Consider the following 71,393-nt stretch of genomic DNA (forward strand, 5'->3'; position numbering starts at 1 on the left):
GTGCAGGAAAGTCACATACCATAAACATACATACATGAGGCGGCATTGAATCTATTCAAGAAAAATAAAAATAATGGGAGAAGATAAAATGCTAACAATTGGGAAATCTGCAAAGTATAAATAAGTTTTGTTAAAGTTATTGTTAGTCCAGCCAGGTGGACTCATAAAGTCAGAATGAGTGTCTACCCCGAGCTCCTTGACTTGTCTTCTGTGAGTGATGGGTGACTGCCCCATCCATCTGGTTGGACCACTGGTGATCTATGATCTAATAACAGGGCATCACTTTGTAAAACCTTCAGGAGCCAGATGATGGGGTCTCAGCTGTCCTACGTCAGTCAAGGAGAAAGGTCACTGGGGATGGGACCGTGTTCAGTACTAAGAGGAAGGCTCTGGGGTCACATGGTTGCTTTCCCAGGAGCTTGTGTGTGCAGGGGGGTCTCTGGAACTCTGTGTTTCATGCCTGTAGTTGGTTTTTCTCAGGTCTGGGGAGGTAGCATTGGCTTCCATCTCCAGCACTTCCAGAAAACAAGCAAAAAAGATTTCCTTTCCGTCTCACATTCTATTAAAACCATGATTTTGAGCATCAGCCACCGGCATTTAACAGTTCTGTCACATTTTGGATAGGAAGGAGAGGAAGTCTCTTAACTTACTGCTTCCTCTATTGTTGGACATTGAAATTAGCTCTAATTCTCACTATGGCAACAGCACCTCAGGAAGTCCTGAGTCCACACAGCTTTGTGTGAGCTTTGCATTTTCTTCTTAGACTAGGCTCCAGTCAACAGGATTACTGGACTGGAAGGTAGGAACCAAGAGCTTCCTCCAAGGATTACTCCAGTTTCCAGAACCACTAGAGCGGGACAGTTCAGCTTCGCTAACTTTTTCATTAGTATTCTCATGATTCTTCTTCTAATTTAATGAGAAAATGCCACCCCGTTACTTGATCAATTCCCAGTAACTTTTTTTTGGGGTAGGGGGGACAGGGTCACATGCAGTCCAGGATGGCAGGCTGACAGGCTGACCTGAAGTTTAAATAGAGCTGAAGCAGATTTTGAACCCTTGATTCTCCTGCCTCCACCTTCCCTGGGATTACAGGGGTAATAGTCAGTCAAAAAGTAGATCATTGATGGGTACGATAGCACACACCTTTAATCTCATCATCCACGGGAAGAGGAGGTTCCAGGCCAGCCAGGGCCACATAGGGAGGCCTTGTCTAATAACTAAGTGAGAAAACACATAGTAGGCAGTCAGTAGTCTGTGTCCAGGGAGGAGATTGCTCACACGAACAGATCATCGGCAGGAGTAACCTAATACTCCAAGGCTATAGAGTGGAGAGGCCTTAGCAACCAGTGTGGGAGGATCTGGGTCATAAATGAACCAGTTGGGCAGGTTCTAGCAAATCTCTTGAACACAGCCTTCCCTAGAAGGACTCCCCTGAGCATCACAGAATCTTCTTAGAGGGCTCCTGATGAGAACTGAGCAGAGCACTCCCAACTCAGGTTGGCCAGGAGAATCATCTTCTATCGGGGCTACACAGAAGGGTCTGTTCCTTTGCTTAAAAATATACTGCATTCTTCTGTTTTTTGAAAGAGTGCAGCCAAGATGAGAGGTTCTGGCAAAGAAAGGTCCAGCCTTGGGCCCCTGATTTTCAATGCCCATGACCACCTGTGTTCAGACTCCAATTCTGCCATGGAAGACTTCGGTCTCTGACATAGTTGGTGTCTGGTGCATGTTGGAGGGGAGAGTAGCCGCAGCCTCCTTTTCAGTAGGTCCCCGTGCTGTGAATGACATGCTACGAAGATTCTGTCTGACCAGCTGAGAAGCGGGACTAGCTGGTCTCCTTCCAAGAGTTACAAGAGCAGGAGGTCAAGTGACTCTTCCCAGCTTGTCTCAGCGTGTGACAACCAGGTGACCTGTCTCTACCAAAGTGCTGACTACCCTCTCAGCCCTTGGAAAGCACTCAAGTTTTCAGAAAGGACCTATAATTAGGGCAGACTCTGGGGCCTTGAGCTGAGGCAAGGAGACAGCCTTAGGATTCCTGCCTTGGGCTCAGCACAGGACACTGAGAATTTTGAACTCTGAAATGACACAGGTGAGGTTGGCCTCTGGGTACAGTTTTCTTGCTGACAAGCAGGGCAAGCCAAGGCCTTGGTTTCCACACTCAGGTTCCAGGTGGCTGACAGCCCTGAACCTAACCAGCCCTTTGCCACTGACCTCAGTTTTGAAGATCATGAATGCTAGGCAGTCAAGACCTCCTAGAAGGGGCTGGAGAGATGGCTTGGTGGTTAAAAGCACTTGTTGCTCTTATGGAGGACCTGGGTTCAATTCCCAGCACCCACATGATGGTTCACAACCACCTGTAACTCCAGTTGGGTGGGGGAGGTCTGATGCCCTCTTCTGACCTTCCAGGGCATCAAGTACACATACATACACGTGATGCACATACAGACACGTGATGCACATACATACATGCAGTCAATACTCACACAAAAATTAAATTAATAAATCTTAAAAAAAAACTTAGAAGAAACATTCTGGTGACTGGGGCCTGAAGTCTATAAATGGCATGAAAAACTTAAAAAGCATACCTTTGTGTATTTTATAGTTGAGACACTGTGGCCTGGGAGTGGCTGGATGTACCACACCCACTGTGGTATAGAATTGGAAGTTGTGGGCTCTTTGGCCAGGACAGACACCTAACTCACCTCCCAGTCTGCAGACTGGAGCAGAGAGCAGAGACTGCCAGGTCACCGTGAAGTAGGAGGCAAAAGGCACAGTGTCGTCATTCCCACCTCCTTTCTAAATGGCAGGGCTCACCCCTGTGGGCAAGCTCTGCTCCCACCCCCACCTTGCTTGAAGGTTCCAGCTGGGGCACACACCAACCACCCTCTTCAGAGATGCTCAGATAGGTTGACTCCAATCTCTTGGGCAAGCCAGGCTTCCTTCCATGGTTCCGGGACGCCTGGGGGCATCACTGCCAGTAGGACACGCCACCTTGCCATCTAGATGGAGGACGCACGAGTGCCACAGTGCAGCAGGCAAGGCCAGCGACCAGTAAGCCTGGGTCTGGGGCCTGGAGGCAAAGCAGCGTCTCCTACTTACCTGACGAGGTGAAAGGCCCAGAGTAGGTGGTCCGTGCTGGGCCCGCGCGCAGCTCGGACGATGCTGAGGTACAGGTAGAGGGCGATGGCCACCGTCCAGAAGAAGGAGCTGGTGTTGGCGAAAGTAGAGAGCGCGCCCTGAAGCACGCAGTCCCACGAAGAGCCCGCAAAGTCCTGCAGCACCCCGTAGAAGTACGAGGCAGCCGAGAGCAGGTCCGTTAGCGACAGGAAGAGTAGCAGGCGCCGCGCCCGGCTACGCAGGTCAGGCCACAGGGCGTGCGTGGCCACCAGGAGGCCCGAGCCCAGCGCTGACAGCACGCACGACAGCAGCACCACGGCGCGCTCCCACGGCAGCAGCTCGGTGGGAGGCGCGGGTGAGGGCATGGCCGGCTGGGAACCAAGGGCAGACGGCCAGGGTGCACAGGTCCAAGGGTGCCGAGAGGTCGAGGCCAAGCCGAGCCCGCGGTCGCCTCTGTCTGGGCATCTAGGCGCCCAGGACTCGCGTCCCCACGGGTCCCGCCTGCGTCCCAACCCCGCCCAGTCTATCGACTATGCAGCCACCAGTCTCATCCCAACGCCCTCCACGCCCTGCCCAGAGCCCTCTAATCCCCGCCCCTGAGCCCTCTAATCCCCGCCCCTGAGTCCTCTAATCCCCGCCCCTGAGCTCTCTAATCCCCGCCCCTGAGCCCTCTAATCCCCGCCCCTGAGCCCTCTAATCCCCGCCCCTGAGCCCTCTAATCCCCGCCCCTGAGCTCTTCCCCTTTCACCCCTGATCCCCCACGCCCCTCGCTGAGCTCCCTAATCCTTGCTCCTGAGCTCTCCACGCCCCGCCCCTGCGCCCTCCAGGCCCCTCCCCTGAGCTTCCTAGTCCCCGCCCCTGCGCTCTGCAAGAGCGGTATTCCTGTTTGCCTCCCACGCTCTCAGCCCCAGTAGCCTCAGCACCCAGCCCTGGCGCCCGCCCCTGCGTTCTCCTCGCCCAAAATCCGTCCCTATCCGTCCCTATACCTTGCTCCTAAATTCTCCACTTCTCACATCCCAAGCTCTCGAGCCCAGCTCCCACGTCCTGCCCCTGCCCTGCCCCGCCCCCGATCCCTCCACGCCCCGCCTCTGTAATGCTGAGCCCTCTCCTCGCACCGCCTCTGAGCTCTCCACGTCCCGCCCCGTGGCTCCAGGGCACCGCCCAGCTCCTTCCAAGCTCCTCCCGTGACCCCCCCTCGTGCACTGCTCCACCCCTGATGCTCATTCGGCACCATGCTCACGAGCTTCCCCACGCCTCTATGCCCCTGCACCTCTCTCCTCCCCGGTAGCTCCCGGTCCTGGTCCCAGTCATTGCCTTAAGCGTCCCAGAGCTACTCTAGGAGGCTAGCAAATGGCTAGGACATCCCGTCCTGGGAGGGAAGGGAGAATGGCATTTTTAGGGCTAACGTTACTTTCCCCAGGTCAGCCTGTTTACGTGTGTGTTGGGGCGAGGAGGGCGGTTGTTGGAGACATTCTTACCGATGGTGGCAAAAAACAGGTCCAGAGCATGACCCACATTCCTGAAGCCTGGGTACGTCAAATGTTCACAAGGTCTGTGGTGCTGATCTGGGGAAGTTTTTAACTTTTGTTACAATGAATGTACTGTTTTTGCGGAGCTGGGAATGGAACTCAGGGCCTCACACATCCCAATGAAGTGTTCTTCTACTGAGCTATATACTTTTAGTTCCTAGTTATTCTATATAGCTTATTAGGTGCGATTTAAAATTTTTTTTTTATTATTTTACGTGCATGGATATTATGTCTGCATGGATGTCTGTGCACCACGTGAGTGAAGTGCCTACAGTGGCCAGAAGATGTGGTTGCTGGACTTGAACCCAGTCCTCTGTAAAAGCATCAAGTGACCATCTCTCTAGAGGTACGAATTTTACGGAAGGGAAGCATCAGTGCCTGTGAGATGGCTTTGAGTAATGGCCCTGGCGAAACGACCCACAATCTGAGTTTGATTCTCAGGGCGCACTTGGAAAGAGAGATCGACTCCTGTAAGTGGTCATCCTACCCCCACACTGCGCATAGCACACTTCTCCCCCACCCCACTGAACACACGCAATAAAAAAATGTAATTTTAAAAATGTAAAGTGAAAAGAAAAACTAAAGGAAATATTAGTTCCCTGTTTACAGAGTCTTTTCCTTGCTTAATCATTTTGTATTTTTCAGGGATGGAGATACTTTTACAGAAGACCTGGTTTGCATTACCAGCTCTCATATTAGGTGGCTCACAACCACTTATAACTCCAGTTATAAGTGTATCCCATGCCCCTGGTCTCTGAGGGTACTGTACTCACATGCACATAAGCCGGTATGGACACACACACATAATTAATAGTAATAAAAATAATTTTTAAAAATGTTTGTATTTTTAAATTAACTAATTGATTAATTAATTATGTATACATGTTCTGCCTGCAGGCCAGGAGGGGGCTCCAGATCTCATTAGAGATGGTTGTGAGCCACCTTGTGGTTGCTGGGAATTGAACTCAGGACCTCTGGAAGAGCAGCTAGTGCTCCTAACTGCTGAGCCATCTCTCCAGCCCCCAAATGTTTGTATTTTTAATTGTCATAACATTGACCCTCTTAGCCCTATAAGTCACGGGATTTAGTACATTTGCAAGTTTGTGCAACCACGGTAATTATCTAATTCTACAGCATTTGCTCACCCTCAAGTACTTGGGCTGGAAAGATTGATCATCAATTAAGAGCACTTGCTGCTCCTGCAGAGGGCTTGAGTTCAGGATCTAGCACACACATGGGCTCACGGCAACCTGTAGCTCCAGTTCCGGGGCATTGGAAGCCCTCTTCTGGGAGTCCAGCACTGCACACATGGGGTGCACATGTAGGCACGCTCTCATACACACATAGACCACACATAAACAAACCCTATTCTTTTCTAAGGAGAGACAGAAATGGAGTGGATCCGGATGGGAGGTGGAGAAGAACCAGAAGTAGAGAGAGAGGAAACTGTAATCAGGATATATTGCATGAGGAAATCTATTTTCAATAAAAAGAATTTTATAGTCAATTTTTAAGCCAAGAAATGATCCTCTATTGATATTCAAACGCACTAAATGGCCAGTTTAAACTTCTTGTGAAACTGTGCAACCATTAATTTTTATAATGTGTCTATGTATTTGGCTGCTCTGGATATTTCCTATGAATGGGATTACATAGTGCATGTACATAGTACATGGAGCTTGTGTCTGCCTTCCTTCACTTGGTGTTTTCAAGATTCCTTCACTGGAATGTGTCTGGATTCCTTTCCTTCCTAGGGGTAATCATATTCTATGGTTGGGTCCACTCATCAGCTGGTGGAAACACCTTTTGGCTGTGATGAATAACGCTTCTGTGAAAACTCAGGTAGAAATGCTGTGTGGACATATGTTTCCAGTTCTCTTGGGCATGTGCCTGGAATTCCTGGGTCCTACGGTAAAGAGCTATGTTTGCCTTTGTGAGGAAAGCGTGGCCTCTGTCCAAAGTGTCTGCATGCTCTTCCTTACTAGCAGTACAGGAAGGACAGTTTTGATTTCTCCCAACATATTTGTTTTGGACAGGATCTTATGTAGCTCTGTCTGGCCTTGAAGACAATCTGACCTTGAGTTTCTTGTTCTCCAGGGTGCTAAGATTACAGATTTGCATCATAAAGCCTTTTTTTTTTTAAATCATGTATTTAGCTAGTGTGCTGGCTGATTTTATGTCAACTTGACATAGGATGGAGTCATCTGAGAGAAGGAGGCCCCAATTGAGAAAATGCCTCCATAAGATCCAGCTGTGGGGCATTTTCTTAATCAGTGATTGATGGGGGAGGGCCCAGCCTATGGTGGGTGGTGCCATCCCTGGGCTGCTGGTCCTGGGTTCTATAAGAAAACAGGCTGAGCAAGCCATGGGAGGTAAGCCAGTAAGTGGCATCCCTCCACGGCCTCTGCACCAGTTCCTGCCTCTAGGTTCCTGCCCTGTGTGACTTCCTGCCCTGACTTTCCTCAGTGATGGAAGTATAAACTGAAATAAACCCTCTCCTCCCCAAGTTGCTTTGGTCATGGTGTTTCATCACATTAATAGTAATCCTGACTAGGACAGAAATTGGTACCAGCATAGTGGGGTATTGCTGTGACAGACCTGGCCATGTTGTTTTGGGGAGGATCGTGGGGACTTTAGAATGTTGGGCTAGAAGAGCCATTGAGTGTTGAGAGCTCAGTGGGATGTTCTGTAGGAGCTTGGAAGATAAGAATGTTGAGAGCAGGGCAGACGGTGGAGGCCTGACTTGTGAAGTTTCAGAGGGAAGCAAAGACTCCAATGAGCCTTTTGTGTGAAGAATCTGTGGTTCTGGTCCACTGGAGCTGAAGAATTAATCAGCTGTGGTTAACAAGAGACCAGAACCACTAAAGTAAAACATTTTCTTATTTATTTATTAAAGGCAAATATAGGGGCCGGGTGATAGTGGCACACACTTTTAATCCCAGCACTCAGGATGCAGAGGCAGGTGGATCTCTGTGAGTTCGAGGCCAGCCTGGGTTACAGAGGGAGTTCCAGGAAAGGCACCAAAGCTACACAGAGAAACCCTGTCTTGAAAAAACAAAACAAAACAAAACAACAACAAAAAAGCAAATATAGATCTTTACCTTATTTGATTTAATATTTGTGATATTATTTTGCTTTGCTGGGACAATTGATGCTGGTCAGCTGGAACTAAGAAATTAGCGGTGATTAAGAAAAGACCAGCATCATTGAGGTAAAATCTTCTGGGAGGTGTATCCTCAGGGTCAGCACATAGATGTGGCCTAGGTTGTAACTTGAGCTGGCAACCACATGGTAGTGTCAGAGTCACCCAGGTGTACTGGTTTTGAAGGCATGAGGGAGTCACTGTGAGGGGTCAGGAGAGGTCAATGGTGATAGTGCAGCCTCAGTAGTAGTTGAAGGCCTGGGATTAAAGGGGTCATGCTGAGAAGCTGGCACCATGAAGAGAGCCCAGGGGAGGCTTGTAGTAGTTTGAATGTAATTGGTCCCCATAATCTCATAAGGAGTGGTACTATTAGGAGGCTTTGTTGGAGTGGGTGTGGCCTTGTTGAAGGAAATGTGTCACTGTGGGGGCGGGCTCTGAAGTTTCCTATGCTCAGAATACCACTCAGTGTGACAGACGACTTCCTGTTGCCTACATATTAAGATGTAGCCAGCACCACATCTGCCTGCACACCACGTGACTCTCACTATGATTGTAATGGACTGAACCTCTGAACTGTAAGTGAGCCACCCCAATTAAATGTTTTCCTTGTAAGAGTTGCCGTGGTCATGGTGTCTCTTCACAGCAATACAAATCCTAACTAAGACAAATAATATGCAGTTGGTTTGGGACATTTGGGGTTGTTTCCAAAGTTTTGTTACTTATAAGAGAGAATGAGCATACATTCTTTTGTAATGAAAAAAGTTACTAAAAGCAATTTTTAGTAGTGTCAGCAAACCTATTTATGGAGCTTGATCGAAGAGAGTCCAGGAACAGCTGCTGTGTTTCCCAGTCACTCTGAATTGTTCAAAAGTCCCCTAACCTCTCCCTGAAGGTCCTTGTCACAGATTAACCCTGGCTAAGAGCTGCCGTTGAAGCCCCTTAGATTTTTTTTTTAACTGGTGTGAATAGTTTTGCTACCAGCGCTGTGCCTTGGCACTAGGGAGGGCAGGCACCTGGAATGTTCCCTGTGTTCAGATCATGGTCATTTAATCCTTAGGGAATGTTGGGGTGCGGGGGCGGGGTGGTATAAGGAGGTAGGAGAGGTCTGAGTGCCTAAGATGTCTGTGGATCAAGCTTGCTTCTGTTTTCCTGTTGTTTGCTTTGCTTGTTTAAGACAGTCTCCTTACAGCCCAGGCTGGCCTTGAACTCCCAGCCTTCTGCTCAGCCTCCCCAGGGCTGGGACCACCGGTGTTCCCGGCTTGTCAGAACATTGCTGGCTGCACCTTTCCTGTGTTACGGAGGTGCAAGCGTTCAAGTGATACCTTGAGGAATCACCTGCCTCTTTGGATCAGGAGGTTGCTTGGTTGTCTTGGGAAACAGCGGGGCCAACAGCTCTCTTCATAGGAAAATTGTTGAGATGTGCCATGGCCTGGCTTTAATCTGCTGAGATTTGAGCTTGAAGCCAAATCTCCTCCTTCAGGCTCACTGATGCTCACGTCAAGCGAGGATCCTGGTTCCCAGCTTGCTGGGTGATGCTAAGCCATGAGTGTGGCCTCCACCCAAAGAGCCAGGAACTAACGCCCTGGCTCCGGGCTCCTGAGGCTGTGCTTTTCCTGTGCAGGGGCTGTGATTCCAGAGCAGCATACTAAGAGAAGCCACAGGCTCATTCCTCAGTCCCAGTCCTCAGTGATCTGGCTCACTGTCTCTGTCACGGAGGCACTCAGAGTTGACCCTGAGATTTCTCCAGTGGCTGAGCCAGAAGACAGCTGTCACTTGCTCTACTTTCAGTGTCCTCAGGGGCCAAGGCAAATATCCTACCACATCATCCCCAGTTCCTTGTATCCCAATTGTCTGGCTTGGGAGCTGGAGGCCCAGACCCAGAAAAGCCCCATCAATCAGGCTAGCTGGCCAAGGAGGAGCTCAGCTTCCCTTTACACGGTCTTACAAATCTCATCCCAAGAAGAGGCTCAATAGTTGCTGTGGGATGTTCTGTATGTCAAATGTGTTGCTAATTAGTCAATAAATAAAACACTGATTGGCCATTGACTAGGCAGGAAGTGTAGGCGGGACAAGGAGGAGAATAAAGCTGGGAAGTGGAAGGCTGGGTCAGAGAGACACTGCCAGCCGCCACGATGACAAACAGCATGTGAAGATGCCGGTAAGCCACGAGCCATGTGGCAAGGTATAGATTAATGGAAATGGATTGATTTAAGCTGTAAGAACAGTTAGCAAGAAGCCTGCCATGGCCATACAGTTTGAAACCAATATAAGTCTCTGTGTTTACTTGGTCGGGTCTGACGGCTGTGGGACTGGCAGGTGAGAGAGATTTGCCCTGACTGTGGGCCAGGCAGGAAAAACTTAAGCTACAAATAGTCTCTGCCTCCAGGGCAGCAGGGTGTGTGTGTGAGTGTGGCAGTGTGAGAGTGTGGGGGGAGTGTGTGTGCATGTGTATGAGAGTGTGAGTGTGTGTGTGTGAGAGAGAGAGAGACATCTCAGGACCTCTAAGTTGGAGGAGCTGAGTGATTTTCTGAGGTCGATTCTGATATAAGAGGCCACATATGTGGTTCTTGAAACTAGAACAGAGAGGGACTTTCCTTGTGCTCCTGGGAGAAGCCACCATGGCCACCTGTCCCACTTCCCCATTTGAAGGTGAGCAGAACAAAGGCCCTGCCCTGATCAGTACTCAAAGCAGCTGTTTCTTTCCCTCTACCCACGTGCCTTACCTCAGGAAGAGGAAACAGGGCCTACAGGCCCTTCTCCTACCCTCTCTCCTGCTGCCAGCATCCCCAGAGGAGACTGTGAATCAGCCAAACCTGGCCATTGCATTGCTGGAATTAAGGGCCCTGGTCTTCAAGGAGCAGTGGCTGATGGGAGGTCAGGGCGTATAAACTCCACCCCCAGCATCTGGTGCTCCACCTTTAACTTAAGGTTATTGCTCCCACCTTGCTAAGACCGGCCCACTTGCCTGTGCATAGGGCCTGGTCCTCCTGGGCCTGGTAGCTCTGGAGAGTGGCCGCTGCCTCAATATTCCTCCATGTGTGAGTCAAGGAGAGCTGGCCAAATTAAAAACTAGCCAAGCCACCAAAGGGAAAGTTACTTCTCTACTCAGGGTTTCATTTTTCCAGGTAAAACTCCCTTAAGATACAGTCAGTAGCAGAAGAAAGGTTTAAGGGTATGGAGGAAGACTCCAGCTCTAGCTCCGCCCCTCTGTCCTGTCCATGTTTGGTGGGCAGGATTTTAGAGATCCACCCTGCTCCAAGCCAAGCCTGCAATCCCTGATTATTCAGTCAAATATGAGTGTGGGAGGCCCTGTTCAGGAGGTAGAGTTGATAAGATTTATAAGGCTCATTTGTGAGTACAAGTAAGGGACACACAAAGGGAGAAGGTTCTAGACTTCTGGGGTTACAATGCTAGGATTAGAGGGGTGTGCCAACATGCCCAATTCAAGAGAGCACGTTTGATGGGAGGCGGCAAGCTTTCTCAGGTCGGGAACATTAGATTTCTGGTAGACAAGCCAAGGGGTCAGGGTGTGGAGCACTTTGGGGGGGCGTGTAGAGCGCTGAAGGGACAGGGGCCCTCCCTTCTCAGCTAGAACTTTGGCAGTGGACAGCCAGTGTCAGGATGGTAAGGAGCTAGAGCTATATCTGCCTCAGTGGTTAAGAGCACTTGCTCTTATAGAGGACCTGAGTTCAGATCCCAGCACCCACATGGTAATTCACAACCACACCCACTTTGTAATCCAGTTTCAGGGGACCCAATGCCCTCTTCTGACCTCTGTGGGTACCAGGTATAACCATGGTATACATACATATATGCAAAATACTCATACACATAAAATAAATCTATAAATAGAAATTTAAACACCTTTAATCTCAGAAGGCAGAGGCAGGCAGATCTCTGTGAGTGTGAGGCCAGCCTGGTCTACAGAATGATTTCCAGGACATCCAGGGCTGTTGCACAGAGAAATCCTATCCTGAAAAAACAAAAAACAAAAACAAACAAACAATACATATAATCCGATACTATTTGACTTATTTATTTATTTATTTTGAAACAGGGTCTCATGTATCCCAGGCTAGCCTCAAACTGGTTATGTAGGTGAAGATGACCTTGATCCTCCTGCCTCCACTTCCCAAGCACTGGGATCACATGTGTACACCATCATATCCACCCAGTTTTCTAATTTAATGATTCTTTTTAAAAAATAATTTATTTTAGCTTTATTTTATGTGCATTAGTGTGAAGGTGTCAGATCCCAGGGAAGTGGAGTTATAGACAGTTGTGAGCTGCCATGTAGGGTACTGGGAATTGAACCTGGGTCCTCTGGAAGAGCAGCCAGTACTCTCAACCATTGAGCCATCCCTCCAGCCCCTAGTTTAACGATTCTTAAGCACATGATGCAGCAGCGTTTCATGCAATGGCAGGCAGTATTGGGCAACAGTCACCACCATCTATTTCCAAAATGCTTTCATCACTCCCAACAGCTTTATGGGCCTGACGCAACAGCTGTCCATCGTCCCTCCCCCTGCTCGACTGTCTGACTTTCTGTAACATTTGCCCCTTGACATCTGGCTTCCTTCATCATGCCTGTCTTCCAGGCTCACCCCTGCTTTGGCATGTGTCAGAATCTTGTGTCTTTTTGTGGCCAAACAATGATAATGTTTGACCAGATCACATTTTGTTTGGTTGGTTTTAAGATGAAGTTTTACTGTGTGGCCCAGGCTGGCCCTGAGTCTCAGAGATTAATTCCTGCCTCGTCCTCCTGAGTAGCTGGGACTCTGGAGATGTGACACTGTGCAGGGAGGCCATATTTTCTCCTCCATCCATTCATGCACTGATGGACACTCAGATTGTTTTACCTCTTGGCATGGAGAGCAATACTGCTGTGAATAGTGACCCCGCCTCTCTGTTTCATGAGGCTGGATCTCTTGTAGCTCAGGCTGGTTTCAAACTCCTGATCTTACCGCCTCCACTTCCCAAATGCTAGGATTACAGGCCACTACACCCAGCCTAGCTCTTTAATATGGGTGGGGAAAAAAAGACTAAAAACTGTTTTGGAGCCCATCAGAATATTCCAGAGAATGTGAGAGGTTTTCGTGCCTCTCTCTCTCTCTCTCTCTCTCTCTCTCTCTCTCTCTGTGTGTGTGTGTGTGTGTGTGTGTGTGTGTGTGTGTGTGTGTGTGTGTGTCTTATAAAAAAAGGACCCCAACATGGGTTAAACTAGGTCCAAAGCCCTGGCTTTAAAGCAAATGGTATTGGAAGAAAACCTTCAGTTATAAGAATTATAGTTAATTGTGCCCCAAACATTGTTACACAGCATATAATATATCCAGTCAGATCTTTCCCCCTGCATGTTCAGCTTGTGGAACCTGTTCCGTATGTTTTTGTGTGTCTCCTGTGCTGAGTGATTGGTAGGGCAGGGACCTCGATGGTCTAGATCAGTTGGCCCTGTACCAGTACCTGTGGGGTAAATGGCCAATGTGGGCAGCCAGATGATGTGACTTGCAACCTACCCGGCTGTCTAAGGGCTGGCCTTCAGTCCAGCAGTATGGAGAATGGCCACACACTTATTTTTACCAAGGCTCATAGGCACAGCGTGTTTCCTGTCTTTAACAACACATTGTTTCTTTGTATTTTAGCAATACTTGCAGTTGTGTTATCAACAGACGCCCTAAGCTGGGGGCAATGCTACATGCCTGAGGACCCAGCTCCTCCAGAGGCTGAGCTAGTAGGAGAGCTTGACCTGGGGTGAGAGTTGAGATTAGCCTGGGCAGTTCAGGGAGAGATTTCCTTAAAAGGAATAAAAGGATATTTCCTTAAAATATATAAAAATTTTTAAAGAGCAATAGACACTATGTACATTTTACATTATGTTTCAAATTCTTAAAATGTCACAATGCTCATTACTATTTTTATTTATTTAATTTATTTTTTGAAACAGTCTCGCTGTGTATCCCTGATTGGCTTTAAACTTACTATGTAGACCAGGCTGGCCTCAAACTCACAGAGATCTGCCTGCCTCTGCCTGCTGAGTGTTGGGGCGATGCTGTTTTTGAAATAGGATCTCATGTAGTCCAGGCTGGTCTAGAACTCACTATGTAGCTGAGGATTTCCAGGAACTCCTGTCCTCCTGCTCCCCCACCTGCCGCATGTGGCCACGTCTGACTCCTCACTGTCAGACAGGCTGCTTTCTGGTGAGCAGTGTGTCAAGAAGATGCCCAAGTGCTGCTCTACACCAAATTTATTTTCATCACGTGTTTGAATACTCATGTTCACTGTAATTGCTTAGTTGTGTAATCCCATGTATTTTTCTTTTTGTACTGGGCATTGAACCCAGAGCCTTGCCTGTATTAAGCAAGCCCTCTACCACCCAGCTACACCTTTTTACCTTTTTACACTTGATCCTAGCCAAAAGGCCAAGGCATACGATATACTTCTTCTTTTACGTTTATCTATTATCTTGAGGTTTTGTTGTTTTTGTTTGCAGTTGTTTTTGAGACAGGGCCTCATATGTAGCCTCAGCCAGCCTGGAACTCAGAGGGGCCTGCCTGCCTCTGCCCTTGAGTGCTGGGATTAAAGACATGCACCACTGTGGATGTATTTATTAATTTGTGTATGTGTGTGTATGCGATTGCGTGTGCACATGGAGGTCAGAGAACGTGTTTTGGGAATCTGTTCTGTCTTTCCATCACGAGTCCTTACCCACAGAGCCATCTCACAGGTTCTGTGACATACTTTTAAATTTTGAAATAGGGTCTCACGAAATAGCTTGGGCTGGCCCTAAACTTGCAGTCCTGTGGCCTCAGCCCCCCACGGGAGTGCAGCGCCACACCTGGCCCCCCACGGGAGTGCAGCGCCACACCTGGCCCCCCACGGGAGTGCAGCGCCACACCTGGCCTCCCACGGGAGTGCAGCGCCACACCTGGCCCCCCACGGGAGTGCAGCGCCACACCTGGCCCCCCACGGGAGTGCAGCGCCACACCTGGCCCCCCACGGGAGTGCAGCGCCACACCTGGCCCCCCACGGGAGTGCAGCGCCACACCTGGCCCCCCACGGGAGTGCAGCGCCACACCTGGCCCCCCACGGGAGTGCAGCGCCACACCTGGCCCCCCACGGGAGTGCAGCGCCACACCTGGCCCCCCACGGGAGTGCAGCGCCACACCTGGCCCCCCACGGGAGTGCAGCGCCACACCTGGCCCCCCACGGGAGTGCAGCGCCACACCTGGCTTCCTGTGGACTTGACACTTGTTTCAAGGGTCCATAGGATTTGCCAGGCCAGCAGAGGGTAAGAGTTGGCTCTGGCCAGGTGCGATGGCAAAGGCCTGTGACCCTAGAACGTGGGAGGTGATGGAGAAGGGACCAGACGTGCAAGGAGTCCCAGGTCAGCCAAGGGGACAAAGTGAGATCCCATCTCAGGATGGGAGGAACTGGGAGAGAGAGGGAAGGAGGGTGGAAGGGAGAGAATATGATTGCTACTTTGAAGTTTGGCATGGTAGTGGGTGTCTGTAATTCCAATACTCAGGAGGCTGAGGCAAGAGGATCATGATATTGAGGCCAGCGTGGATTACATAGTGAGAACCTGTTTTTTTTCTCTTTTTCTTTTTTAAAGGAAGAAAGAAAGAAAAGAGGAGGAGGAAGAAGAGGGAGCAGAAGCATTTGGAAGGCAGAGGCACGTGGATCTTTGAGTTCAAGACCAGCCTGGTCTATACAGAGAGTTCCAAGACAGCTAAAGCTACATAGTGAGACCCTGTCTAAGAGAAGGGGAGGGGAAAGAGGGAGAGGGGAGGAGAGGAGAAAAAAGAAAAGGAGATCTTGCTGTGAGGGCTGGCTTCCATTCCCTGAGACAGCCCTAGGGTGGTGCATGGCACTAGTTACCTTGCTGGGTGCCAAGGCTGGTTTCCTCTTTTGTGCTGGCGTTGCCCCCTGCATGCCACCAGGTGGCGACACTTCCCCCATGTCAGGACATCACCACCCTCCTGAGGGCGTGGAGCTGGGTTCCTGGACCATTTTTTTTATTTTGTAAAAATATATGTTATGGACATTTCACGCAAGTACAAAGCATATGAGCCCCAGGGAGCCAAGAACCAATCTACACCCTGCCTGTTGAGCACTCCAGCTGTCCAGGGCCCCATATGCTCAGGATCTGGCCTCAGAGTCTTCAAGTTCATCAGGCTCCCTTTGGCAGCTCCCATCCTAAGCCTGTTCCTGCCTCCCAGCGCGATCCCGAAGTCCCTCTGCTTTCAAGGCTGCATATTGCCCGTGTCTGACCGGACTCCTCCAGTGCCCACTCATTTCCTCTTGCTCCACCTCCCAGGAACTAAGGAGCAGCCGACTGTGACTCTCTAGGCTCTCTTCCTGTGGCAGGAAAGCCAGGATGAATTCCAGCAGCCTCACAGCCTTTACCCCCACCACCGTCTGTGTCGCAGACTCAAGGCCTCTTCCCGCGGCTGGAGACAGGCTCTGGGTTGGCATCTGGCCCCAGATCAGAAGCATACCGTAGAGATACTCCAGCTGGATTACGAAGTACCCATAAAGAGCCTGTGTGCCCGGGGGTTGTCCTCCGCGTGCCTGTTCTCTAATTCCTATGCTGAGATGCTGGGTCCTACCTCCCAACATGACTGTTTGGAGATGGAGTTTTCCCAAGAGGTGATTAGATTAAAAAGAGGTCATTGGGTCACGATCCTATTTAACTGGTGTCCTGTTTTGTTTGTTTTTGCCTTAAAAAATATTTTGTTTAATGTATATTAAAGGACTTTTTTTGAAGGAGTAAATTTTTAAAAATTATTTATGTGCATTGGTGTTTTAGCTGCATGTATCTCTGTGTGAGGGTATCAGATACCCTGTAACTGGAGTTACGAACAGTTGTGAGCTATGATGTGGGTGCTGGGAATTGAACCCCTGTCCTCTGGAAGAGCAGCCAGTGCTCTTAACTGCTGAGCCATCTCACCAGCACCAAAGGACCTCCTCCATTTTTTTTTTTTTTTTGAGACAGGGTCTCACCAGGTAACTATGGCTGGCCTGGAACTCACTATGTAGACCAGGCTGGCCTCAGGCTCAGAGATCTAAAGACGGATTTTTTTTTTTTTCTGAGACAGGGTTTCTCTGTGTAGCTTTGCGCCTTTCCTGGAACTCGCTTTGTAGACCAGGCTGGCCTCGAACTCACAGAGATCCGCCTGCCTCTGCCTCCCAGTGCTGGGATTAAAGGTGTGCATCACCACTGCCCAGCAAGACAGGGAATTCTTTAAGGGCCCAAGGGGTCTAGATGTATTCAAGTATAAAGATATGTGTTCACAAATACACAGATACTCATTTTTGCTTTTAATAAGCATTTTATTTTGGAATAATATTAGAACAAAGAACAGTACAGAGCTTGCACACCTGCCCGCCGTCCAGCTTCCTCTAGTGTGACCTTCTTACACCAGCATCAAACTATATCTCTAAGACGATACAGGGGGCCGGGAGCTCTGCATACGGGGCCGCAGAGCTACTTAGCACGACTGAGGCTCTGGACTCAATACCCAGCACTAAATAAACTAACACTCACATATTACTTTTCTGTTATTTTTAAAACTTTTTAGTGATTACTTTATGAGTTTATGTGCATGAGTGTTTTCTCTGCATGTGCGTCTGTGCACACATGCATGCAATATTCATGGAGGCCAGAAGAGGGCATCAGATCCCCTTGAACTGGAGTTACAAATGACTGTGAGCCACCATGTGGGTGCCAGCAATTGAACCCAGGTCCTCTGGGAAAGCAGTAACCATTGAGCCACCTTTCCAGGCCCGCTTTTCTGGTTTTTGAGATAGGGTCTCATGTAATCCCAGTTGACTTTGCACTGATCCTCCTGCCTCCAGCCCCTCAAGTGTTGGAATTACAGGTATGAGCCACCCCACCAAGCTGCCACTTCTGAATCCTTATTATCTAGACATTTAAGAAACTTTCTTATTTATTTAGACAGGGCCTCACTGTGTAGCTTGGGCAGACCTGGAGCTCGCTATACATAGTTCAGGCAGGCCTTGAACTTACAGAGATCCACCTGCTTCTGCCTCCAGAGGCTGTGCTTAAAGGTGTGTGCCACCACAGCCAACAATCCAGGCATTTTTTTGCAGGTGAATTCTCCCTAAAAGGGACCACTTTTCTTGTTGTTCTATTGGCACAAATAAAAGCCAAGCTGGGCTGAAAAAGAAGTTTCTTGAAAATGACTTCACTTGAATTCAAGATAATACACACCAGAAGCCAGAGTGGGGCCCCTTTAATTTACAAGTCCAGGGCCAGTCAAGTGCTGGGGGGAGGGGGAGGGTCAGACATTCTTGACTTCTGCGGGAAAACTGAAAAAATGTGAAGACTGTGCTCGGAGGCTCTCTCATGTGTGGCTGCAGGCAAGCCTCCTGGAGGACTCTGAGTTTTCTTGTCACTACTCAGCATTCCTGACATTTCATCAGCCCCACTTCAGCCCACGCCTGCTTCCCCAGGGCTGGGGAGCTGAGGGAGTGTGTGGCTTAGTGGGCATGGTCCATGGTCCATCTGCCCAGCCTCATTACAAAGGGGCCCTCTCTAAAGGCGGCCTCAGTGCAAAGGTCTATTTAGGGACAAGAACAATTCCTGTGTTGAGGGGCTTGCTGAAGGGTGTGCTGCACACCTCCGCCTTGACATTAGGAGAAAGGGAGGGGGCAGGTGTGATGTGCCTGCAATCCCAGCACTTGGGAGGCTGAGACAGGAGGATTGCTTCAAGTTTGAGGTCAGCCTGGTCTGCATGACAAGTTGCAGGCTAACCAGGGCTACACCGTGAGACCTGTCTCTAGAAACCAGAGAGCCACAGGGATGGATGGTTCAGTGGGTAAAGGTTCTTGCCACACAAGCCTGACCTGCCTGCCGACTGGTCTGGAACTCACGTAGAGGTGGAAGGAGAAAACTCACGTCATACAGCCGCCCTCTGACCCCACACATGGTCATGGAAGACGTTCACCACCCCACATACACAAGAAGAAATAAATAAGAACCGAAAAAACACTGGAGAGAGAAAGAAGAGAGGGGTATTTTTCTTCAAAGGATGTCCAGTCTAAGGTTAGACCCCAAATGGCAGAGGTTACCCCCAGGGGCCTCAAAGCCATCAGCATTCTTGGACTGGCTTTGGCTGAAAAGGAAAACTTGCACCAGGTACGTTCTTTTGTTTTGTTTTTTGAGGGTTTCACACTGTAGCTCAGGATGACCTTCAGCTAGTGATCCTCTTGAATGCTGGGATTGCAGGCTAAGCCACCACGCCTGACTCATCCAGGTTCTCTGAGATGCATTTTAAATATGCCCATGAGAGGAGACAATGAGAGTTCACTCAGCAAGGCAGATCTGAGCCCTGGGCCCATTGTCAGGGACAGCAGCTGGAGGCCTAGGCTCTGTACTCAGTCCCTCACTGCGATCTGTGCCCTTAGCCACCCTTTCTGTTGGACCCTCTGTGTTTCTCTCTGTAAGATGCAGATCACAGCAGACCCTTGCTCTTAGGGAATATGCTTGGGGCACTGAGCATGGAGCTTCACAACTAATATACTATTGCTAAAATTCCTTCCCAGGGATGTAAGCAACATCTATGCCACCTCCTAGGGTCGCAGAGACAAACCCAGGCATGACTGTGTGCCAAGGCTGCTCTGGGGAACCAAAGAATTTATTGGGCACATCGATGAGGGGTTACTTACAGGGGTATGTGATAAATAAGGAAATGGCAAAGCGGGTATCTTTCGGCAGGCCCTGCCAAGGTCTGCCACTAAGCAAACATGCCACTCCAAACAGTTAGTGCAGAGGTTTATTGGGGGAGGTGGGAAGAGAAAGGCCGTGTTGGAGTGGGGACATGAGTGAGGTAGGCAGGCAGACAGACAGACAGACAGAGAACAGGGAAGAAAGGCAAGAGAGAAAAGAAGAGGCAAGAGAAGAAAGAAAGCCGGGTGGTGGTGGTGCACACCTTTAATCCCAGCACTCAGGAGGCAGAGCCAGGCAGATCTCTGTGAGTTCGAGGCCAGCCTGGGCTACAGAGCAAGATCCAGGACAGGCACCAAAACTACACAGAGAAACCCTGTCTCGAAAATCAACAACAAAAGAGAGAGAGAGAGAGAGAGAGAGAGAGAGAGAGAGAGAGAGAGAGAGAAGAAAGAAGAGGCAAAGAGAGAGAGCTGCACCTGGCAGGCACCTTTAAGGGGTACACACGTCGCATTGCTGACAGTGGAAAGGCACCTGGTGACGGGCCACAGAGGGAGGCTGCTGCTGCTGCTGCTGCTGCTGCTGCTGCAGAAACTAAAGTGTGGGTGTGCCTCCCCAACCGACTGCATGTGGAAAGCCTTTACCTAGTAGCTGCACAGATGGCAGTCCCCCCCCCCAGCCTTCCCCAGCCTTCCCCAGCCTTCCCCAGCCTTCCCCAGCCTTCCCCAGCCTTCCCCAGCCTTCCCCAGCCTTCCCCAGCCTTCCCCAGCCTTCCCCAGCCTATACAGTGTAGCCTCTCCCTGAGGCCACATGCACTTAAGGCAGAGTTGCATAGAGCAGGTGGAAGGGAGCAGCTGGATATTCAGGTGAGGGTCTTGTGCCCTCCTGAGCCCTCCTTGTGGAAGGGCAAATAGTCAACAACCCCAGCTGGAATAATCCTTTTGCAAGGGGGTGCAGCTGAATTCCACATAATGGCAGCTGCTAGGCTAGGAGGATAAACATACAACATACATGCCTCATAAATGTTCTAATTACTACCTCTATATGCAAACTTCTCTCAGCCAGAAGGAGCTTATAGCCCAGTCCCTGTGCCTCCCCCTGCCACTCAACACCCCTAAACACTCTTCTCCCGGGGGTGCTAAAGCCTGCCTCCCCCAGCAGCCCTTACCTACCAGTTTGCAAAGTCCTGGCACCTCTCGAAGGTCTGGGCATCTCTCACCTTTTTCTTCTTTCTCGGCCCAATAACGTGCAGCACTTCTAGGGCAGTATACTTGCTGATTGCTTCCTTCACTAGTACTCACAACAACCAGCTAAGACACTGCCAAAGAAGCACTCACAGCTGGCCTGCTGGGCTGGGGATCAGCAGACAGGCACGAAGTGAGGATCCACGGACAGGCACAAAGTGGAGATCCGTGGACAGGCACGAAGTGAGGATCCATGTACAGGCATGAAGTGGAGATCCGTGGACAGGCATGAAGTGAGGATCCACGGACAGGCACAAAGTGAGGATCTGCAGACAGGCACGAAGTGACAGGAAGTTGCAGGAGGATAGGGAGGCTACGGGAGAAAGCTGAGCTGTGCAACAGACCCTACAAGGCATAACAGGCTCCTCCAGCACTGTGAAGTCAGCATGCTGGCACAGAGGGTGGGGTGGGGTGGGTGGGGGACCAGCAGCGTGCACTAGTGCCTCCGGTCCTAGCACCCACAGAGGACACACTGACTAGTCAGAGCTCAGCTGGAGGGCCAGCACCACCAGGAGATGTTCAGGAACTCCTTCCTACTTCCACTAGGAGGCTAAGTCAGGAGGTTCCTTTGAGTTCAGGGGTTCGAGACCAGTCTGGGCAATATAGTGAGACTAAAGAAAACAAAACCAGGAGGCTGGAGAGACGGCCCAGTGGTTAAGAGCACTTGCTGCTCTTGCAGAGGACCCGGGTTCAGTTTGAGCATCCACACGTCAGCTCATAACCATCTGTAACTCCAGTCACAGGGAATCTGATGCCCTCCTCTGGCTTCTGGGGGCATCAGGCACACGTGCGGTGTACATACATCAGGTAACACACTTACGCACATTAAAAATAAGTAAAGTGGGCCAGTAAAATAGGTCAGCAGGTAAAGGCACTTACTACTAAGCATGATGACCTGAGTTCGGAACCCGTATATCAGAAAGGAGAGAACTGACTCCTGCAAGCTGTGCTCTGACCTCCACACACACATGCTACAGCTACAGATGGACCACTCCCCCCCTCCCCCCCTCTCCCCTACCCTCCCTCCCCTGCCCTCCCCCAATGCCCTCCCAAATCAAACAAACAAAGAAATGTAAAACAACAGCAACCTTCCCCCAACCAAACCCAAATAACCAGGGGGCTGATTAGGCCTGAAGAGTTGACACTGAGGTCAACGGGAAGTGATTCCTCTCCAGGGAAACCTCATATACTCCTTAAATGATTAGATGAAGCCCGCCCGCAATCTAAGGTGAGGATACCCTTACTTTAAGGTAGTGAGTGACTCAGGAACCTGGAGTCTTCCACAGCAACACCCAGGCCGATGTTGGGGTGGATCGCCTTGGACTCCAGCCTCCGGTTACACAGAAAACTGACCATAACCTCCAGGCTGCCTTAAGATCTAGTGACTGGGCTAGGGCAGTAGTTCAGCTGGTGGAGCCCTGGCTTGGCTTGAGACCTTGGGTTTCATCCCCAGCACTGCAAACAAAAAACATCCAGATTAGCACATCTCTCAACCCCCATCAGAGAACCTGCTTTTTGTGGTCGATGGAAATTAACAGAGACCCACAACTGGACCGTGTGCAGAGAATAAGGCTGCGGAATGTTCAACTCTAAATGTGACATCTGTATCACAATTGTACTCAAGGCTCAGGGATTGTCTCAGAAGGGGGCGGGGCAAGAGGACTCTAAGAGTTGGCAGTAGTGAATGTCTTCAGTGAAACAGTGTTTGCAGGACATGACAGGGCCATGGCACACATGAACTCGGTGGCTGTGACTACATTCACAAGTCCTGTACAGAGCTAGCCAGCCAAAACCCCAGCGTGGACCGGGGAGGGGCTCATGAAGTCCCACCCCAGCTGAGGAGTTATTGGTCATTGACGGCTGCTGAGGGTGAGGGGTGAGGGGTATCAGGCTCTTCAGGGATATGGTCCCTGAGAGGTTGCCTGTGCTCCAGCAAATGATCCTTCACCCAGGCGTGTATCGGCAGCACTAAATGGCCTCTGCGGGCTTCAGTAAACAGCACGTGGAGATGGGAGGGGAAAGTCTTCCCCAGCCCCACCGTGCTCCTCAGCGTGCGGGTCACCGTTCCCCCGAGTTGTCCCTGGTGCTGACCCTCTAGTTACCACCCAACAAGAGAGGATCGGGCTCGGAACATCCCCCAACAGCACTTCACAATGTAATGCCAGGCACAGAGTGGAGTGCAGTGCATAATTACAAACAAAAAAAAAAAAGGGGGGGGGTCCTCAGCAGGCAAGGGGGTCTGCTGCCAAGCCTGACAACCTGGATTTGATCCCTGGATCCACATGATAAATAAAAAGAGCCCATTCCCAGAAGCTATCCTCTGATCTCTAAACACATGCACCCATACACACATGCATACACACAAAATGAATGAATGAATGAATGAAAATTTTTTAAAAGGAGCCTAGCATGGTGTCTCTTACTTGTCATCCCAGCGATTGAGAGGTGGAGGCAGGAGGACAGCCTCCTGTGAGACACCCCCCTTCCCCCACACAGGCTGTGTGTGGAAATGCATAGGCCACATTAATGTCCCCTGATGAGGCTTGGCTGAGGTGGGGTCACAGAGGTGACCTCCAGAAGAACAGGCACGTTCACGAGAGCGACCAGGTAAGGCTGGGCTGTGGCCTTCTCTTTTCAGTGTCTCGAGGAAGCAATGCTCCTTTCCCTTGCTCTGGGGACCACAGGACAAGAGCTTGAAGCACCCAACTTGGAAGGAGGCCATCACTGAGGATGACCACCGTGGCTCTGACCACACTTCCCACATCCTCTTGGGCTTTGCTGTGACAGAGCTTGAAGGAATTGCTTTGTCCTTACACAGATGTCATGGGAAAGGCTGGCTGGTGAGTGGGAAGGTGGTGGTTGAAGGGACCAAGCAGACGCCATAACAGGCTGTCAGTCTTCTCTCAGAGATCAGGCCTCAATATCAGTTTGCTGAGACTTGAGCAAGCAGTTTCTGGGAGGGCCATGAACAAAAGACATAGTCCTTGCAGTCGCTCCCTTTCTGCACGTACTCTGACTGCTCAAGGTTCAGCCAGTTGTTTATTGTCTGGGACCCCTCACCAACTTAGAGCTAGGTGCATGGGTCAATGCCAACGTGCAGGAGGAGGCCAGCCAACCTCCATGGCAACTCAAGGACAAAGCCTGGGACTGCCCCAAAATGATAACTGTAACCCCCAACCAGTAAATTCAAAGGTTACACACCCTCACCCAATCATAGGATGCAAAGGCTTATCCCACCCTGCTTGCGGGTTTTTCCCTTTAAAAACCCCTCACTCTGAGAGCTCAGGGCCGTCCTCCTCCACCCACTGTGTCAAGTGTTGGACACAGACCAAGCCCGGGCTTACTTGTTATCAATAACCCCTGTGTGTTTTGCATCGGATAGCGGCTCTGTGGTGGTCTTGCTCGGGGGGTAGAGGGGTGGCGGTGGAGGTGGTGGTGATGGGGGGGGCTGTCGGGGCAGAGACCTGGGTCCGCTGCTGTAGCTGACTCCTGCCCATCCTGCTGGAGACAACAGAGGGAAGCTTGGCCCAGGAACGGGGATTGGAGGTGGACCTCAAGAAGACTGACTTGATACTCTTAATTGCTGAGCCACCTCCTTCCTAGAAGACCAACTTGGAAGTTGTGAACCTCAAAAACTTCCGTTAGTGAGGCTGGAGAGATGGCTCAGCTGTTAAGAACATGTATTGTTCTTTCAGAGGACCTGAGTTCGGTTCCCAGCGCCCACATGGTGGCTCATGACCATCCTTAAGTCCTGTTCTAGAGGGATCTGACACCCTTTTCTGGCTTCCACAGGTACCAGGATTGCATGCGGTGCACAGGCATACAGGCAGGAAAGTCACACATATTAAGTTTTAAAAACATCTAAGAAAAAAAAAAAATCAGGGTCAGATGAGGGTGTGAGAGCACATGCCTGTAATGCCAGGACACAGAACAGAGAGGCAGGAAGATCCAGCAAGTTCAAGCCCACCTTGGGCTACATATGGAAACAACAAAGACCTCAGGCTTGCTTTTGGGAACAGCCCTCTGAGGAGGCACCACTGCCTGCTGCCCAGACCGGGGACAGCAGGAGCTGTCTGCGCTTCCCAGGAGAAAAGAGCAAGGTGTTCAACACCTGCCCCTGCACTGGTCCCCAAGGCGGACCCTGGCAACGGCAGATGACATCCTGGCTTCTGGGGTGGCCTCTGCTCTAGGGGAGCTGGGCACTCAATTGCCCACACCCTTAGTATTTAGGATTTCATGTTTTCCTCTACTGGCTCTTTTCCAAACATTTTTGTGCATTGAGTGTTTTGCCTGCATGTGTGTACGTGTGCCATGCCCGTGCAGTTCTGTGGAGGCCAGAAGAAGACCTGGACCCTCTAGAACTGGACTTACAGATGGCTGTGAGCTGCCATACGGGTGCTGGGGACCAAACCCAGGTCCTCTGCAAGAGCAACACGTGCTCTTAACCACTGAGCCATCTCTGCAGCCGCAGCCCTTACTGGGTCTAACAGACCGGGCGTTAAGCAGCCAACACTGGATGGTTAATCAAGGAAAAAGCAGAAGGAAGGAAAGGAGGGAGGAGGAGGAGAGGGGAAGAGAGGAAAGGCCCTTACGGGAAAGAAAGGTTCCTTTACACAGCGGAAGATTAAGAACAGGCCATGCTGCTTGAACATCTTGTGACGAGGGAGCAGACACTATGGAAGTCAGAATGGAGGTTCCTCAAAAACTAAAAACAGAGGTCCCGTGTGACCCAGATACGCACTCAGAGGGTGTAACTCGAAGGACTCTACCCTATCAGAGAGACTTGTACAGCCACGGTCATGCTGCCCTATCCACAGTAGCCAGACAGTGGAACCGGAATAGATGTTCATGCATAGAGAAATAAATGGGTAAAGAAAATGTGGTGTACAGAGTGAGTTCCAGGAAACCCTGTCTTGAAGAACCAAAAAGAAAGAAAGAAAGAAAGAAAGAAAGAAAGAAAGAAAGAAAGAAAGAAAGAAAGAAGAAAGAAAGAAAGAAAGAAAGAAAGAAAGAAAGAAAGAAAGAAAGAAAGAAAGAAAGGGAGAGAAAGAGAGAGGGAGGGAGGGAGGGAGGAAGGAAGGAAGGAAGGAAGGAAGGAAGAGAGAGAAAGGAAGAATAAAATGTGGTACGTATACATGATGGATTTCTTTTTTTTTTAAACAGGGTCTCCCTACATAGCCTTGGCTGTCCTGGAACTCACTCTGTAGACCAGGCTGGCCTCGAACTCACAGAGATCCTCCTGCCTGCTTCCTGAGTGCTGGATTGAAGGAGCTCGCCACCACACCTGGCTTTCCAGGGTGATTTTATGCAACCATCAAGAAAAATGGAATCGTGACACCGGCAGGAAAATGGATGCAACTGGAAATCATTATGTTAAGCAAAATCAGCCAGTCGCAGACAAATACTGCATGTTTCTTCTGTGTAGAACCTATGTTTAAAACACATCTGTCTGTATGTGTGGAGGGTCCACAAAGCTAGGGAGGGGATCTTAAGGGGAGGAGGAGATCTTAACAGAGAAACAGAGGTAGCCATGGAGTACATGACATAAGAAAGCAGAAGGGACTGACTGGGGGGAAGAAGAGAAAGAGAAACCAAGAGGGGGCTGGAGGAGGGGCGGGGAGGGATGAGGAGGGGAGGGGCGGGGAGGGGAGAGAATAAGAACACAGCAGAATGACACACAGGTATGAATATGCAGTGAATAAAATCACCTTGCATGCTAAATTAACAAACAATTTAAAACACCAAACTCAAGGACTCAGTAGTTAAAAGCATTCACTGTTCTTCTAGAGGACACAAGTTCGGTTCCTTCCAGCTCTGATGTCAAGCAGTTCACAACCGCCAGTAACTGAAGCTCCAGTAGATCCAGAAGATTCTCTTCTGGCCTCCTTGGTACCCACATTCACACTAGTACAACACTGTTGCTAAGACCCTCCCTCCATGCTGACAGGCTTGGGGCTGGGCGTGAAATAGAATTCTAGTCGATGAGATGTATGGAAACGTCTTTGGACTTTGGGGAAACGTTTCCACCTATCTACAAAGAGACCTGAAAGACCTGGGGGAGGTGGGGTTGGCAGGAACGAGGGACAGAACTTGAAGATGACTCAAGGAGAATCACAGAGTTTGTCTACTTCTGGCCTTCTTTATGAAATGAATGTGTAGGCCGAGAGTGTCGCTCAGTGGCTGAGCTAGCACGCCTGAGGCCTTAGGCCGGGTGTGGGATGAGAGAAAGGGAGAGGGATTGATTAGTTAGTTTATGCCAAGCACATGGTGGCGACCGCCTACTTGCCATGCAGCTGTTTTGGAGGCAAAGGCGGAAGGATGGACCAGTTTGAACCCAACCTCAAAAAAAAAAAAAAAAAAAAAAAAAAAACCAAAACCAAACAAGACAGACCACTCAGTCAGCAAAGTTTTCATCACAAAGAGCTCAGTTAGCAGAAAAACAAAACAAAACAACAAAACAAAAAGCAAAAAACTGCTGCCCCCCTGTCTGCAGCAGGCTGTGCAAGGTAAGTTTTGATCATCTCTGCTCTAGCCCACACAGTTGTGCACATCTGTAATCCAACTCCTGGGAGGCTGAGGCAGGAAGGGTGTCACAAGTTCAAGGCTAGCCTAGGCTACTGAGTGAGTTCCAAACCAGCCCGGGCTACAAAGTAGATCCCTGTCCTCAAAACAAACAAACAAACAAACAAACAAACAAACAAATAAACAAAAAACAAAACTCATCAAATAACAACAACAGCAAAAACTCGACATCTGTTCTTGTTGTTGACCATCACTAAGAGGCTGTTCTCCCTCACAGCTTGGCCTGTGGATGGGGATGCTCCAGGAAACTGGCAGATAGGGTGTGACCCATCCAGAGCAAGATTGGACACACAATCCCAGTGCAGGATTCCCAGGTAGACACAGCCATTTGGTTTTAGGGGAGGCACCATGAGCTAGTTTTCTGCTGAAACTGAGCCCCATCCCCAACCCCTGTCATTAGCCCAACATCTCCAGAGACTGTGTCTGGAGCAGCAGAGACTGGCTGAGATTCGGCCTTCAGCAAGGAGAGAGAATCACGGGGGAGGAGACAGTTCCACCTGAAACGGTGGCAAAGGAGGGTCCCCCAGCAAGTGTCCGTAGTTTATGTTTGTTTGAGCAAGTCTAGTCCCTCCCCCTACAGGAACCCAAGAGGGTCACCCCATGAGGCCAGGTGCTGGCACTGAGTAGAGGCATCACCCAATATAACGTCCACAAGTTCTCTTCTGGAGACAAATCTCCCTGGCCCTGTCTCCTCAGTTTGTCACTCAACATTTGGGCTCCTTGTAAAATCTGCATCTCAGAACCAAGGACCTGAAAACCGGAAGTGCTTCTCCAAAGCCAAGATCACGTTTCCACACTTGAACCCAACCAGTGTCTCTCCAAGCAAATCCACGATCCATTCCCCACTCCCAACGCCCCTTTCAGATGCTGTAAATGGTCCCTGGAGGTGCCAGGGACCTCAGGCAGTGGGAGGAAGGAAAGGGTGGTGCTCTGTTCAGTGAACCCACAGAGGGCCTGTGCGGCTGGGGATGGGCAGCCAGGCCAGCTGGCTCCACCTGTCTGACCTGCTTAGCTCACTGCCCCCTCAGGCCTGGCACAGCTGCTAGGAGCTGGGCCCACTGCCAGGAGCTACCTGGGCCCCTCCAGAGGTGTGCACTCACCTGTCCCTTGTCCCTTCCCCCACAGCCCCTATGCCCAGGGAAGTAGGCACTAGAACACCTCCTATGAGTCATCTGGACGCTAACCCAAAGCCAGCCGCCGGGCCAGCCGAGGAAGAACAGAACAAAGGGGAAGGGGGAAGGAGAGAGAGGGAGGAAAATCCCCAGTCCCCACACCTGAGCCTGCCTGTCCAGTCCCCTGTCCAGTCAGTCATGGGGGTGAGGCTGGGTGGGGCCTGGTGCAGTGCCTGGCCATGGTCAGGGCCAAATCTCAGGCCTGCTTTATCTCTTTCTCTAGTTGGAGAAAGCAGTTTCACTGTCCATCCATGGGCTGACTCGGTCTACCCCAGACACTGGAACCCACAGGGCTTGGAGTTGACCATGGACATGAAAAGGCAGAGGCAGCTGCCTCCAGGAGCACAGAGCCACTGCTAGCTGTGCCAGCTTCCTCCCCCAGACTCTGCCCTGAGCACACAGGGCCCACCTATCCCTTTGCTCCTAGTCTTCAAAAATAACACCTGGATTCTTGGGTGTTGCCGGTTTGTTACGGGCATGGTTTGGTTTCATGGATTCACCAGGGTACTGATGAGCATAGCTGGGGCCAGGGGCACTAGGGCTGGTAGCACCATTGGCAGTTTCCTTGTTACTCAGGACCATGAGGCCTGAGCAGGCAGATTTCGCTTCTCTTCCCTTTCACCCTCTGGCCCCTCCGCCTGGCAGGCCTAAGTCAATGGGAGCATCTGAACACACAGCCCTGTCTGGGTGGAAGGTCACAGACACAGTGTCTGCAATGAAGCCAGCTGGACGTCTGACTCTTGGGTTCTGACCATGTGCTTCTGAGCTGGCCACAGAAGGGGAGTCTCTTTGAGAGTCACAGCAGAAGAGAGACAGCGAGAGTGAGTGGGGAAACTGTAGACACACGCAGGGCTTCTCACTAGACACAGGGTGGATTCCAAACTATAAGACTCAAACCAGGAAAGCAGACCCCATTTTCCCGTGGTAGCAGAGGCAGGGGAAGGAGTACGGAGGAACACTGATGAAATTCACAGAGCCCCGGCAACAGGAGACAGCTGCCTGCTGCTGGGTGTGGCCGGGCAGGTCTCAGACCTCACTCAGGGTGTGCCTGTCTTCCACTTTACAAAGCCTCAACTAAAAGCCAGCACCTTCACTCTGCTATCCCAAGAGGAATTGACAAGCACACCAGGCCTTGTTCGAGGAGCCAGTGGTCCACACTCGGTCAGTACCCTGGGCAGAGTCCCTGTGGTCCATCTGGGATTCTGACCCCTCTTTTCTCATAGTCTGGCTTCTGCCTTCCTTTCACACCACTCCCTGGATCAAAGGTCTAAAAGAAAACCCCACAATCCCTACCAACTTCAGACCTTTCCTGCTCTTACATCATCTACCAGCCCCTGGGCTAGGGCCCAAACCAGTGAGCTCAGAATGTTTGTTGCCTGCAGAAAACCTCAAGGCAAAGGTATAGCTCAGCATGCCCTAAGCTAGACTAAAAAAGAAGTGTGTGTGTGTGTGTGTGTGTGTGTGTGTGTGTGTGTGTGTGTGTCTGTGTCTGTGTCGGGGGGGGGGGGGAGGTCTGTTTACTAGCTTCAATTTAGCAAAAACTAGAATTATGTATTTACATACCGAGTCCCATGATAAGTCATCTGGGATCTCCCCAAGAAGGAAGGCTGCTTGTGGTTACAGATGGTGAGTCAACGAAACACCCCTCCGAACCAATGAGGTCAGCTTTTTGGGAAGGAACAAAAGAAGCTGTAACAAGTGAGTGGCTACTTCAGGCATTGAGCAGTGGTCCCAGAAAGACCACTGCTGAAGTCTCTGACCCAGAGTTGTCCAGCACAGGACAATCTGTCTCGTCAGGGGCTTTGGCAATGTCTGAAAATATATACGTGCTTGCTGCACTGGGTAGAGGCTGGAGATGTTCAGCATCCTAGCATGCGGGACAGTCCCCCACAAACAAGGACTACATTCTAAATGTCAACAGCCCTGTGGTAGAGAAACCGCTCTGATCCTCTGAAAACCCCTTACCTTCTGTAGAATTCACCTATAGTTACTCATGTGACCCTCAGCTTGGAGGGTTCTTGGTGGTAAGAGCTCCTCCCTGTAGCCAGGGCCAATGCCATGGGCTCAGTGTCTCTGGAAGGGAACAGACCCCAGCCTGGGGTGATTTGCCAGGCCAGCTTATCTCCTACCACCCAACTCCGAGGATCCCATGGTTCTCACCACCACCACACTAACTTCCCAGGTGACCAGGAGCACTCACATTCTTTGTCTTAAGGAAGAGACGTGTGCATTTCATCTCACTCCATCAATTTTTCTGCTCTTCTGACCGGCACAGTGGCTACCCTGTCAAGGGTAGGAAACCGTGCCTGCTTTCACAGCCGTTAGAGACAGTGCATGGAAGAAAACAGAGTTGCGCACTCTCCAGGACCTGCAGGGCAATCTGTGGCAGGGCTGGGAGGAGACACTGGTGCTTAGAGTCATACCAGCTTAGAGAGTTCTCAAAGCACAGACCTGGGCAGAGACAACAACAGTCTGTCTGTGGACCTGGAGCAGATGGAGCTCCTAAGTGTCTGTAGCAGACCCTTGCTATGGGGCCTAGCTCTCAACTGGGATACAAAAGACTTACTGAGACTGAGGTTTAGAAACCCAAGATGCACATCATGCTTCCTGGAGGTCTGCCTAGGTTGCCAAAGGTTCAGCAAAGATACACAAAAACTAGACCTATGGATAGGAAGGACAGACATCCAGGATAGATAGTGGCTTTGGGCACTTGGGGCCGAAGAGCCAAAATGGACACAGCCCATGCCCTTCATTTACAAAGGAATTATTTGGTTTTTGTTTTGTTTTGCTGTCTCATGTAGCCCAGGCTGGCCTCGCCCTCTAATTTACTATGCAGCTGAGAATGACCTTGAACTTCTAATCTTCCTGCCTGTGCCTCTTGGGATTACAGTGTGCACCGTCATGCCTGGTTTTATGCAAATACTCTACCAACTACACTACACCGCCCCACAAGCCTCAGCTGATTTTTTTTTTACTAGTAATGTAATTGATTCTATAATTTTCACAAAATATCAGAAGGGGAGGGGGCTGGAGAGATGGCTCAGTGGTTAAGAGAACCTGCTGCTCTTCTAGATGACTTAGGTTTGATTTCCAGCACCCACATGGAGACTTAAACTGTCTGTAACTCTAAGTACCTCCAGTGTCCCCTTCTGGTCTTCATGGACACTGCATGTAGATGGGGGCACAGACATACATGTAGGCAGAGCACCCCCCCCCCAATAGAAATAAAATAACAAGGTTCTTCCATCCTGGGTATTGGGCTTCCATTGCTTAGGAAAATCCCCACGAGTGTTTTAGCTGAGAAAACACGCATTGTGGATCCTGGTCCTTGGATCCTAGGAAACTGCCCCTAAATGGGACTCTTAGAGGACCAAAGGGCAGAAGGGATTAGAAACAGCGCCCGGGGCAGAGCAGTCCCTTATCTATAGCTAGAGTCAGCCACTACCTACAGGAGCCTGAGCCCATACTCCACAGATGCCACCTGGGAGAGGGGGACGCCGGTCACTCAGCATCCCCACACCCCCTGCAAGCAAATGGCCTGCCACCACTGCCTGTCCCCTCAGATCAAGAACTTTCAGCAGGAGGAGGTCTGAGGGGGGAAAACCCAGCTCTCCACCAAGCCCCAGCAGCAGGCCCTGAAGTTCCTTTTTGGGGTGCAGGCAAATCAGGGAGGCCTTAGCTCCCAAGGCAAGGAGGCAGGAGTTAAGACTCAGGAACTAGATGAGCCACTTCCTAGTCGGTTAAGCCGAGGTGCTGGCACACAGGGAAGCTTGTGAAGTCTTTCTAGATCTCTCCTGCTCACCTCTAAGGTTGGTGACAAGGAAAGTAACACACCGCTACCAGGCTCTGCCCTCCAGGCCCTTGAGAGCTTGGCACCTCCTTGCCCCCCAGTCTGCTCTCACAACACAGGAAGATGGATTCCCTGGCCCACCCTTATTGACAATTGTCATACTTGCTGCCGTGTTCCGAACCCAACATCTGCCTCTCTACCCATGCTCTCACCCCAATTGCAGACTTCATGCTTGCCAATGATTTTGCTACTCAGGGAGACATCAGGGGAGTTCAGGCAGCCCTCCCCTGCTCAGTTACCCACAACCAGTGTGGGTAAATATGCAGATATCCTCACAGTTGTCCACCCGCCCAGGAACTCAGAGGCAGGGTCAGAGCTGGGAGGCTGATCCATGGGGCAGCTCTGTGAACGCTCTGTCAATATGAAGGGCTTTTACTCCCCCTAACATCAATAGTAAATCAAGAAACACAGTGGTATGGGCATAGAGCAAAGGACCTAGGTTTGATTCCCAGCACCCACATGGCAGCTTACAACCATCTGCAACTCTAGTCTCGGTAGATCTGACTCCCTCTTCTGGCTCCCACAGGAACTGCATGCACATGGTACACAGCCATACAGGCAGGTAAAACATCCATATTCAGAAAACAACAACAAAACAAAACCAAACCAAATAAACCGAACAACAACAAATCATTCCCATAGACCCTGGAGCCTGTGTAGGTGAATCTTTAGGGTCTAAAGCTAGGCTCTCGGAATGGCTGTCTTGAATCAATGAGAGCCAATCCAGTAACAAGTGTCCTCGTGGACAGGCAGATTGAGACAGATGTAAGGCAGGCACAGGACTAGCTGAAGAGATACATCTATGAACCAGACAAGACCCTTCCCCTGGGACTACAGGGGGAGCAGACTTCAGGCTTCCAGAACTGTGAGAGAACAAATTTCTCCTGTTTTAACAGTCAGGTTTGTGGCTATTTGTCTGAACACACCCCCTGAAGCCAGGAGCATGTTCATTCGACAATTGCAGTTGCAGAGGAGTGGGGTGTGAGGCAGGGAGAGTCTCTGGTCAGCCAATTTCCTGTCCCTGCCTTTCCTCAGAATGTGACCACCACCACAGAGTATTCTGTTATCAGTATTCTTCTTGGACAAACACACCCCACTCTTCCCAACTCTGTAGTAGCTAAAACTCAGCTGTGAGCAAATAATACACTTCCCACTAAACGCAACCGAGGAATGAGGGACGTCTGTGTTCAGCTAAGCCCGCCTCTTACTCTGACATTGCAGACGAGCTCTATGGCACTGGACCACACTTCACACTCAGTACCAACCCAGCTAGGAAGTGCTGACCCTCAGTGACTCCGGCAGCCACAGAAGTGGCGGCTGAAATGACATTCACTTTTGAGACCCAGGAACGAGACAAATGAAAAGGTGAAATCAATGGAAGCTATGAAGGTATTTCAGAACACATGTGGATATGTGTAAAAAGCTCTGTGGCCCAAGGGCGGGCCTTCAGGCTGTCGACCACACCATAGCCCAGTGGCTCATGTTCAGTCTGGCTTAGGGAGAAGAGGTGATTTTGTGTTTAACCTAATAGAATTTTTTTGTTTTGTTTTTGTTTTGCTTTTTGGAGATAGGATCTCAAGTAGCCCAAACTAAATATAAAGTTGGCCTAAAACTCAATATATAGCCAAGGATGACCTTGAATTCTTTTTCTTTTTTATTAAATAAGGAACACTTCATGAATTTGGGCGGCATCCTTGTTCAAGGGCCACACTAATCTTCTCTGTATGGTTCCAATTTTAGTGTGTGTGCTGCCGAATTCTGATCCTCCCATTTCCCTCTCCTCATCCTGAGACTACAAGTGTGTGCCACCACGCCTGGCTTGTCCGTGGTGCTGGGGACTGAGCCGAGGGCCTGCTCATACTAGGCAAGCACTCTACAAACGTAGCTCCACCCTTCACCTCCTTTTTGGTGATAGTCTTCATATTCTGTAGCCCAGGCTGGCTTGAATTTATTATGTAGTCTAGGCTGACCTTGAACTTGTAGCAATTCCCCTGCTCAAACCACCCAATTGCTCAGATTATAGGCATGGGCCATCACACCCAAACTGTTTAGGACACCAGGGACACTTCAATAACAGCTCCACTTCCTGCTCTGCCTCCCTGCAGAGTTACAGAGCCCTCAGCGTTGAGCTACATCTGTATTCATGACGACTACTCCCTTTGCCTGGCTCTCCCTGAGGTACACGCCGGGGTAATCCCCACAAGGAATAAAAACCACCCGTGACATTTTGGCAGGGGGACCCCATCCTCCTCCCTGTTGGCTCCGCCCTGGATGCGGTGGCGACACGGCCATGCTATGGCAGCCTCCGGCACAATACTGACACACAACACACAAAACCGTAACACACCAGACGTCTGATTCCCTTCTAACCCACAGAACATGGCACAGAAGGTAGGTGCCACCCCACGCTGCCCCAGCATATATGACTCTTTCTTTGGGGCTGGAGATAGAGCTCAGTGGTAGAGGCCTTGTCAAGTATGTACAAGGCCTTGACCCCCAGCACTGCCAAGATAAAACTGTGACAGCCTCTTGCTGGGCATGGTGGTGAACGCCTGTGACTTCAACACTCAGGAGTCTGAAGCAGCAGGCTTGAATCTGAGTTTAGCAAGTCCCTGTCTCAAAACCAGCTGCCTCCCTTGCTGCTGACACTAAAGACCTTCTCTTTGTCCACTTTAAAGAAACGGGGGCGGACTTTGAGCCGGAAGGGGCTCCGTGAGGTCAGAGGCCTCCAGGAGCTGGAGAAAGCCATGGTTGGCAGCCGGAGTGAACCCAGTGGCTTCAACACAACAGAACACACGAATTCGCCAAACAGCTGAATGACCTTGAAAGCCCTTCCCCAGGTGAGTCTGAGTCACTAGATAAGACCTTGATGACAGCCCTGAGCAGAACCTAGCGAAGCTGTGCCAGGACTCCTGACCAAGAGGAGGGAGGTGACAAGAAGTGTCTTCAAAGCCACTGAATTTGTGATGATCTGATAAACAGCAACAGAAAACTATCACAACCACCATGATGACAAGATGGTGATGATGGTCCCCACCAATCATGTGGCCAGAGGTTCTAGGTACCTTCACACCCATCAGTTCCTTCACTGAATCACAGGACACAAAGCCACGCCAGCTCTACGACCACACTTATTCCTGATGATGTAACCTGCCTACGTCTCAGTGTCCTCACACATTCAAAACAGGGACACGTTAGGGACTTCAGAACATCACTCCTGCTTTAAGAAAGGTAATATCTGCAACATGCTTGACGGTGCCTGCGTTAAGGAGCTCAGTACACGCTTGCCCTTCATATATTACATCACCTCCTGTCAACCTGACCACATTCTAAAGTTTGTGAGGCACACACACAATGTCTTGCCTTTTGTGAACCTGGAGCACAAAGCCTTCGATGTGGGTGGACAGGGTATTTGGGAGTGAGTAACCTTCCTCACTCAAACTACTAGCAACTCTGAGAAGGAGACCAGCTGGGAATGATTCACTGCAAGACAAGACAAGCTGTCGAGAGATGTTGAACTCTGGCCCAGGATCACTCAGGAAATGAGGGGTACAATGGGGACTATCTCATACCCAGACTATGTGCTTTTAGATTATTCCACAGACTTAAGTTAATTTGGCACATATTTGAGGAAAACCAGAAGTGTTATCTCCAGTACAATCATTAGGCTTATGTGAAAACAATCTGCATAAATGAAAATAATTAGCAGTGTAAGTGTGCTGTCTGAGGGTGCATTTCTGGATGCTCCGGAGAGGTGTGATTCCTCAGAGAGAGAGAGAAAGAAAGGATGAATGACAGAAACGGGGAAGGCTTGTTCCCCCACCCACCCCAATTCAGTGGGATGATGTGGCTGATGAGTAGCTTCAAAAGAATGGATATGTTGCTGTACTGGATTTTCTATAGTCCTGGGGATCAAATATAGGGCCTTGTACATGCCAGGCAAGCACTCTATCACCGAGCTATGACTCAGTCAATTAAACACCTTCTTCTTTACACACACACACACACACACACACACACACACACACACACACACCACATGGGGGGGTATCAAGCTGGCCTCAAACTCACAGAAATCCACCTGCCTCTGCCTCTAGAGTACTGGAATTAAACATGTAAGCTACCCACATCTGGCTTTTTAAATTTTTTGGAAATAGTCTCTAGCTCTGGCTGGCCTGGAATTTGTTATACACTGAAGAATGACCTTGAATGATGGGCATGGTGGCTGCATCAGCACTGGGGAGGCAGAGGTGGTTGCATCTCCGAGTTTTGGCCAGCCTTGTGTACATAGAGAATTCCAGGCTAGCTAGGGCTACAGAGTCAAAACACATAAATAAATAGATTAAATAAATAGAGAAAAGGAAAGAAAGAAAAAGATAAAGAAAAAAAAAGAATGACCTTGAACTCCTGATCTTTCTGCCTCTACCTCCTGAGGCCTGGAATACAAGCTCCTCGTCCAGTTTATCCAGGGTTAGGGAACAATTGAACCCAAGGCTTTGTGCATGCCAGGCAAGCACTCTACCTATCAGATTCCATCCCCAGACCCTAAGGGGCTTTTGAGGGTACAACAAAATCCTCAGCAGATGCCAAAGTGTGACTCCTACAGAGCTATGGTCCCACAGGGCAGCTGGGGCAGTGGACAAGGGACTTTACATATGGGAACAAAAGAGATAGGACCAAACACAGCCACTGCCTGATCCTTGACAGGCCACCACGATTGTCTTCTAACTCTGCGGGTCCCTTCGTACGCAGAGCACAGAGAGTAGGAGGGACCCCGACTGTACTTCCAGCACAGTGCTGAGCTGCTGTCCCCAGCAAGGTCTCGAGAACCGATCCTCTGGCCAGGAAGATAGTACGGACCTGTCTGTAACCCTGGAGTCAGAGGCCGGAGGATGGGAGCTCAAGGCCAGCATGGACGACTTAGGGAGACCCTGTCTCAGTTAGCAAATGAAGAGAGCAAGCTTGAACACCGGCGTGTGGGTCCCCAAAACCCATATAAATGCCAGCTGGGCATGGTGCGCCACCTCTAATTCCAGCTTGGAAAGCAGAGACAGGGAATCTCAGAGAAAGCGAACTAGCAAGATTAGCCATATACATCAGTGAGCTCTGAGGCTGATTGAGAGACCCTGACCATTGAATAAGATGGAAGCCATTGAGGATAGCTTCCACATGCATATACAACCCCCGACAAGTGCTGTGCTTGTATACATGCAAACAAACATATACATACACATGCATGTATGCATGTAACTAAAATTAAAATAAAATGACAAAAAGCAAAAAGAGGGTAGGAGGGTATAGCTTGATGATAGAGTGCTTGCCCAGTATGTGTGAGGCCCTGACTCCTGAGATGGAGGTAAGGGACTTGTTCGCTTGAGGTAGGGATTAGAAGCGTCTGCAGACCTTCACTGTGACTGTGGGCACCAGTGGGGCCACATGATCCAGGATCTTAAACTTGCTTTATTCCCTCACTTGTGGTAGGTTTTAAGATAATGGGATGGCTGTGTTGGTGGCATGGTGGTGGCCACAGCCGCCTTTACAACAGTAGAGTGAAAGTGGCCGTCCCAGCCGCTGTCATTCCAAGTCCATTTTAATTAATAATATTGCAGACGAGGTGACCATCTGAGGAAGCTTAACACTGGCATTAAGAACCAAACCAGGTATGGTGAATGCCTTTAATCCTAGCACTTGGGAGGCAGAAGCGGATGGATCCCTGTGAGTTTGGGGCTAGCCTGGTCTACATAATGAGTTCCAGGACAGCCAGGGCTACATAGAAGAGAAGAATCAACCAGGGAGCTAGGGAGATGGCTCAGGGCGTAAGGATGCTCAGTTACACTCACCTCCAGTCCTCGCCTTGTTGGGGATGGAGACAGGAAGCTCCTGGGCCTTTGCTGGCTGACAGGCTAGCTCCAGGTTCAGTGAGAAACCCTGTCTCAAGAGAGGGTGATAGAAGAGGAAACTCAAGGACCTTTTCGGGCTACCGTGAGCTCACACAGGCATGTGTGCACACATGTTCAAATACACGACACACACATGCCCACAGGAAATAAAACCAAAGCCAATTAACTTTTGGAAGAACAAAGCCGAGATTATGGGTGAACGTGGTTCAAAAAGTCAACTAACCCCGGGCGCCTAACTCTGCACACACAAAAGATCTCTGTATCAACCCTTTGTCTTTTTTTTTTTTTTTTTTTTTAATGCCAACTCGGGGTTTTTTACTCCATTTAAATATCTGCAGTGCTACATCTGAAAAAAAAATGAAAGCAGTAACTTTTAGGAAGGGGAAGAGAGAATATTTGCAATGCAAAATTTAAAAAAATCAATCAATCAATCAAACAAACAAACAAAAAACACCCATACCCACTGGATTCTATCAGTGAGGATGCTTCTTCTGTCTTAGTGGATGTATTGAATATGGACACAAGCCAAGAACTTTACCACTGATGCACTGCCCACAGCTGCAGGGGCATCCTGCTCGACGGCTATACTTTACACTGCCAGTCTACACAGTACCTCCTAACATACGCCCAATACATCTCCTCTCTCCTCTCCCTCTGAATCAGGGTCTCGCTCTGTAGATGTATCCAACCTTCTTATTAAATAAGAAACACAGAACCAATGCAAAGAAGAAAGCCAAGAGGTCAGAGCTAAGAGCTAAAACCTTACCCTTCCTCCTGCGGTGGTCCTACCTCTCCGAACCAGAGCTACCCCTGTGTTAAAGTCTTTATATAGAGTTCCTGTCCTGCCTTCTCATTGGTTGTAAACCCAACCACATGACCGCCTCCTCACAGCCTGTCTGTATAGGCCTCCAGGTTTTCCATGATTGGTATTAAGATTAAAGGCAGCCGGGCGGTGGTGGCGCACGCCTTTAATCCCAGCACTCGGGAGGCAGAGGCAGGTGGATCTCTGTGAGTTCGAGGCCAGCCTGGACTACAGAGCAAGATCCAGGAAAAGGTGCAAAGCTACACAGAGAAACCCTGTCTCAAAAAACCAAAAAAAAAAAAAAAAAAAAAAAAAAAAAAAAAAAAAAAAAAAAGATTAAAGGCATGTGTATCCAATAATGGCTGTATCCCTGAACACACAGAGACTTACCCAGCTCTGCCTACCAAGTGCTGGAATTACAAGCGTACGCTACCACTGCCCTGCTTTCCTATGGCTTGCTAATAGCTCTGACCCCCGGGCAACTTTATTTATTAACATACAAATAACATTTTAATACAAATAAAATATCACCATATCGCTCTGTAGCCCAGCTTGGCTTCTGACTCTCAGTCCTCCAACCTCGGCCTCCCAAAAGCTGGGATTACAGGTGTGTAAACCTACGCCCAGCTCATAAGCCCAATTTCATGAATGAGATGAATGACCAAAGCCAAGAAGGTTAATTTCTACCTCCAGATTCACAAAGCTAGTGACAGAGATGGGAAGGAGAGATGTGACAGGTCCCTGAGCCTAAAGCCATGTCTAGACTGGGATGCTAAGACATCAAGGAGTTCCAAGGTTCCCTGTAGGAGGAGAGAACTGAGCTGTACCAGGTGCATAGGTACCCGCGTGGTGCCACCTCCCAGGCTTCCACTAAAGCAGCGGTCCTGCAGATGTGCTGAACTCTTGAGCCTGCAGCCTGAGCTGTACTGTCTGAGAAGAGTGGGTCTTGAGGCCACCACAGGCTGCAGGGCAGTGGTCTAACTCTTCCATCTGTCCTTCTGGCATTTGTTACTGTGTGTCATGCAAAACCACCTCCAGCCTCAGCCTCCTTCATATTTCTCAAATACACTAGATGCAGGGCCTCTGCACATGCTGGCCCTTCTGTCTACAAAGCTCCCGCCTTCCTCTCTGTCAGACTCATCCTCAGTGACTTCCCGCACATAGCGACCGTCTGATGAAGAAGTGGATGAGTCCACCTGCCTATTTTCTTGTGTATCCGCCTGATCTCCTGAAGTCAAAGGTCACATGTCCTCTAACAGTGGCCTCTTTTTTACCTGACATCCGGCTACACCTTCTAGGTCAGTTGCCAGTCACCAGGGTAGTTCAGTATAACAACAGGGTGCCATATTACTGGGAGGCACTGCCTGGATGCTATGAGGAGACAATTCGGGGACTTGTCTAGGTTTAGCATTATTAGTAATGTGTACCAAGGGTTCAGGGTGAGAAGCAAAAAACCATTCTGTGGCTGCCAAGCCTGGTAGTCAGGGACCCTTGAGACTTGGAAGAAGGTAGATTGACAGAGCAAGGCAATGCCCACTGGTCCTCAGGCTGGAGTTGCTCAGGAGAATGGTCACTAACATTCAGCACTCTTGCCAACAGGTCCTGGGGTACCAGATGATCCTGTCCCCAAACAGCCCAGACGAACCTTCAAGGTTGGTATTCAAATGCACGCACCTCCCTCTCTTCCCTAGAATAGCCATGCTGGCCATTACTGTGGAGTACAAGGAGCAGCCATTTGTCAATGAGTTCTCTCAGAACTGCAGACGGAGGCAGAACTGGCTGTACACAACCTAATACTGTACCACTTTGTCCCTGGATGTGACATTTTATACAAGAGGCCCAGTCATGTCTAGATTCATGAGCCCAAGCATGGATTGTAAAGAAGGCCACAGGTCTCTGCAGAGTCCTGCTCCTGTAGCCTCCCAGACATGGAGCTGGGGGAGGTATGGCAGCATGCATTGTATAGGTGCAGGATGGTCATCTAAGGTTAGGTAGCTAGATATTGGGGGGCTTAGTGACCACTGAGGACGAACCCCTCCTTCCTGTTTCCCTGGTAATAATACAAATGGAAACATTTAATTGCCTCCTTAAGAGTTAAAATGCCAAATAAAGGGGTGGAGGACCCTTGGCTTTGTTGAGGCTCCTTAAGGGAAAGCTAATTCCCTGGTCAAAAGAATAGAACAGAAGTTCCACCTCTGGCTGGGGGCGGAGCTCTGACATCCTAAGTTGCTCCGAAACATTACATACTCTTGTCTCCTCCTTTCAAGAGTTAATCCAATGAGGCCTATCAACCACCTTGCTGGAAGTCTACCCTTCCCCCCAACCCCCACCCCACCCCACACACACCCAGGAAACCGGATTCTACCGAAGACATGCTAAGAAGATGGGAGAAATAACTATCCCCTTGATGAGATGATGCACTTGTCCTTCTGGGAAGCACCTTCCTCCACAGCTTCTTACACACCTCTGAGCGCAGCACTCACTACAGAGCCTGCTCTGAGAAGCCTCTTCTTCCCGAGCACTTTTTCTTTGGGATGCTGGCTAAGGACCAACCCTGCTCTCTCTGCAGCCTGCCTGCCGCTCCAGCCCTCCCGCTGGCCACCTCCATTGCAAAAGGCACGGGTTTTTCTTCTGCTCTCCCACCTCCCTCCGCCTGCACTTGCCTGCTCTGTTGTTTTCCTTCACATTCTAGTAAAACTGTCCTCTGCCTTCTGAGTCCGTTCTTAAATTCATTTATTAATGACACTAAGAAACCAAAAGGGCCTGGGGGGGGGTGGGGGTGGCGGCGGCGGCGGCGGCGGCGGCGGCGGCGCACACCTTTAATCCCAGCACTCGGGAGGCAGAGCCAGGTGGATCTCTGTGAGTTCGAGGCCAGCCTGGTCTACAGAGTGAGATCCAGGACAGGCACTAAAACTACACAGAGAAACCCTGTCTCAAACAAAACAAAACAAAAACAAAAACAAAAACAAAAACAGCCGGGTGGTGGTGGTGCACGCCTTTAATCCCAGCACTCGGGAGGCAGAGGCAGGCGGATCTCTGTGAGTTCGAGGCCGGCCTGGTCTACAGCGCGAGATCCAGGAAAGGCGCAAAGCTACACAGAGAAACCCTGTCTCGAAAAAACAAAAACAAAAACAAAACAAAAAACAAAAAAATCCAAAAGGGAAACCTTTAACACTGGCCTGGGAGAGGGGGCACCCGGACTTTGCCCCTGCTGCTCTGGGAAGGGGCAGGGAATGCTAAGGAACAATAAAGCAGTGTGCTAGGGCTAGGCAGAGCTCCACCCTGCAGGGGCACTCACACTTACTGGGGAACTGGGGGTGGAGGCTGAACAGCCCCCTGCTCCAACATTACAACATTAATCTACACGCACGAAGCTGAGGCAGGAAGATGCCTTGAGCTCAAGACCAGCTTAGGCTATTAGGCTACATGGTAATAGTTTGTCTTACACACACACACACACACACACACACACACACACACACACACATACCATCTAAAGACTAAACCTCATACAGAGCACAGCTTTAGTGACCCAAGCATTTTTTTCAATCCCTAATAAAATCCTCAGTACAGTTCTGGAGGTAGAGGCAGAGCCCCACCTGTGAATTGGAAAGAGGACCTGGGAGTCACCGACTTTTCGACTTTCGCTCCTAGGTTGGTCAACACAGGGCCACTAGAGACTTTCTCACGCCCAAGACAGATCAAAGATGAAAAACAAAATTACCCCAAGCAAAACTCCCCCAAAGGAATCTTTTCTCTCCAGAGATGATGATATCAAAGGACATTTTGTTACTTCTTGGAAATTCTTCTCCTTCTCAGGGCAGCACAACCCAGCAGTTTTCTGTAATTATCACTAAAGTATTCGGCCTAGTGCCTGCCTCCTTCGCACACTTAAACACAGACAGGAACATCAGCTCAGTGGTTACCTGAGCTCCGTGGCGAACAGGTGCGCAGCCTCTGGGCCCCTGTAGCCCTGGCCTTGGCTTCCAAACTCTGGCAACGTCTCCAAAAGCCCCCAATCTGTGCGATCACAGGGGGGAGCAGCCCCGCTCTGAACAAGCCCAGACAAGCCCAGGCACAAGCCCTGCTCATTCCTCCTCTGGGCACCACGAGCGCCTCTCCAGCCCGGCGTCACAGGAGTTGGGGGTCGCTCCAGATGGTTGGTGCGGCCACATCTCCGTCACCTGGAAAGAGAAAGGGAAGCAAAGTGAGCAAAAGGCAGAGATCGCCGGGACGGTGCCAGCAGGTTCCCCAGGCAGGCACCCCGGGGCGCCGGGGTCACGCTGGCCTGTGCGCTGGCCAGGCCCGGGGAGAGGTGGCCGGGGCACCGCAGAGGGACGAGGCAGTCGGGCTGGGGTCACACTGCGCGAGTTGCAGACACTGGGTCCCGAGCCTCCGCCTCCTCTCTGCCGGGGTTGGCTCTTCCCTAGCGAGAGCTCAGAGTTTGCGCAGCGCCCCTCGCCTCAGCTCGCTGCCCAGTCCCAGGGCGTGCCACCCTATGGCCGATATCAGTGTGCACCCGGGCCATCACGATCCTTCCGGGGTCCCTTCGCCTCTCTGCGATGAGACCGAAGCCCGAGTGGGCCTATAATAAGCAAACAGAAACCACGAGGACACTCGCCCAGCCTGCGGGGTAGCTCTCCGGGAAGGGGGCAGAAGAGTCCCACGTCTATGTCACTAAGCATGGAAGCGTCCTCTCTGAGAACATGCCAGCTCCGAATGTTCGGATGTCCTCCGCAGCCCCAGATTCTAATGCTTGGAACAGGCACCCTGCTGTGGCCACTGCCCGTTCTGCCCCCACTCACCGTGCCCCCAGTTCTGGCACCGCTAAGACGCTGGGGTAACCCTCACTCACGTCTTAACAAGGCAAGCTGGTCCCAGGAGTGAGGGAGACGCACCGGGTGCATGGCGCTCTTGAGCTGGGAGCGCAGGGCAAGATACCACGAGTACTAACTCAGACTGAAGTACAGAGCAGGGAGGAGTCTGGGCAGCAGGCCAGGCACGCGCCTCCCATTTCTCACGGTTTCTTCTCTATCCAGTGCCTATGGCGCAGGACCCCCCTTGAAGTTGGTAGAGAGGCACAGTGTGGACAGCCCTGAAGCCTGCCCTGCCCTGTGGAAAGGGGAACTCCACCTCTCATCCTGTCCCCAGCCATTATGTATCCCAGGGTCAGGATGCTCCAGAGACAAACTGCACTTGGGTCCATTGTGCCCAGGTACTAAAGTCACAGGCTCACGGTGACTCCTGTTGTAAAACCTCTGCCTTGGGTGGTTACATGGCAGAAATCCCTTCGGCAGCAACAGGTCCTCCTTGCAGACCTACACCCATGCACACTACCTCCAGCTCTCCACACACTTGCAGACCTACACCCATGCACACTACCTCCAGCTCTCCACACACTTGCAGACCTACACCCATGCACACTACCTCCAGCTCTCCACACACTTGCAGACCTACACCCATGCACACTACCTCCAGCTCTCCACACACTTGCAGACCTACACCCATGCACACTACCTCCAGCTCTCCACACACTTGCAGACTTACACCCATGCACACTACCTCCAGCTCTCCACACACCTGGAATTCACACTTCAGCTGGGCTCTGTGAGCACAAAAGGGCACAGCCTCTGTGAGACTGAAGCTGTCCCCATTACCAAAGAAAAGCTCTCTGAAGCGAGGGGGAGAGACCCCATTCCTCCTACATGGGAGGAAAAGGGTTCTGGGGAAGAGGGAGGCAAACACTGCCCGGGCAGACAAGAACCACATGTGGGAAGTGACCACTCGAGCTGTCCCCATTTCACAGAAGAGGCTACTGAGCTCATTGGGATGAGAGTGTGTATTCTATTTTCCCAGGCTTCTAGTATCTGGGAGATCTCAAGAGACCTAGAGTGAGCCCAGAAACTCCTGACAAATGCCAGGCACAGGTGGATGGCTGCCGAGCAGGCCCAGACATTGCAGGGGTGGTAGGAATTACCCTCATTCTCACCTCCTGTGAAGGTCTTCAGGGTCCCTGGAAAAGGAGGCTGGTGGCCACAGAGGCAGCACTCAGCAAGGCGTTTGTTTTTTAAGACAGTCTCTCTATGGAACCCTGGCTAGCCTGGAACTCACTATGTAGACCAGGTTGACTTCAAATGCACAGAGATCTGCCTGCCTCTTGAGTGCTGAGATTAAATGGGTGTTCCATCACACGAAGCTAGGGCAAGGTTTTGTGGACAGGCAAAGTAGGTTCCCCTTCTGACTCACTGTGCGACCTTTGGCACTAATGAGTTCACACACACACACACACACACACACACACACACACACACACACACACTCACCCCTTTCCTCATGTGGGCTCTTGTAGCACTAGGCATCATCTTAACTTCCCCCGGAAGCGGGGAGGAGTTTGGTCAGCTTTTCAAAGAATCTTTTGAGATGACCCCTGGTCCTTTCTAATTTACAGGTGAGGACCAGAAAGCAAAATTTGCCCTTGTCACAGTGAGGGAGACCATGAATGACTACATGAGCCCTACCCTGGGAACGGGGTGGGGGGGGGCGGGGGGTCACAAGGACTGCAGTAGTTGCTAACACACAGCAGACATCCCCATGTATCTACCCGCTCATAGTGAGCCTCTGGGGAGCACCTACTATGTCACGGGCTTGAAGAACACCCTTCATTCTGTTCTCCACAGGGACAGACCCACAGGAGCACTCATATCTGGGTGCTCCATCCCCACTGGCTCTTCTGTACCCTACTTTTCTCTGAGAACTACCAAAATGCCTTGATGTGGGTAGGCAGCTAACAGTCAGATAGACACACTGTATAGATACTAGATTCCACCCAGAGAAAACTAAGAAAGCCCAATTCCTAATCACTTTTCCATCCTTGGAGGCTGCATCAATCGAGGTCCCTTTTTCTTCTTAATAACGTCACTATAAAAATAAGATTTTTTTCCCTTATGGTGGGAAGCAAACCCAGGGCCTTGTTCCTGCCAAGAAGCAGATCCTCAGCTCTTGGTTTTGTTTGTTTTTGTTTTTGTTTTTGAGGCTATATGACACAGGCTAGCCTTTAATTCATGGTTCTCCTGCCTCAGCTCCCTGCATGCTGGATTGACAGGGATGTGCTTTGGTAGCTGGCTAAGGACTGTTTTAGGGAGGCCTCTCTGACAGACAGGCTCAGTCCCTACTTCTCCTCAGCTTTTGTTGTAGAACCTTACAATAATCATCCACACTCGGAGCTGCACACCTGGCCTCCAGGTTACGCAGGAGGTCTCTAGAGAGAGGGAAATTCACAGAAGCATGATCAATGTCAGCTGAGCCCCCAGGAACACCAGCCCATGTCCCCAGACACAGCTGTCATATGGTGCTCCAGGAAACCTTGGTATCTCCTGTGTGATCACCGATGCCAGAAGTAGTTATGGCTACTGGTCCCTTTTCTCTCTAACTTGATCTATAGAGTGCCCCAGGTGTTTCTGCATCTAAGTCATCCAGGAAACCAAGGAGCACTGATCTCCTGCACAGATACTGTGTATGAAAGGGACAATTTTCAAAGGAGTTGGAAAATGTTCTAGAATAAAGAACAGCGATGATTGTATGATATGGTGGTTTGAATGTGATATTCCCCATAGTCTGGAGCATTTGAATGCTTGGTCCCCAGTTAGTAGCGTTGTTTGGGAGGATGCACACATCTGTAACCCTAGTGTTCCTACGGTGAGATGGGAGGTGGGGACAGGAGAATCCAAGCAAGTTCTTGGGCCAATAGCAAAAACAAGAGGCTCTTGGGAGGCAGAGGCAGGCGGATCTCTGTGAGTTCGAGGCCAGCCTGGGCTACCAAGTGAGTTCCAGGAAAAGGCGCAAAGCTACACAGAGAAACCCTGTCTCGAAAAACCAAAAAAAAAAAAAAAAAAAAAAAAATTCTATATAACACTTTCATTAAAACAAAACAAAACAAACAAACAAACAAAAAAAAAAACAAGAGGCCATGTCTCAAACAAGGTGGAAGGTGAGGACCTGAGGTTGTCCTCTGATCTCTACACCTGTGCTGTGGTGTGCACACAGCAGCACACACATACACGCTTACACCCCCCCACACACACACTCACATGCACAAAGATTGAAAACGAATAAGAAAAGGGACCTTAGCAGTAGTGCACTTGTCCAGCATCAGAGGCCCCATACTCTTTCCCCAGCATCAAAAAGGGAAAGGGGGCCAGGCAGTGGTGGCACACACCTTTTTTTAAATTTTTTTTTTAATGTGCATTGGTATTTTGCCTGCATGTCTGTGTGAGGGTGCTGAATCCCCTAGAACTGGAGTTATAGACAGTTGTGAGCTGCCATGTGGGTGCTGGGAATTGAACCCGGGTCCTCTGGAAGAGCAGTCAGTGCTCTTAACCGCTGAGCATCTCTCCAGCCCTGGCACCCACCTTTAATCCCAGCACTCAGGAGGCAGAGGCAGCTGGATCTCTGTGAGTTCAAGGCTAGCCTGGTCTACAAAGTGATTTCCAGCCCAGTCAGAGCTACATAGTGAAACCCTGTCTCAAAAAACCAAAAAGGTGCTGGGGGGGAGGGTGACAAAGCCATTTTTCAAATTATTTCTTCCCAACCCGGCCGGTTCCCTAAAAGTCTACCCACTCCCCTAGCCTAGAAGCTGTCATTTGTTGGTAGGTGACAAGAAATCAGGCATCTTATGGCTGCAGCTGATCTGAGGCCCCGAGTCAAGAGACCTGGGCAACCGGTTTCTTCCCCTCCCTCCGACAGGACTCCAGGGATACTGCCCCAAACTAGACCCTGCAGAAGAACAGTGGTTTGGGAAAGGGGCTTTCTTCACTACTGCCTCCAATCTGAGTGATGTTGGATGTGGAGACACACAGGACAGTGCACGTACTGTGTTTGCGTTTGTGTGCACACATGTGTACGTGTGGCATAGGGAGAGGTGCTCCAAGGAGCCTACAGAGCACACATAGACCCATGGCTTCATCAAGCACAGTCTCCGGGCTTTGTCTCCAATATCAAAGCCATCTTGACTTGGCTTGGCAAACAGATCACACCAGATTAAAAACCAAAACCAGCTGGCACACTGTGCCAACTTCAGTGATGTTCATTGTATGCCCAGAACTGTCATTGGGCACCTGAACTCCAGCAGCCTGAAGGTCCTGCCAATTTGCCAGCTCCTAAAGCTGCCCTGTGGCTCCTGAGTCAGATCAGCCTCTTTCTGATCAGGGACCAAGGAGAGCCTCGTACTAAGACAGAACTGATTATCAGTCAGTAGCTAGATGGGTAGTTATTTCATCAATAAGCATACAGACACATAAAACGCCATTGGTCAAGACTATTCTGCATCTGAGGGTCTGTATCAAATTTGTTCCCTCCGCAGCTCCATGCAGTCCCCAGATCTGGGCTGACAAGATGGCTCAGTGGGTACAGAGGCTTGCTGCAAAGCCTGAGGAACTGAGTTTGATCCCTAGATCCCACATGGGAGAAGGAGAGGATCCACTTGTATAATCTGTCCTTTGACCTCTCCACAGGCTCCTGTGAGTTCCTGTGCTACTTGCAGGCATGGCTGGAGGCCAAGGCAGGAGGAGGTCAGTTGGGCTCCCTAACAAGACCTCTAAAAACTAAAAACTGAAAAAAAGAAAGGAAGAAAGAAAGAAAAAAACCTAAAAAAAAAAAGCCGTTTTGTCAAGTAATTTGGGACAGTTTATTTGGATAAAGACTGATCAAAGAAGCAGTTAGAAAAAAAGCAAAAATAAAAAATAAATAAATCTCTTTAAAAAAAAAAGAAAAAATAAACAAACACTGGGTTTTGATTACAACCCAGACATCCAAACACAGCACAAGGATGACGCCTGAAAGGGAGGAACAGATGCTTTTCTTTCTTTAAAAAAAAAAAAAAAAAAAATTTTGCCGGGCGGTGGTGGCGCACGCCTTTAATCCCAGCACTCGGGAGGCAGAGGCAGGCGGATCTCTGTGAGTTCGAGGCCAGCCTGGTCTACAAAGTGAGTTCCAGGAAAGGCGCAAAACTACAGAGAAACCCTGTCTCGAAAAACCAACAAAAAAAAAAAAATTTTTTTTTTTCTGAGATAGGGTCTCATTTAGCCCAGCTAGCCTTGAACTCCCTGTGTATCAGATGGATGACCTTGAACTTCGGATCCTCCTGCCTCTAGAGGCTGATGTTTCAGAGTACAGGCCTGGGCCACCACATCCCATTTATTTATTTTATGGGTATGAGTGTTTGCTTGCACATTATATATGTGCACCCCATTAGTACAATGCTTGTAGAAGTCAGAAGAGGGCATCAGATCCCCTGGAACTGGAGTAACAGAAGGCTGTGAGCCACCATGTGGGTTCTGGGAAACAAACCCAGGTCCTCTGTAAGTGCAGCTACCTCTACAGCCCACCACGACCAGTTTCTGCAGTACTGGGGGTTGAACCCAGGACTTTGTGAACACTAGGCAAGCATTCTACCAACCAAGCTATACCTCAGCCCTAGCAAATTATTATTTTTATAAAACTCTGTATGTGTGTGTGTGTGTGTGTGTGTGTGTGTGTGTGTGTGTGTGTGTGTGTACATTCTTGTGTGTGAATCTGGGCAATCTCAGGTTGTCAGAGGACAACCTCAAGTATCAGCCACCTCCCTCCATCTTGAGATAAAGTCTCTTGTTCGCCACAGTATATTTCAGACTAGCTGGTCCCCAAGCTTTTGGGATTCTCCCGAATCTGTTCCCATCTCCCCATAGGAGCTCAGGGACTACAGACACTTGGCTACATGTCTTGCTTTTCTGTGGGTTCTGGGACTGGAACTCAGGTCCTTATACTTGTGTGCCAAACACTTTCATCCACTAAACCATCCTTAATTCCCCCTAGCAGGTTATTTTTAAAGTTCTGTTGGGTCCTTGTGCCTGGCAGCCAACACACCTGGCCTGTTGGTCACAATAGGCTAGCACGGGATCCAGTGGATCCGTAGACCAGGGACTGGAAGGCATTTCTGCAAGAAGTTCATGGTGGAGTCCAGCCACCCCCATCACACCAACCAGTGGGGTCTATAGGTCGGATAGCCCATGAGCAGCACCCATTCACCTTGCTGCCCTGACCCCACCCCACACCTCAAGTCTGAGAGAGCCTTAATTTCATGTCTAGTATGTCTAGGGAGGTAGCATTAAAGCCTACTTCAAATCCTGTGTGGTGGTGTGTTCCTGTGATCCCAGAACACGAGACTCTGAGGCAGAAGGATTGCCAGTTTCAGGGTTATATAAAAAGAGCCTGTCTCAAAACTCAAAACCCAAACAACAAAAACAACACAACCCATGGTCTGGGGAGACAGCTTGGTGATCAAGCACTTGCTGCCCAGATGTGGGGATCAGAGTTCAAATCTCCAGGACCCACCTAAATGCTGGATGGGCATGTTAGCCAACGTGTAATTCCAGCCTCGGAAGGTGGAGACCAGAGATCTCTAGATTGGCCATATTGGTGAGCTCTGGGTTTGAGTGAGAGACCCTGCCTCACTGAATAAGGTGGAAGAACCTTTGAGAATGACTCCCAACATTAACCTCAGGGTCCCACGTGTACACATACTCATGTGCAGTACACCCCCCCACGTGTGCCTGCACATATGTAAACATGAGTATATGAATGTCTCATACACACACAGAATGTAAAAAGAAAACAAACAAACAAAAGACCTTGTCTGATCTATTGTCAAGGTCTCAAGGGACCTCCCCATCAATCAATCTAACCATTGATTCCAAGTCCCCAGTCTGGCGGGCTGGCCGCACATCTGACCCAGGGAGTGGCTTCTGCTTCCTGGTCTTTGGAACTCTATTTCCTCCTGGTCTTTGCATGTCCGATGCCACCCTGTCATGCTTTTGGCAATATCATCTGTCATTCACTGGTCTCTTCCGATGGCTCCTCCTCTGCACTCCTCCCTCTTCCAGCTGGCAGATGTCAGGGAGTGGCCCTTATAGCCTTATTCTACCTCCCTTTCTCCCCCTGATGATCCTGTCCACTCTGGACTTTCGGTGACATTTGTCCACAGACACCCGAAGTCACACCCTATCCTCCGACTCCAACAATTATTAATGCAAAGTCTCAGGATGTGTACAGGAATCACATGCAAAGCGAAGGTCCCATCAGCACCCCACCTACACACAGTGCTCCTCTGGGGTCATCCCAGCTCCAAAGACCAGGCAGGCACACACACACACACACACACACACACACACACACACACACACACACACACACGCTACAGGCCACCACATCCAACAGCCAAGCCTGCTGCTCCCACCCAAAGCACACCGCTGTCAGGACTCCTCTACCTTCCTGGCACATTGCTTCTGATCTCTTCCAAATCACTCAGTGCCCCTCCTTGTGTGACTGTCATGGTGTCCTACCTGGTTTCACTTGACCCTTGCTCTCTAGAGTCCAAGTTCAATACAGCGAGCGTCCAGGACAGGAGTGATATATATAAAAGGGGGGCAACTCACATCATTCCTTTATGAAAAACCTTCCCGTGTGTCCTCATCTCACCAAGAGTCAAAACCTAAATGAACTTGCCCACAACTAACTCCAGAGAGATATAGTTTCAAATGTCAGGCTGGCCTCAAATGTACTATGTAGCTGAGGATGACCTTGAACTCCTGATCTCCCGCCTCCACCTCCCAAGAGTTGGGATTACAGACATGTATCACCATACAAGTTTTCCCTCCTTCCCCTCTTCTTTCTTCTTACACTTATTTATTTACTTTTATGGTGTGTGTGTGTGTGTGTGTGTGTGTGTGTGTGTGTGGTCAGAGGACAACTTGCAACTGTGTGTGTGGCAATCAGAGAACAACTTTTGGAAGTCAGTTCTGTCATTCGCACACTTAACTGCTTCACGGTGACCTTTGAAACATTTATTTAATCTTCCTGAACCTCGATTTCCTCATCTGTAACATGGGCAATGGACTGTCTCAGCCTTTCATCCCACAGCACCGAGCCTTCCCTGAATGGGCAGCACATCTTAGGGCCCCAGTGACGACCCTGAATGCAGATTCTTCCTCAGTCCCCAGGGTCACGGTGTTGAGGAGGTAGCGACAGATGCCACAGCTTATATGTGGAGGTCAAAGGGCAACTTGCAGAAGACAGCTCTCTCCCTTGATCATGTGGTTCTGGAGACTGAACTCAGGTCGTCATGTTTGGTGGCAAGCACTTGTTTTTTTTAAATATGCGTTGGTGTTTCTGCCTGTGTGAAGGTGCTGGAGCTCCTGGAGTTACAATTACAGACCGTGGTGCACTGCCATGTGGGTGCTGGGAATTGAACCCAGGTCCTCTAGAAAAGCAGCCATTGCTCCTAACCACTGAGCCATCTCTCCAGCCCCGGCAGCAAGCACTCTTACTGACTGAATCATTTTGCTGGCCTCAGGCTCTCCTTTTCTTTTTGTTTGTTTGCTGTTGTTGTTGTTTGTTTGTTTTGTTTTGTTCTTTTGAGACAGGGTCTCTCTTTGTAGTCCTGATTATCCTAGAGCTTGAAATGTAGACCAGGCTGGCCTGAACTCACTGAGACCCTTCTGCCTCTGCCTATCAAGTGCTGGGATTCAAGGCTTTCTCCATCGCCCTGGGCCTTCTTTTTCTTTTTGAGACAGGGTCTCACGTGGTCCAGACTGACCTTGAGCTCACTGTGTCATTGAGGTTGACTATAAACTTCTGACTCTGCTTCTTGAGTGCCACTGTGCAAGTTTAGTCAGTGCTGGGGATGGAACCCGGGGCTCTGCACAAGACTAGGTAAGCACTCTATTGGCCAAGCTGCAACCGGGTTCCCCCTGCCCACCCTGACTCATTTCTTTTCACCAAAGGGACATAGAAGGCAAACAGTTCTCTCCTAATTCAAACAGTACAGACACCTGATCTCTCATGTATGTTCCTGTAGGATTCCATCAATTAATTAGTCGGGGAACAGAAGAGGGACTGTGCCAGGAGGGACTTGGGGTTGTTCTGTAGGACAGAGGGTGACATCCTGGCTTTGAGGTCCTGGAGTGGGGGGAGGAGGGAGATGTAGGGGTGTCTAGGACAGAGATAGAATGCTCACTAAATTAGAGCTCAGCTAAAGATCGCCCACCCAATTGCTCTAAAGGGGCAGTAGAGGCCCAAAGAGTGAGCCAGAGATAACAGCCCCAGATCCTAGGATGGAGTATTTCCAGCATGAAACCATCAGGGAAGACTCCCACGACTCCCCAAGACAGGGTCCTTCTGTTCTGCCTGCACTGTCATCCAGTTCTCTGACAGACAGACCTGCAGAGTTCCGGGGATGCAGGAAGCAGCAGGCCTGGCCCCACCCGTTTTCTACAAATAGGAAGTGGTTAACATAGGTGTCAGAAAGCTGCACGTAGACAGCATCCAGACTCCTGGCCAAAGAGACAAGAGCACTCACCGGCTTCCAGGCTGAAGCTGCGGGTCTCGCACTCTACAGGAACGTGTTGGAACAGAAGCCACTTTGGCCCACTAGGACCTAAAGAAGCAAACAGACAAAGCAGTTAGGAAGGAAGGTGAAACCCATTCCTGGGCCAGGTGCATATCAAGGCGACTGCCGGGGCTCCTTGGAACACACCTCTCCACCTTCTCCCCCCCCCCCCCCCGCCCCCCGCCCCAGTAGGAATACTCTCCCTCTTTTCAGCTAAGGGGCTGCAGTCTTGGGATGTCACTGAAGGACCCTGCACCTTACCAACAACATCATATGAATACCAGTGTCCCCAACCTATGAATACCAGTGTCCCCAACAGATGTGCTAACTTGTAAGAACAGAGAGGTGGTTCAGAGGTGATCAAGCGAGGCTCTAGGGACATTAAGCTGAGGGGAGGTGCTCAGGAAAGTCAGCTGGATTCCTTCTGAACCTGTTGGGTGGCCTAGGTGGCTGGTGGGTCAAGGACAGCAGGAATGTCACAGATAAGCTCCACCCTTTCACAACTCTCATTTTACTTTGTCCTGGAGGTTACACTCAGGTCTCCCACATGCTAGCCAAGTACTCTATTGACTGATTCACATCCCCAGCCCTTCAGATTTTTGTCATTTTTGTGTTTGTTTTTGTCTTTTTGTTGGGGGGGTATTAATTTGAGACAGGCGCTCACTAAGTTGCCCAGGTGGCCTTGAACTTTTGGCCCTCCTGCTTCAGCCTCCTGAGTAGCTGGACTCTCAGGCATGCACCAGCTCCATCATGCAGTTTTATCGTGAGCTGGCCACCTCTGACTCCTGTTTGGAAGAAAAGCCAAGTTTGTATGTTTAGAAGAAATTACTTACGATGGTTGTTGATGTGAAATAACCAAAATTTGCCCAGTACGGTTTCACACGCTTTTAATCTCAGCATTTCAGAGGTAGAGGTAGAGGCAGACAGCTCTGTGAGTTCAAGACCAGCCTGATCTACATAGTGAGTTTCAGGCCAGGAACTGCATACTGTGACCCTGTCTTAAACAAAAACAAAACAAAACAAACATCCCATCCTGCAGGAGCAGCCCAGACTCTTGGAGACTTCACATGGGCTATTTACAAGATTTGGACTGCAGGACAAGGTGACCTTTGGATCACAAAGGGGAGGGGGGGCACAGTATTTCAGATGATATGAGGCACTGAGGCCACTGCCACATCTTAGGGGACTTGGGATGTTACCAAAGAAAGAAATGTCAAAACAGCATTAAAAAAAAAAAACCCGCATGATTTAAACGTTGAAATGGAATGCTTTTCTCACATATAACCGAAGCGTGGTGTAATTGTGCTGTTTACTTAGAGTGCTATAAAAACACACCAGGCCCAGGAGAATAGCCCCACCCGCAGCAGACAGATCCACAGCAAGATGCGCAGGAGCACAAGCCACAGGGATGGGCACAGGAACTGTGCAAAGGGGAGCTGAGCCCCAGGACTCAACATGTTGGCCAGCAATGCTTCCAACCCAGGACATGGACCAAGAAGGAGCAGGCAGGAGCTACCCCAGCTCTGTCATCCAGAGCAGAGTTGGTCTTTTGTCCCCTTCTTGTGATAAAGTACAATGATATTGATTCATACACACACACACACACACACACACACACACACACACACACACACACACACGTGCGCGTGGGCATGCACACCCTTGAGCTGGGGCTGGAACCCCAAGCCTTGAACGTGGCAGGCAAACAGTAGACCACCCAGTTCACTGTTGACTTGTTTGCTCTTTTTCAAGAGTCTCACCATGCAGCTCATGAGGACTTTGAACTGCTGTGTAATACCAGGTTTGTCTCAGACTCACAATCTTGTCAGGCAAGATGATTCAAGCCTGAGGCAGGCAAACCACAAGGCTTGCCTAGGCTACACAGTGAGTCCAAGACCATCCTGGGCAACTGAGACAGACCCTGTCCTGAAATATACAAATGAAACAATGAAGGAAGATCTGGGGATATAGCTCAGTGGTAGAGAGTGCTTGCCTAGCACGTGGAGGTACAGCAAAACTCTCCTGCTCCTCTCAAATGCCAGGGTTACAGGAATGGTTCACCAACCTCTCTCCATCCCTGTTGACCGAGGGGCTTGTGCAAACTAGAGAACATTAACTGAGCTCCGTCCCTAGCCTTCCTCCCTACATTGACTTAAGCGTTGATTGATTGATTAGTTTATTTAGTGTGAGTGTGAGGGAACTGCCACGTTATGAGTGTGGAGCTGAGAGTGCACCTTGTGCGAGTCACTTCTCACCTTCCGCTGTGGGTCTTGGGGATTCAACATGGGTCAGCAAGCGTCTTTACCTGCTGAGCCAGCCCCTTCCTGCTGTCTTCGAAAGGCATTGAGGCCTTGCTGTCCATACAGCCTCCCATGACTCTCACGGCAGCGGATACGCAATCAACTATTCTTTCTTCCTTCCCTTCTTTATTTAGTGCTGGGGGTTGAAACCAAAGTCTCGTGCATGCTGGCCAAGTGTTCTCCTACAGAGGTGCAGCCTCAGCCCCCAACCAATTCTTTTTTTTTTTTTTTTGGTTTTTCGAGACAGGGTTTCTCTGTGTAGCTTTGCACCTTTCCTGGAACTCACTTGGTAGCCTAGGCTGGCCTCGAACTCACAGAGATCCACCTGCCTCTGCCTCCCGAGTGCTGGGATTAAAGGTGTGCGCCACCAACGCCCAGCTTGTCAGCCACCATGTGGTGGCTGGGACTTGAACTCAGGACCTTGGAAAGAACAGCCAGTGCTCTTAACCTCTGAGCCATCTCTCCAGCCCTAATTCTTTATGTTAAGCTGGGCTGCTAAGAGGGTACAACTGAGTGTTGGTGGCTTGTGCCTGTAATTCTAGCACTCAGGAGGTATGCTTTCTCAATCATGAGAATTGCTTTGAGTTCAAAGCCAGCGGCAGCCTGTGCTACAGCAGGAAGCCCTGTCTCCAAGAAGAGGGGCAACTGTGAAGAATTCTGTGGAAGATGTAATGATTTTGTAGTGATTCAAATGGGGCTGGAAAGATGGCTTAAAATGCTTGCCACTAACCCTGATGACTTTGAGTTCAATCCCAGAACCCACCGGATAGAAAGCAGGAGAGAACCAACTCCTGCTGGTCATCTTCTGACCTCCGTGTACATCGATCCCCACTCAAACAATGAATACAAATACGTTTTAAAGGAATGTTAAAAAAAAAAAAAACAAAAAACCAAAACTGTCATTCATTTACTGGTCCCATTTAAGGCGACTCTGTTCTGTTCAAGTTTCTTGCTTACTTCTCTGCAACCCTGTCAAGGTCACCTAAATGCCACCTAGATCTCAGCAGGGGTCTGGCAGCTCTCCCGTTCTGCAGCGCACCCAGGCTGCTGAAGTACAGGCTCTCACTTGAACCTAAGCCGGAAGTGACCAAGACGAGAGCATCCAACTCAGACACTGCACAGTCTAGAAAGTGTGTTTTATCATACAGAAGCAAGACAATCTGACTTAGGCAAATGGGCTGATTTCTAGAGAATCGCAGTAGTTCACCTCCGCCCAGCTGAAGATCATCAAGGTGTGGGGAAGACAAGGAACCATTTGAGAAGAAACAGGGACCTCTCTGGATGTGAAAGGGAGCAGAGATTCCCAGAACAAGCTCCCAAAGACCGAAAGACAGATCCTTGAGGCAGAGGTTGATGGGATAAAAATGACACCAAAGCCAGGGTGGATTCCTGTGGTGCCGTCCAGGTCTGCACTTGTCTGCCTTTGGTGCTGTTTGACAAGCCTGGGGTAGACAGAGCCCTGGAGGGGGATCACCAGAAGCTGAGTTCAGAACCTGCTATCGCCACCCTGTAGAATGATAGACCTTCCTTGGGAATATTGCTAAATTTCCAGTAATTGCTGATACAGAAACGACAGGTTGGATCGGCTCTAAGAAATGAGCCCTGGCTGTGAAATCCCCACAAAAATAAGCACTCTGTATTGCAAAAATGAGAGTAGTGTGGGCTCAGAAGACGGCACAGACACCAAACTGTTCCGACAATTCTAAGCACACTTCTTGTTCTTATTAATTGGATGAAAATTTTGAAACAATCGTCTGCTTCAACTCACCCGACCATGGGAAACTGAAAACCCCTTTCTTGTAAACCGCTTTGCCAGGCTGGGAGCAGCGGCTCCATTTCCTTCCCGTGTCCTTGGGCGCCACCTGCTGGATAAAGTCTCAATTACAGCACTAATAACCAGACAGAGAGCCGCCAGACCCAAGCGGCCCTGATTTTCCAGAATCGCAGAGGAGGAACTATAAAAGCAGCAGAATGGCTTCTCCCCTTGGCGCGTTGCCCGGTGACAGTTGTAAACCAGGGGTGCTGCAGAGGCGCTCAAAGGGAGTGAAGCAGAGTGGCCTCGTATCCACCGGGCTTTGCTCACGGCCCTTAGGATCCCAGGCCTGAGTCCCCTCCAGATCCCCCAATGTCTTTACCTTGCCCTATTTCACCACTGGGGCACCTGGTGGGTCCAGCGCTGATGATCTCATTTTTACCCCATATGCCAGGTTGGAACATGTCCTAGGGGATCCCAGGTCAGCCCTGAGCCTTCTGTGTCCTTGGGAAAGTCAGCTCTCCTCTGGGTCTTACTATTCAGCTCCAAGCTCAGCTCAGGGCTTGGGTGGGTGATATCCAGAGATCTCCTGGATATTTTGTCTATAGAGTGTCGGCAAAGTTACTGTGCTTTGGGCCTCAGGGTTAAAGTTTAAGTGCTTAAAAGGGATGACAAGTCCGATTCTTTATCAGATCTGCAGAGAGACAGTGGGACGCTGCTGGCCACAATGGGGACAAAGCAATACTGGGGTGGGGGAGGGACTACAGAGGACAGGATCCCACTAGCAGCTTGGTGATCCCTCCTGACTGGCAGCATCTGGCGCTGCTACCTCTTCACCAGGTAACCTCTACCAGCATCCCATTGCCTGCCAGCAGGCAATCTCTTGGAGTGCTCCCCTCTCTCTTACGCCCTAGTCCCTGGAGTGACCACTTGGCTCTGCCTGAAGGGTGCAGCTCTTCTGGAGAAGCCACCTCACCCTGTGTCCTTGGCAGGGAGACACAGCCGCAATGCTGTGCTGTCCTGGGTTGAACAAGAGGGCTCCTGGTGTCAGTTCTTGGGACAGCCACAAGCCCGAGCAGTCCCTAAAACTGATGGCATCAGCAGGGGTAGAGCAGGGTCTGCCGGCCCTGCTACTCTGGCTATCCCAGCACCTTCTCCCCAACTCCCCCCACTCCCCAGTGCAATGCAGGCCTCAAGGGCAACCCGTGAGGTGGAGACACTCAACCCAGAGCAGGAAAAGGCAGCCACAGAGTAGCTGGTCTTCCAGCATTAAGTTCAGCGTTCAGGACAGTGAGAGGCCCCAATCTCTAAAAGTGTCTCACAACTGTGAGCAATCCCACAAAAGCCAGCCGTCCTGTGTGCAGGATGCTATGACTTCCCACATTGGCTGGGAGACCAGACTTTCACCAGGAATGGGCTCCTGGGTGACAATTTTATGCCATTTGCTCGATTGAAAACTTTTCCCACCATCTGCTACCCTGGGTAGAAGATACTGCCTGGACCTCCGAGATCTCCCTCTCTGTTTCTAGTCCCTTGGTTCCTGCCACTTATGCCCATTCCATTACCCAAGAGGACCAGCAGCTACTGGACCCCACCCACATTCACTGGGTTGCTTTCCCTCTGTGGGGGAAGCTGGACTTCACACCCAAGTTCAACCTTCTACAAACGACTACATGCCACAGGGCCAGCGATCCTTTCCCCAGCACTTCCAAGCCTTTCTCGCCACAGACTGTCCCCAGAAATGCCAAAGGAGAACAGTCAAGGATAGGGTCCCAGTAGGTCCCTTCACCTCACCTATCAGATGCCTGAGTTGGAAACCCCATTCTTACCCCCCAAAAACAAGGCAACCTTGTCTTCCAAGCTGGTGTCTCAGAGCAGAAGATCCCAAACCGGTGGCCGGACACAGCTTCTCTGGTATGGTCCCAATCCCTCCTAACCCTTCGGAGGGTCTGTCTTGTTCTCGACTGGAGTTCCCTCAAAGCACGCTCAGCACTTGGGTGTGCAGTCCCAAAGCAGCTGTGGAATTGGTCGGTCCGAGGATGCGCAAAAGCCACTGAAGTTAACAGCCACCAGGCGCAGAACTGCTCATTTATCATCCTCCCGTCGCCTGGGAGGGTTGCCTCCTGCCCCCAGCCCTCGACTCTAGTGAAGTATTGTCTTCCAGAAAAGGTGGTCTAAATAAAGCCAGGGACTCACTCACTGCACCAATCAGCGCCGCCGTCCGGTCGGGTCTACCCGGCGCGGGCTGCGCGCAGCCGCCAAGAGGTGGCCGTCGGGACGCGGGTGCGGGCAGAGCGCTGCGCCCGCCCTGAGCAGTGGTGCAGGGTCTCTGCATCGCCGCCGCTGCTGCAGCCCCGCAGCCGTCAGCACTGCTGACTTGGCCCAGGAGGAGAGGGAGGGGGGAGGGCCTGCAGCAGCCTGGGCTCCAACTGCCCCTGCGCAAGGAGCTTGGGAGAGTCTAGCTTCAAGGGCTTGGCTGGCCAAGGCTGGGGTAGAAAGCTGGAAAAAGGGCCCTGAGTCAGCGCTGGTGCAGTTGAGGTGTCCCAGGAGCCTGTGCACAGGATGGATGGCTCCCTCTGACCTGGGACCAGAGTGCACAGCTTTCAGCATCCTACTGAACCCCCCACCTGATTCAGGGAAACTGCTAGTCTCATTTCCCCTCATTAGCGTTGCTGTACTATAATTCACTGTTCTGAGGACTCTGGATGATGCAGAGAGAGAGAGAGAGAGACTGAGAGACCAACACAGACAGAGACAGAGTGACACAGAGAGAGACAGAGAGACACACAGAGAGACACAAAGAGAGGCAGAGAGAGATGCAGAGACACACAGAGATACACACAGAGAGACTAGAGAGACAGAGAGACACACACAGAGACGAGAGAGGCAGAGAGAAAGACACACAGAGAGATACACACAGAGAGACAGAGAGACACACAGAGAGACACAGAGAGAGAGGCAGAGAGAGACATACAGAGACAGAGAGGCAGAGAGAGAGACAGAATGAGAGGCAGAGAGAGACACACAGAGACAGAGAGACACAGAGAGAGAGGCAGAGAGACACAGAGACAAAGAGTCACAAGGAGAGAGACAGAGAGAGACACACAGACACACAGACACACAACACACACACACACACACACACACACACACACACACACACACACAGAGAGAGAGAGAGAGAGAGAGAGAGAGAGAGAGAGAGAGAGCTTTCCAGTTCTACTCTGTCCCCACCTGAACACTGGGTGAAGCACTGGACCCTGAGATCTGAGACAGCCCCCAAGCCAGTCGGTCCCTCAAAGGAGTTACCGGGTGGTGTGGAGGTTATCACCACCTGCACTAGATTTCCTGTCTGAGAAACCTGGGAGACCCAGAGCTCCGGGACCAGTTCTCCCCTCAGCAGAGGCTCCCTGGGCTGAGAGATAAAGGTGTCCCAAGATGCAGGAGTTGAGTAGCCCCCAGCCTTGTCTGTCTCTGAAGGTGCTGTGTCACCTCGGCTGCGGCTTCCCTTCAAGCAGACTGGTGTGGTCACTTCAGCCCTGACACTGTCTGTCCAAGGTGAGGCCCTCTTGCAGTGAGACACTTAGCGAAGCTAGGTGGCTGCCCCATTGTTCATTTCACACCGGCAGTAAGTACTGTTCGGTTCACAGGCCCCAGCAGCATCAGGATGCTGGGCACCTGCTCCCACTCAGAACTTCTGTCTTATCTGATGTCCCTTTAGGAGGCCACCGGACCCACCGGTGGCATTTGCTCTGCAGCTGATACCTGCAGGCTTCTCCCTTGGCTAATTACCCATAGAAAGGGCACTCATTTGTCATCCATGCTGCGGGAAGGCACAGAATGGAGAACTGTTTGCCTGGGCATACCTGCTCCATTCTCTTGCCGCACTAACCCCCCTCCACCACGGCGCCCGCCATTGGTGAGAGGTCACAGAGATGTTCATCTCACTGATGAGGGGAAATGATCAGTCCAGAGCCAAATGACACGCCCCAATGGCTTCTGGAGCTGTGGGGCGGAGCCAGGATGAGCTAGAATTGGACCTAGTGATATACAAGTGAGGTCCATCTTAGGCACCACAGGATGCTGACCTCAAAAGACCCTGGTGTGGGGGACTCTGATGACATGTGCAGATGCACTGGGCTAGCTCAAAAACAATTGGACCAAAGATATCAGCCTGAAAAATTAAAGTTGTTGACCAATGGACTGAAAGCCCATTACTTTTGAATATACAGGGAATGCATTTTGAAAAATGGACCAAGAAAGTGGTCTGTGGAGAGAACAAGGAGTGTACGCAAAGCCCTTAGGCAGTTGCCTTCAACCCTGTAGTGCTTTTCCAGGCAAGATAAGTATGCGGTCCAACACCCCATAAAATATTTGTCTAGAGGTGCACGTTTCCCTGAAGACTGCAGTGTGTGGTGTGAGCAGGGTGCCTGCCAGCAGCCCCCTGCAGAGGCAGACCCAGAACATCATGCAGGTACCCGTGGAGGTCACTCCCCTCCATCAGCTCAGCAGTTAATGCCCGATCGCTGTTTCAGAGCCTGCCTGGATAATTTATATCTAAGAGGTTTGCTGCATAGCTTTTGAACTGAAGTTTGATGAGACCTAGGATTTTTCCTCTTGGTCAAAAGAGGAATCACAAGGAACTGAGTCCTTCAGTGCTGGACAGATGTCATCGGTTGGCACTTTGTGACATCACCCCCAATGCAGACCTGGACCCAAGTACTATGTGTCTGGGATGCCACACCAGCAGTACCGGCCTGGAACTCTGCCAGCTGGCACCTCCGCTTTGGGGTGGTGCTCTGGCTGGGCGCACAGAAGTCTGGGTACCACAGACACAGCTCGGGTGCCTCAGGGTGCTTGGCCCTTCCCCAGAAAGAGCCCATAACCAGAATGCATTTCATCCCGTTTTCTGTGCAGGTGAGTCCATCTCGGCGAACTCTTCATGGGGCCCCCTCCCCCACTCCCCAACACCCACCATTCAGCACTCGCTGCCAACCAAAGGGGTTTTATCCTTTCACACATAAGCCTCTGCCCCAGGAACAGCATATCATTCTGTTTGAGTTTCCCTCCAACGCTTCTGTCAGTAAATTCAGGAAAAATAAAACCGGCCCTCTCTGCGAACAGGCCATGAAGGCTGCCTCTGCGTCCCCGGGGTGCAAGCGGGACTGAAAAAAAAAATCACCACAGCTCGGACCAGCCTGCTCCAGCCCTACTGCACATGTCTTAAAGAGCCAGCGAGCCACACTAATGCACGAGGCAGCAGAAGACACGCACCCAGGCAGGACTGAGCCCAAACTCATCAGGAAGTCCACAGGGTCCCCGCCCCCAGCGTGTGAGAAAGAAACTAACCGCTTTGGGTTTGCCTGGGGCTGAGTGCATCCCAGGTCAAGGTACCCGACGAGCTGACCCATCCGAGAGTGGGCACCCCTTTTTCTCCCCCCACCCCACCTCCAGCCACCTCCTCCCACTGCAGCCACTGCTGAGGTTCTGCAGTCACTTGAAGGAGAAAGATTTCGCAGTACGGCATTCTTAAAGCTGCAGTGTCCAAATTCTCCTTCAAACCCCAGCTGTCCCCCCCGACATCAGCTTACTTACCCGGGTCCTCTGCAGAGGGTGGGTGGGCAAGGGGATGAGGCTGTTGAGGGGAAGCTTGGAGCAGCCCTGCAGGCGGGGATCAGACGCCCAGACTCTGGCAAGGGTAAAGAGAGAGAGGAGAGTGTACGGAGAGCCTCCGCAGTTAAACCAGGTTGCTGGGACTGCAGCGGGGACTGCAATGGAGTAGTTTTTTTTTTTTTTTTTTTTAATCATAAACCCCCATCATGATTTCCTCCACAAACTTACATTTTCTGCAGCTAATTAAAACACAAGATGCACACGTGAAACCCACATGAGAAAGAACACCCCCTGCTTTTTTCACCCCAAAGAATTTAAATAGCATTTAAAATTATTTTTAAATTGACTCCCGCGAGCAACTGACTCAGCTTTCTCTATGCTGCTCGGCTGGCAAGTCATGCAGGAAAGAGCCTGGATGGAGTTCACTGGAGCCAGAGTTCCTGCAAAGTGCAGGGAGAGAGGACTCTGAGCTCCTTAGGGGAGAAGGCTTTGTGAAAGCCCAAAAGGACAGAGATGAGCCGGTATAACTACCACCCTGCAACAGCACACCCATGCCCGAAAGTTACCTCTCTCCTGCTCAGCTGCCGGCTACTGAGCTGTCTGTCCTGGTGGCTGGCAAGTTGCAGGCTGCTGCTGCTGCTGCTGCTGCTGGAGAGGCAGGACCCAAAATCAAAGTGTCAGCTGGGTGCGGGGAGTAAAGTGCTGCAGGCGGGGCTGGCCTCCCCTGTCCCTCCCCAGTTTAATGTAAACCCCTGACACTGCAGGATGCCCACTCCCGGAGGCATCTCCAGAGCCTTCTCCTCCCCACATGCCAGCACCGGCCCTTTTGTTCTACTAGGTTTGCTCACCTGGAGATGATGAAGATGAAGAGGAGGGAGGAGGGGAAGGTGGGGGACTCTTTGGAATCTTAAAGCTTGAATTTTCAGAAAGGGTGGGACTGGTTTCAGAACTGCAGCTTGATGGCAGAGCTGAGGCAGAGGTGACAGACACTTCAGACAGGTGCTTTCTCCTGGATGGCTCGAGGTAGAGCAGTGAGAAAGAGGAAGCCTCCTCTCTGCCCACCAGCAAATTCTCAGCAGTTTGGGAAGCACTTGTTTTTGCATTTCTGCTAAGAAGAAAAATTTCAAAACATGAAACGTAGACGGTCCACTAAGTGTTAGTTTTATCCTGAGTGTCTTCAGGTCCTGAAGTCTGTGCTCCCACCTCTGTGTGAGCCAGTATCATCTAAGATTGAGGCAGGGGTTTAATTGAGAAAGTTCCAGGAGAGAACGCACTTTAAATGCAGATATAGTTAAATAGCTCATTCCGCTATAACCCACAGGGGATGGCTCAGAACAGACACACCGAGAGGCGGCAGAGGGTGAGGGGGATGCAGGTATTCTCAGGCTTTGAATGTATTATAAACTCAAGAGTATGAGAAAGGACAGTGAAGGAGAAAGTGCACATGTGTGTCTGTCTGTCTGCGTGCCTGTGCACACATGCACACACATGCACACACGTGCATACATGCAGGAAGGTAGAGTGAAACTCCCCCTTTAAATAGCCTGCTCAGTAGGAACAATTGCACCAACTCTGTATCTGCTTCAGTCTTAAGGTAAGAGACCAGGAGGGCCTCCTCTGCAGCCCGCAGCCTGCCGGGACACAGCCATCCTGGTGCAGTGCACCATGGACAACCCGCATCACCTTGTGCTGGTGCCCTCTCCCGCCTTCCTAGCTTGGGGGCTTTGTACACCATAAGCTGTGCTGGAGGATACAGCCCAGGACCACCCACAACCAGACTGCCCCACCCTCTTCTTCCTCATGCTCCTTCCTGACTGAGGAGAGGGAAGCTGCGGAGACCCCTGAGATGTCATAGCAGAAGGGACCCAGAAAGCACATAGCCAAATCTTTCCCCTTTGTGGGTAGGAAATGTGAGACTTGAGAATTGACAGGATACCCTCAAGGTCACTTGGCCAGTGATTTGCAGCCTGAATCAGACCCTGCGTCTTCGGGTTCTTGGTCCTGTAAAATTCTTGCTGCTCCTATTATCAGACCCTTGAATGAGCGATCTGCCTGGGCTGTGACCTCAGATGACCTTGACATTCACCTCTGCTATGCTATGCATATTACTCCTGTAAGTGATGTGATCAATGACACGCAAAGAGTCCAAGAATTCCATCTCTCTGAAAGCAGGAAAGATTCGAGTATTTGTTCTATGACCAAAGGTGGCCAGATGCATGGTGATCCAAAGCCACGTTTCTTTAGTTCCCATCACATGTGAAATGCACAATGTTGTCTACATTTGTTTCTAAAATTGAGCACAAACATGGAGGCATACAGCAACAGAAATGTATGACCCGTAGGTGCTGTGGATGTGCATCAGTTGTAGAGTGCTTGCCTGACATACAAAAATGTATGATCTCCCATTTCAAGAAGCCAAAATCTGAAATGGAGGGGTGGATAGGTAGCTTCGTTCAGAGGTCTTGAGTAGACTGAGATCCAGCTTCTCTCCAGGCCAAGGGCCCTCTCCAGCTCGTAGACATAGCCCTCCTGCCTTATCTTCCCTCAGCCTCAAGACAGGGTTTCTCTGTGTAGTCTTGCTCTGTAGACCATGCTGGCCTTGAACTCACAGAGGCATCTGTCTGCCTCTGCGTCCCAAACGTTGGGATTAAAGGTGTGTGCCACTACCACCCCCTCCTGCTTATCTATATCAGTATAGCACCCTCTTGTCTGAGCCCCACCCCTTTCCTTTTATAATAGGAGTTTAAGGCTATCCTAATCCAAGATGATCTCATCTCTAGGTCCCTCACTTTTTTAAAAGAAGTTTTTATTATTTTTATGTGTACGTGCATATCCTTGCGTGAGTTTACTCGCACCATATGCATGCAAGCACCCCCAGAGGTCAGAAGAGGGCGTCAGATCCCCTGGACCTAGAGCTACAGGCAGTTGTGAGCCACCAAGTAGAATCCAGGAACAGAACCCAGTTTCTCTACAAGAGCAGTAAGTGCTTTTAACCACTGAGCCATCTCTCTGGCCCCTCTGGTCCTCAATTTAATTATATCTGCAAAGATGCTTTTCCCCAGCCAGAACACACTCACGGGTTCTAGCTAGACCTCTCTCTGCCCAGCCATAATCTACCTCTCTGCATGATTTTCTCGGAGAACAGCAGCGGTGAAAGGGATATACCTACCCCTGTCACTATCTTCAGGAGGCAGTGACAGTGGCCCCTTTGGTTAAAGCACATGTGGCCCTCCTGTGCTGTTGGTGTTGACTCCTTTGATTCCTTCAACTGTCTGCACAGGTGTTACCATCACCCCACTTTACAGAAAGGGAAACCAAGGCACAAAGAGGTTTGGGTCACACAGGTAGTAACGGCAGGCTTGAAGCCATAGGGCTCTTACCCACACTTCTGCTTCACCAGGCCCGAGTGCAAATGCTCCTGTCTCTGTTTTTTTTTTTTTTTTTTTTGTTGTTGTTGTTTTGTTTTTTCAAGACAGGGTTTCTCTCTGTAGCTTTGGAGCCTGTCCTGGAACTCACTCTGTAGCCCAGGCTGGCCTCAAACTCACAAAGAGTTTGCCTGCCTGCCTCTGCCTCCTGAGTGCTGGGATTAAAGGTGTGCGCCACCACCGCCCGGCCTCCTGTCTCTGTTTATGCCGTTGCTTTTCAGCTGGCTCTGATGCCCGTCTTTCACGGGACATTTTGGGATGTGCACTCTGTGCTGGCCTCACATATGGCTTATTCCTCTGCCGTCCTCAGTGGGCATGGCTTCCGATGCTTTTTTATATATAGGTCACTGCACAGTGCCCAAGGTCATGCTAAGACTGAGAATGGAGGAGCACCGTCACTCACACCTAACTTGGTCAGCTGTCATTAACAAAACCCAGAATCCCACGTGGATGTGTTAACAAAACACTGACTGGGTGGTACTGAACCAGAGGGGACAAACCATGGTGGCCTCTTCTCCTCTTCTTCCTCCTCCCCCTTTTCCTCCTCTTATTCCTCTTTCTCTTCCTCCTTCTGTTCCTCATCTTCCTTTTCCTCTTCCTTTTCTTCTTCTGGCCCTCATCTTCCTCCCCCCCTCCCCCTCCCCCTCCCCCTTTTGAAATGCTGGCAGAGGAACACGGGCCTTCTCACAACCTAAGCGAGCAGCCTACCACTGAACTGTAGCTCCAGCCCCAACCATTCACTTTGAAATAAAAATGAACAGAAACTTAGGGTCCATGGCGGTCATTTGGACAGTAGTAAGGTGTACTGGATTTCTCCTTGATAGCTGTACTAGATAGCTCCAAATCTTTGAGCTTTACCACAAACACGATTCAGTCAACTTGGACCCTGGGAAGAAGGCAAACCATGTGTGCTATTTCACTCTTGTTTGGGGGTCTAGGGTGACAGGACAGGAGGCGTGTGCATGCAGGGGCTCAAGGCAGCTGTGGCCAAGCTCCATGTGTAGGGCTGGCAGGCACCGATCCTGCTGTTGCTTGTATTTTCAGTAACATTGGGGAAAAACAGGTTAAAGCTAGAGGAAGTTCTAGTGGGGGTCACTCTCAAATCACGCTCAGGGTTCATGGCTGGGGCTGTTCCTTTTAAGGATGAAGCAGGCACTCATTCTCCAGGAGCCTGGGCTAGTGCCATCGGAAGTCAAGAGTGTCCCTAGATTTGAGAGATTCTCTTGTCATTAAATCATAAAAAGTCCCCTGGCCTGTGGATTGCCCCATGTCTGGATTGGGAGTGGAAAAAAATAAAATGGATCACAGCTTTCCCTTCCTGCCGAGTAAAGCCTCAGATGACCTCAACATCCTTAACTTTCCCCACCAACACAAAACCACAGCCACCAATCAGGAAGGGGATACAAGGTAGTCATTCAGCAGAAGATGAAGGTTGTCTCATTCTAGGTCTCTTATGTCATTTATGTTGATGACCTCATATGGAGATCCTTCTGCTCCTAGGACACCCAGATGACAAAGCCAAATGCACCACATCCTTGGTGAGACCCCTCCTACCCTAACCAAGTGTTCCTGCATCCCCGGCCACAGATGGCTCTTGATGTGTTTAAGCAGAACCATGCATGTTCAAGGAGCACACAGGCTAGCTTGCACCCACATCTTTGGGGTTCCTCGTTTGCTCATTGTTTATACTAAGAAGGTGCCATGTGCAGAGCAGAGGAGAAATACAGTTCTGCCCACAAAGAGTCTCTGCTGCTGTCTCCCTCCGTCCAACCCAGCTAGGTTTAGCTTGCACTTCCTCACGGGTTAAACTGTTTCGCCAAGACGTTGGTAGTTAACTGGCTTCTGGGAGCATCCTCCCCAAGAGAGTTTGCGTCTAACAGAAGAACAAAGACACTTTAACTACAAAAGAAATGGTGGGTATATCTTCAGGCCCCAGTAGCCAAATGGAAGCTATTTTTATCACAAGGCAGCCTTCCAGGGCCCTTGAGTACCTCCTTGGGCATGTGCCTGTATTTCTTCATCTTCACCAAAACGTCCCCTGAACCTGCTTTTGCTGATAGGTTATCTCACTGTCTCCCTGCCACAGAACAAGATATGGGATGGTTGTTTCATCCCTGCCGGGCCCCCAGCAATAGCCAGGAGCACAATAGGACCCATTGGGTTTGTGAAGAAGTGGAGAAGACATCTTCTGGTCTTCTCTATGGGCCTGAGTCAAACTGCTCACTTCCAGGCCAATCTGTGTCCCCCACACGACTTGCAAAATTCTCACACTGCGAGTGAAAGTGCTTCTTACAACCCCATGTCACAGCTGCTGGTCACAGACATAGAGGTAGCCCCTGCCCTGTCCTGATGCATGAGCTGGGAGCACTGTTTCCTGCAGCCTGAACTCGGCAATCTGCCTTCCTTCAGAATGTGTCCTTGACTTAGAACAAAGGCTTGCCAAAGCCAAAGGCTACAAGGTGTAGCCTTCACACTCTCAGCTGACAGTTTCTGTACACACACAAACACAGACACGGACACACACACACACACACACACACACACACACACACACACACCTCTTTCCATATCTCTGCTCCTCATGCCTTTTGCCATAGTCCCTGCAGCCTGCCATCGGCTGCTGTCCTGGGTTCCCTGGCTCCCTGGCTCATGCATGGCTCTGTCTTTTCTCAGTGGGACGGTGCCCTTGTGTAGACAGAGGCTGTGCAGATTCTTTCCCAGGAAACTGTCTAGTCTGAGAGAGACGCCCCTCAACAAACAACAATGACAACCATAGACTTTCCATGGCTGCTTCCCTGCTGGCCAGCTGCTGGCTTCCCACCATCTCTCGGATGCCTGTCTGTCTGTCCCTGCTGCTATATCAGCACATCACAGGCCGGACGGCGGAAACAGCAGAAATCTCTCCTTTTCACAGTTCTGGGGTTTGGCAGTTCCAGAGGAAGGTGTTGGTGGGGCTGTTTCCTCCTGTTGGCTTGAAGGTAAAATCTTCTCCCCAAGTGCTCTGGTGGATGTCCCTCTGTCTGTCCTAGTCTCTTTGTTCAAGACTGTATAAGAAAGCAGTGGTGAGCTCAGGGCCTATACTAAGGATCCCATGTGAACAAATACGTCTCTTGAAAGTTGGTCTATCCCTGTCTGTAGATTGGTCACATGTAGAGGAACTTAAGGTTAGGGCCCCTGTGGGTGAACAGGAACTAATTTCTCTTCCACTTAAAAACACTGTTGAGGGACCAGTGAGATGGCTCAACAGTAAAGAGGCGCTTGCAGCCTCCTCCCCTGGGACCCACAGAGTGTGGGAGGAGAGAACCCACTCCTGCAGGCTGTTCTCTGCCTTCCAGACATGTCTCCTCGGCGCATGTGCAGTTCCCGATTCCTGGTCCCCAAATAAACACATAAATTCATTTTTTAAACTAAAAAAATATTGTAGAGGTCAAAATGTTTTAATGGTCTTTGGAAGCTATGGTGGCTCCTTTGCGTCACCAGGGAGACCCTGGCTCCTCCCCCTTCTCTTCTGCCATCCTTAGCCTGAGATTCCACTCTTCATGAGCCAAAAGAGAGGCTGGCATGCCATCTGTCCCATCAACATCTCAAACAAGAAGAGGCAAGAAAAAGAAGACTGTGGACAAAAGTCAGATCCTCCTCGTGACTCCACTCCATCAATTTTGTTCGCACTCTGATGGGCAGAACTTAGGCACGTGGAAATATCTAGCTGCAAAAGAAGCTCAGGAATACAGTGGCCCAACTAACTATTAGCATTGCCACACAGAATAGAAACAAGGCTCTGTCACTAGGGAGAAGGGGGGAAGGAGCATTGGGTGGGTCAGTGAGGAATCCCAGTCTCCTGGGGGGGGGGTATCAGGGACTGTTTTTGTTGTTGTTTTGTTGTTGTTTTGTTTTAACTCAGGCTCTTGGAATGTGCCTGCTTTTGTCTGCTGACTTCTGCTCATCACCGTTCTCAGGCACCAAGGGCACAATCTCAAAGAGCAGAAGAGTAATAAAAAAAAAGCAGATTGAATTTTTTATAACTCGAATCTAATTAAAAGGCTGTTTTTAAAGAGGAGAGAGCTCCTGGAAGAGTAAGATCCCTGGTCTCTGTGGACCACCTCCTTCAGCCTGATCGTAGGAAAAAGAGCTGGCATGGGACCGGGACTAAGGTGGCACGGCTGTCAGCGCTGTACCCGCTCACCCAGAGATGTGTGTGTCCCAGTCTTCGTAATTAGGGCAGGTGAGGAGACCACACACATGCTGTGGAGCCGAGAGGCAGGAGGGTGGTGGGGGGACCTTCAGTATTGCTGGAGGAGAAAGCCTTGGGGCTTGGAGGTGGAGCCTCGCAGAGAGTCTGGCTCTTAGTGGTGTCCTTGAGCAGTGCTCTTCCTGGGTTCCATCCCCAGCATGGAATAAACCTGGGATGGTGGCATATGCCCATAATTCCAGCTTTGGGGAGGAGAGGGCAGGGGAATGAGGAGCTCAAGGTCATCCTTGGCTACATAGTGAGTTTGAGGCCAGCCTGGGCTATATGAGATTCTGTCTGCAAAGGAAAGAAAGAAGGGAAGGGAAGGGAAGGGAAGGGAAGGGAAGGGAAGGGAAGGGAAGGGAAGGGAAGGGAAGGGAAGGGAAGGGAAGGGAAGGGAAGGGAAGGGAAGGGAAGGGAAGGGAAGGGAAGGGAAGGGAAGGGAAGGGAAGGGAAGGGAGGGAGGGAAGGGAAGGGAAGGGAAGGGAAGGGAGGGAAGGGAAGGGAAGGGAAGGGAGGGAAGGGAAGGGAAGGGAAGGGAAGGGAGGAAGAAAGGAAGAAAAGAACCCCAACCTAGGCTGAGGTCACTGAAACACTTACTCCCCTGAACCCACTCAATAAGCTCACAGGA

The 71,393-nt window shown here is 50.4% G+C and overlaps 1 protein-coding gene, 1 long non-coding RNA gene and 1 other non-coding gene across 3 annotated transcripts in view; all 3 read right to left on the bottom strand.

Moving 5' to 3' along the window:
* Gpr157 (G protein-coupled receptor 157) overlaps positions 1-3,667 on the bottom strand; it is a 19,370-nt gene extending 15,703 nt beyond the window's left edge. Inside the window, exon 1 of the mRNA XM_052717468.1 lies at positions 3,100-3,667. Within this exon, the coding sequence (XP_052573428.1) occupies positions 3,100-3,482 (383 nt within the window). The 5' untranslated portion in view covers positions 3,483-3,667. The remainder of the gene's footprint in view (positions 1-3,099) is intronic.
* Positions 3,668-21,772: 18,105 nt separating this feature from the next.
* LOC128097628 (uncharacterized) lies at positions 21,773-53,561 on the bottom strand. Its single transcript, XR_008213920.1, has 4 exons — positions 53,414-53,561; positions 42,951-43,208; positions 38,163-38,250; positions 21,773-22,173 (listed from the first exon to the last, which is right to left on the bottom strand). It is a non-coding gene; the product is annotated as an uncharacterized LOC128097628 (long non-coding RNA).
* Positions 33,980-34,085, bottom strand: LOC128098005 (U6 spliceosomal RNA). Its single transcript, XR_008214056.1, has one exon. It is a non-coding gene; the product is annotated as a U6 spliceosomal RNA (small nuclear RNA).
* Positions 53,562-71,393: the final 17,832 nt, after the last annotated feature.

The sequence above is a fragment of the Peromyscus californicus genome, unplaced genomic scaffold, assembly GCF_007827085.1.
Source record: "Peromyscus californicus insignis strain IS unplaced genomic scaffold, ASM782708v3 Scaffold_5__1_contigs__length_169319896, whole genome shotgun sequence".
NCBI classification, from domain to species: domain Eukaryota; kingdom Metazoa; phylum Chordata; class Mammalia; order Rodentia; family Cricetidae; genus Peromyscus; species Peromyscus californicus.